Source organism: Papaver somniferum, unplaced genomic scaffold (assembly GCF_003573695.1).
Source record: "Papaver somniferum cultivar HN1 unplaced genomic scaffold, ASM357369v1 unplaced-scaffold_107, whole genome shotgun sequence".
Lineage (NCBI taxonomy): Eukaryota > Viridiplantae > Streptophyta > Magnoliopsida > Ranunculales > Papaveraceae > Papaver > Papaver somniferum.
The window spans coordinates 3,169,669-3,241,757 of record NW_020619603.1 but is presented as its reverse complement, the minus strand read 5'-3'; the positions used below and the strand labels follow the sequence as shown (position 1 = coordinate 3,241,757).

Here is a 72,089-nt window from a genome sequence, read left to right as displayed (position 1 = left end):
CCCACCATTCGTTGTTACAAGGATTTTAGACCTACTTGGCTTTAGTATACCGATCACTCTCTGAAACTTACTCGAACACTCGACTCGACGGTCTATTTAAAATGAGTACTCGACATGCACCCACTAGAGGACCTATATATCTTTCCAAGTTCCAGTAGACAAAGAACTATTGGGACCAAAGTTCGACTTTATGATAGCGATGACCTTCTCATCAACTCGGAAGTTCCTAGCCAAAATATAATCAGGAATTGTTGGGGTAGAATTAAAGAGGTTATTAGGAATTCTTGCAATTCCGGGATTTTGACTATTTAGAATAGCTATCACAATAGCCTTCCCCGGTCCGACGTTCGCTGCAAAGTGCACAAGCCCTCTAGGAATAATATTCAACTCTCCAGGTTCCATATACTTTGCGTACAAAACATTAGCAGTAGTTATGAACCCAAAAAAGAGTTTCCCTTTTAGGAGAAAGTTGGCTTCGCTTGCTCGCGGATGTACGTGAAATGGAATAATTCCACCAGGTGCGAGGTCGATTCGGTTTACGGTAAGTCCCTGAGTGTTTAATCCAGGGAAGGCGGTAACATCACCAAGTTTAAGTCCAAACCCTTCAGGATTCGCTGTGCTTGCTCCAGTCATCAAGCCACTATAGAAGAAATCCTCTGATGTGACTTGAGACTCTGGCTTGCAAGGGAACCCATTGACACGAATTGTGGAGTTCAAGTCAGCAACACAAATGTCTTGAAGCGGGTCTGGATCAGCAGAAAAGCATGACAAAGTAAAAAACAGGATCACAGTTAAACACAGAAGTAGGAAGAATGAGGATGTAGTTTCAATACTAAACTTAGCTGCCATCGCTCTGTTTCTTTGAGATTTGTTGTATTTATTAGCAGGTCGGGTGGATCGAAATGTGTATGAGTTTACTATAAACATTTTGCTGCTTATATAGGTTTAACCTCCGCCCCGTTAGTGCTAGTGTCCACAATGAGCACCTGTAACGTGTTCATTCATTTAGGTCTCCATTTTCTATAACCATTATTCCTTTAGTTGAGATGTTGGTTGGTTGATTTTACAGGATGATGAGAAAACGTACAGCCATGTAATTTTGCTATTTATAGATGATTAGCCATCCCTGCTGGGTTTTCTATATATGTTAAGAAAATGCAAAGAATAGATTGATACGTATAAGCAACCCAAACTTGTGATGGACCTCAGATCAGGTACTCTCACCTATCGTTAGAAATTCGTGGTTCCACGCATCACCTGACTTGGGTATGATAAAATCCATGCATGCGATGACAGAGGGAGAATGTGCAAGTAGACCCACCCGATTTTGAATTTTACTTAAAATAGGCTTGGTTTTATATATAGCTCGATCCAGAAAATAATTCCATGTGCACTACTCATGAGATCCGTTGGATCGTCTGACTTGCAGTGTAAGTTTAGTCGTGTGATCGATCTCTGTGAAGATAGTGTAAAATTACAAAGACCTAGAAACCAAAAACAGGACGTGTACTCTTCATTTTTGTGTGTCATCGAACAACTTCACCAACACTACCGGCCGATACGAACACCATTACAACTTGAAAATAGTATGTTAATAGTCAGAAAGTAATTGTCGAATACTAAATCCCAACTACCATAATCAGAAAGTAATTGTCGAATCAAAAATTTTAAACGGGATGTAGATGTTAATAGTCACCATGATCAGTTTGACAATGGGGATATTACTATGATTCAAATTTTAAATTCACCAACATCAATTAATACGAATCAACCATTTGCTTAGTAGACATATTCTAGGTGATTTTAATGAAGTACCACACTTCCAATTTCATGTTCAAGAAAGTGTCATCATTTTTTTCAGAATTTATTTCATGCCACACATTTGACCTTTTCCATCCCGTTTTTTTCAAAAAACAATTAACTTCCGTTAGTGCATAGGTGGCAGTTATTCAGCTTAGTAAAAGACATCTATGCCCTGGAATCATCTCACTATACTGAGTTAGATCAAGTTATCATAGCGAGTCATTACCGAGTTAAGTCGTGAGTCACTTCAACAACAGAACACAACCCCCAACTCAATACCACCTCAATCCATAGCCTGCACTTCAGCTGCAATACTTGTATCTTCTCATCTTCAAGCTCCATTATTCTCTTGCTAAAATCATTTGATCCTGCACCACCCACTGCTCAAAATAGCATCCACCTGCAACTGTCCCCTAGCTACCAGCGTTTCATTCTCATTGAAGTATAATTATAACCCATAACAGCATCATATACACTGCAATAACCAGCACCATTTTAAGAATCTCTGCGCCTGTAGTTTGTACCTTCCCTAGACATTCATCTAAACAGTTTAATACATCCTGTAATAGCATCATTCAATTGCAACACCACCAACATCAGACTTGCATCTCAACTTTAGTTCAAAGCACAACAACAACACAAGCTAACTTCAGGAGTTCCTGTACCTCCAATTCCATCTTAGACTCACCAATAGTTCAATTTGTAAATCAATTTCAAACAAAATCAAAATAAGATAGCAGTAAAAAGCTCACAATAAGAATATAGATGAACCAAATGGTATTATTACCGAAGAATTGAACCAAAATTCTTGAAATTTTCCATTCGATTCAACCACTGGACTAGATATCTGCACCTTGCCATTAACATGAGCCCCATTCATCTGTATTTTTCCTTTTTTCAATTAATTTTAACAGATTTCCACCTCTTCAGTAGCTTCTGCGTCACCTATACCTCAAACCAGTCCAAACCCTAACTCAATCATATCACACAAACCCTAATTTCAGAATCCCCAACTTCCTTGTTCGAAACTGAATCCACCCTAGATTTCTTCTCGATCTTCTCTCAGCCACCAACAAAAATCCCTAACCTAACTTAGAAGCAAACCCATTGAGTAATTCTTCATAAACTCTCGTTTTCTCCTTAGAACGGCTTCATCTTCTCAATTTCTCCCCTAAGTTCTTCACTTATTGATCCCCTAAACCTAACTCTAAAATAAAAAGCATAACTTTATCTCTGTATGGAGAAGAAGAATATTAGAAGAAGAAGAAGGAAAAAGAGGTGGTGATTATGGTGGTTTTGATGGAGATGAGATCATGGATTCATGGCTACCACTGTGAGTGAAGTGAATGAAGAAAAAACAAGAAACCGAATATGAAGGGTAAATGGGTGAAGATGGACATTTGCTTGACTTGTTCAATGATTATAGACCAGTTTGGTGGGCCTTGACGGAATATCTAACGGTTGTGGAACTTTATAAATTCTAAAAAAAACAATGGCACTTTCTTAAACAGGAAATTGGAAGTGTGGCATATTTTTAAAATTCCCCATATTCTATTAAGTGATTCTAGAGGAATCACATTCCAATATATGCATGCTTCAAAAAGCAAAAAAAAAAAAAAAGAATTTGCTTAGTAGAAAACCTAGAGGACATCATCGGATTAACAAAAAACGAAAGCCAACAATAACATATTCAAAAACACTATGGCTGTAAGAGATAAACAACAAAAGAAAAAATATCTTAAATTCTTGATGGTTTTCTATTACCTCTTCTACAAGCATCCACAATCATGGAGCAAAAGCATGGAACAAACCCAAATTTGGTCAAAAAACTAACCACAACGGTATGGAGGATAACCAAATTTGCTCAAGCGAAGGTACAATCGGCGTTTCAGAGTAGGCGTATGTAGAATCAACATCTTGCAACAGGCGCAGAGTGAAGTATCTGCTTGATAGTGGAGCGAAGATATAAAGTTCGCCTAACTAAATACACTATAACCATCGGGTGCATGTATATGTAATGTTCGCCTGATCACCAAGCACAAGTATAATGTGCACCCGCACCAAATGCAAGTATAATGTGCGCCCGACTAGATTTATTCTTTTTCCCATTGCGCTTCACATCTAAAGATATCATATTTTTTAAACTTTTCGTTTGGTTTTTGCTCTTTGCTCCATCTCATGATTGTGGACGCTCTAGACCACTAATAGGACTTGGAAATTAGAATTACAAAAAAAAAAGGACATGGAAATGGAAATGGAAATGGAAATGAGAATAAATAGACAGCGAGGCAGGTGAATAAAACATTAGAGTTGGCCAACTGCCTCTCCAACACGAATATTATAATACCTATGTTCCTGGATGCCACATTTGGTAAAGTAGTTTTTCACTAGTTGCAACATACTTCCCTCCCTCGTCATTTATCCAGGAATGCTAGGCTTACCGAGAATAAATTCCCATACATAGTGATTAAGTCCCAATTTGCCCACACATATCTCAATGCCATATAGGTTGCTCGACTGCCCTTAGATCTCCATTGGGGATTTTTTTTGGGGGGGGAATTTTGATTGTAAGTCTAGCATTACTCTTTGGAAAATTGCACCAATTTTACAGAGGTGTAGTTTCTAATTTCATCTGTGCATCCTCTCTACTCTCTCTCGATACCAAATTCCTACAAACCTTTCAGGGTTCGTGGTGCTTGCTCCAGTCATCAAGACACTAAAGAAAAAATCATATGATGCAACTTGAGACTCCGGCTTGCAAGGGAAGCCATGGACATGAATCGTGAAGTTCTTTTTTTCTTTTTTTTCTTTTTTTTTTTTTTTTTGATAGGAAGAGAAATTCATTAAGATTAAAGAATATACAATACAAGATAACGTAAAAAAAAAAAAAACCCAAATGCTAATAACAAAAGGTTTTTCCTATTTTCCATTCCTATTTTTCCTATTTCTCATCCACGTAAATTCACATCCCAATAATCCTATGTATTACCTATATAAGTTTTTATGTATCCTAAATCCATTTTTTTGACTTTTTATTTACATCCAATAATAAAAGCACCCAAATGAAAAAGCGGGGGTATAATAACCATACCCAATAATTCGTTCTGCAATCTTTATCGACTAAACTCCAATATAATTCTGAGAGCACCAACTTAAAAGTGAGACTCGGTCAAGAAATATATCAAAGATATTTATCTTTGTTTCTCAATATAATCATCAAATCGAACAGATAGAAATCCATGAGCCTGATTGATATGAGAAACAACTTGGACGGTACCGAATATCAATCTCCAAGTGACAATCAAGTTATATTCAACAAACAAAGACAGATTTATCAACTTATTGAACTACACACAACCTGTGATATTTCAATTATATAAACAAATATAATGCAGAAAAGAAATAACACAAACACCAGAAATTTTGTTAACGAGGAAACCGCAATGCAGAAAAACCCCGAGACCCTACCCCAGCTTTGAACACCATACTGTATTAAGCCGCTATAGACACTAGACTACTACAAGTTAAATTCAGACTGGAATGTAGTTGAGCCCTAACCAAGTCTCACACTTATTAAGGTACAGTCGTGTTTCCATATATGATCTCACCTGCAACTAAGAGTTGATACAATCCAAAGTCGAAGACTTATAAAAAAATATGTCTCCCACAGATATGTATATTCTTTATTCAGTTTGTTCCTTCTTTTGATACAAAAATCAAGGTGAGCAGGAACCAACTAGTAATTTGGTCTCATACTCCTGAAGACCATCCTAGAAATATTAGTCAACTCACAATAACCTAACTGATTAACAGAAAGTTATTGCAGAATCACAAGAGTCAGAGATGAAGAACGATTGTGATTAATTTTTATATCTTACCTATCCGAGATTAATCTCGAGTAAACCTTAGAGAAGATAAAACTCAATACGATAGAACAAGTAGGATCAGAATACACAACTACAAAAAAATAGTTGGATCTGGCTTCATAAATCCCAAATGAAGTCTTCAAGTCGTTAACCTAATAATAGTTTTGGAAAAACCTAGGTTAAAAGAGAATCGACTCTAGTTTATAATTAGGACACAGGAAAGTTCCGGGATTATATTTTCCAGTTACTAGAGTTCTCCCTTATATAGTCTTTCAAATCAGGGTTGCTTACGATCAAATCTAAGATAGCTTAGCAAAAATGCATTCAATATTCACTGTTAGATGAACTCCTGATTTAAGATTCAAGGTAAGTCTGCTTAGATTTGAAGCAATTAATCTCCACCGTTAGATGTTCTAAGCTTGTTACACACAAATGGAATATACTTATCTTGAGATATGGGTAATCGTACCTAAACGTGTATATTGAGTTGACTCAATAACAGTTAGTCGAAGATAGCCATATGAACACTTTTAACTTAACCATATTCATCTCTAGATCAAATATGATGATCAATCAGTCATGAAAGATAATCAAATGAATCTAATTGTGTTTCAAATAGAGTTTTTCAATTGTTCACTATCTCACACAAATATATATGAACAAATTGAAACAAAATCGGATTGATTCGTAATCGTACAAAGAACTTATACAAGAATCAATTCATGAACATTAATCAAGCCACGGTTTGCAAAGTTAATTTTCATTCCTTAAATCATAAATTTTTTAGTCCATGAGTATGAAAATCATACATAACCGATTTTTTAACTTAACCACTGTGTTCGCAAACTAGGTATGCGAACAACAGCTCCGGACCTAGACCTAGTCAAGCCGTTCGCAAACCTGGTCCGCAAACAACTGTTTTGGACCCTACTCAGGTAAACCCGTTCCCATACTAGGTACACAAAAAAGAGTTCTGGATTTTCTCAGCCAAATACGTTCGCGTACCAGGTACGTAAATAAGAGTTCCGGACCCGAATCATCACAATACAGTTCAAGTACTAGGTATGCATACCGTGTTGTATCCAAGACATGGGTAATTTTTCTAAACTCTCATTTCAATTATCGAAACATCCTTAGGTAATCTCACGCATAGCATTAGCTTCAAGTAATTGTAAAGTGATCGAAATATCAATACGAAACTTCCCAAGCTAACATCAAATGACTGTCTCACACAAATCATATAAGATGTATGTTCAAGGTAATTTTCACATGATCATATTTTGATTTAATATTTAGTTTCGAACAAATAATTTTTTCCAACTAAACTTGTCAAGAATATGATGAACATAGCTAAAGAAAAAAGTTTCCAACACATATTTCGAGAAATAGATAAGAGAGATAAAGTCGACTCGAAATATCAAATGTGTATAATGTAAAAGTCTATATAGCTGTACGACGACTTAGTCTCATTAGAAGATAGAATAGAATAGAATAGACTTATGAGTAATAGATAAGTTTTAGTCTCCACATACCTTTAGTTGATGAAATTCCTCCAAGCTTCTCAGTAATCTTCGTCTTCAATTTGGGAACGCCGTGAAGTCTAATGCTCAACTACACATTGGATCCTAATCCGTGACATAGCTATAAATAGACTAAAAATCAAGTATATAGATTTGATCAACTAAACTTGACAAACAAGCTTGAGATATCAACGCTTGCGAATTCGACCGAGCAATGCTGTAACAATCTCCCCCTTTGTCAATTTTAATGACAAAACTATCAATACATATAGATTACAAAATAAATAAACTTTGTAGATTCTCATCCATCATGATTGATTTCCTTCGCTCTTCAACTTTCCTTGAATTCTTCGCTACTCCAAGTACTCCGGCGATTCTGAACGTGTTCAACTCAGCATCACTGTTGTTAAAGATCCGTAGCCAAAACAATAAGAAAATAGATGTCCTCAATCATTGTTATACAGTGTCATAGTATTATTATATCGAATCAAAGTCCAATTTCATCACACTTTGAAATAATACTATGGTGATATGTACCACTCCCCCTTAGTCAATACTTCCATCTCACAATGAGAACCACTCCCCTTACAAAATGATATGTAAACCGTATGTATGTAGCGTGAACTACAAAATAATTCTCCCCCTTTTTGTCAATATAAATTGGCAAAGGTACGAAAAAGAGAGGATCATAATGAAATTCCAAAAGAGATAATTCATGACTAAAAGAGAACATATCAACTTTGTTTCGATGATTTCACATAGTCAAAACTTAGTGTATTCATCAAGGAATTTATAAAGATACAAGATAACTCTTACAATATTCCACAACCGCACTTCCCACAAAGATATGGCAATTAAGCTCAAGATCATTTAAGAACTCTCCCCCATTTGATGTTATTCTCAAGAGAACAACATGAGCGACCTTACTTTTATAAGAAAATAAGGATTTCTTTGGACATTAACAAATCACATGGATTTGTATCCACTAAACTCGAATAAATTAACCACAAGAAGACTTTATAGATTAATTTAATCGGAAACGCTCAACATAAGGAAACTTACGGAGTCATACAGTACTTTCACATAAAAGTGGATCAGGGAAAGATCAATACTACGGAATTTTTCAAAAGTTTCTATCTTTTATCAATATTTGTATAAAGACATAATATACTTAACTTTTGAGTTATTTATGAGATAGTAGCACCATCCACAAACGTAAAGGCATACATCTCATAAGTAATTGCAATATATAAAATCAAAAACATTAAATACTACAAAATCATATTCCAAAAACGTAGAATTTAAATAAATAAATCTAAAATCATTGCAAGATGAAAATCATTGGAAATAGCTATGTGTAATCACAATAGAATGATAAAACTCATGCATACAATGAGAGAGGGAGAATGTACAAGTGGCCCACCCGATTTTGAATTTTAATTAGAATAGGTTTTATATATAGCTCGATCCAGAAATAATTCTATTTGCGCTACTCATGAGATCCATTGGATCGTTTGATTTGAATTGTAAGTTTAATCGTTTGATCGATAGGGGTTCTCTGTTTAGATAGTGTAAAATTACAAAGACTTGAAACTAAAAACCAAAAACTGTACGTGTCTTCATTTCTGTATGTCATCGAACAACTTCACCAACACTACCGGCCGATACGAACACCATTACAACTTGAAAATAGTATGCTAACTGATTAACAAAATTAAAAACCTAAAATACTAAATCCCAACTACCGTAATCAGAAAGTAATTATCGGATCAGAAATTTTAAACGGGATGTAGATGTTAATAGTCACCATGACCAGTTTGACAGTGGGGATATTACTGTGATTCAAATCTTAAATTCACCAAAATCAATTAATACAAATCAACCATTTGCTTAGTATAAAACCAAGATGACATCATCAGATTAAGAAAAAACGGAAGCCAACGGTAACAATTTCGGAAACACTGATAGCTATAAGAGATAAAGAGCAAAAGCGAAGATATCTTAAATCTTGATGGTTTTCTATTAAGTCTTCTGAGAGCGCCCATAATCATGGAGCAAACGCATGGAACAAATCCAAATTTGGTCAAAAAACTAATCTCAGCGGCATGGAGGAAAACCAAATTTTCTCGAGCGGAGGTACAATCGGCGTTTGAGAGTAGGCGCATGTACAATCAACATCTAGCAACCTGCGCATAATGAAGTATCTGCTTGACAATAGAGCGAAAATATAAAATTCGCCTAACTAAATACACTATAAATCTATATCATCAGGTGAAGATATAATGTTCGCCTAATCACCAAGCACGGGTATAATGTGCGCCCCACACCAAATGCAAGTATAATGTGGGCATAACTAAGTTTACTCTTTTTCCCATTGCCCTTCACATCTAAAAATACCAATCTTTTTTTAGCTTTTAGCGAACTGCCTCTCCAACACGAGTATTATAATACCTTGATTCCACATTTGGTGAAGTACATTTTCATTAGATGCAACATACTTTCCTCGTCATTTATCCAGGAATGCTAGTTTTACCGAGAATACATTCCCATACTTAGTGATTGAGTCTCACATTTTTCCCACACATATCTCAACGCCATATAGGTTGCTGGACTACCCTTAAACCTCCTCTAGGGATTTTTAGGGAATTTTGATTGCAAGTCTAGCATTACTCTTTGGAAAATGGTAAACTTATAAAGGCATGTCTTTGCTATTAATGAAATTGCACAAATTTTACAGAGATGTAGTCTCTAATTTATTCTGTGTATCCTCTCTACCCTCTCTCTCTATGCCAAATTCCTACAAACTCTTTGGGATTCGTCGTGCTTTCTCCAGACATCAAGCCACTAAAGAAAAAAATCATTTGATGTAACTTGAGACTCCGGCTTGCAAGGGAAGCCATTGACATGAATTGTGGAGTTATTTTTTTTTTGATAGGAAGAGAAACTTATTAAGATCAAGAATAAACAATACAAGACAATGTAAAAAACCCAAATGCTAATAACAAAATAAGTTGTAATTTGGACCCCATATGACAATGTTGATTACTGTAGTTGCATCTTTTCTAATGACTACATCCAAGTGGAATGAAAGACTAAAAACTACTAAAACATACAAGATTCAACTATGAATAAGATGTAAAGAGAATGAAATGTAAAGATTGACACATCATATAACGTGGTTCGGCCATGAAGACCTACGTCCACGGGAAAGAGGATGTTTTCTTATTGATTATAAGGTCTTACCCTTGAAAGAGTTACAAATCTCTTCTAGATTTCTCACTTTCTCTCTATCTAGATCTCTCTCAGGAATTCTCTGTAGAAAGACCATCTTAGATTACATAAGTTGTCCCTCTCCTTCTATATGGATCGGTATTTATAGCAAAAATAAACTCGTGGTGGCCTGATTGTCCGAGCTTGGTGAGCTGTCCTCCATCATCCTGGCTGCCTCAGACGGGCTCTACACTATCCCTCACGATGGATCGTCTGGTTCTCCCTCCGAGTGGTCTCGCTCTTCCTCGCCTCGTACTGCTCTTATATGGAGAACCTCATGCTCTATCACCTCTGGGTCGTAGTGTAGATCGTCCGAGGCTTCCGTCACGATGCTGATCTCCCCACGTCTTGTTCTTATCCTTCATTAAATTCGGTCCTTCTTTTTAGACTTGACCGTCTGAGCAGATTAGACCTTTCCTTACACGCGTCGTTCATGTGACGCTTGTGCAGTTGCCTCGATTCAGAAATACCCTCCTTTTTAGAGGATGATTCGATGCTCTCATCGCATCATATTATCATGTAATCATCTCTTGAGATGTTGACACGTGTCCGTCGGGTATTTTACCCGCACATTTTGCTCATTTTCTTTGCAACTTTCCGAGGGAATGTTGGGGAGAAAACTATGTAACCGTCCCACCTTTTTCGCCACGTCCGCCGTTTCCGCCACGTCTGCACTTTTAGTGCGCTTTTACCCGTTGGAGTTGAGGTGCCGGTTGGTGGTCCTTTCTTTTCTTATAAGATCATTTGGGAGGAGAGAATATCGCCTTTAATATCTCTTTTCAGAGTTCAGAACTTTTTCATTCTTTCTCTTCTTTGTCTCTTACTGTTTCTTCTTAACTTCCTGTCTCTTGTAAAAAAGTTTATAATGTCTGGGAGGAACTCTCCATGTCGCATGTCAAGAAAGTATGGTCCTATTATTTTTACTTCTACTTTTTGTCTTCTCCGATGATTATCACCGTTATTTTTGGATTCTGTAAATGTTAATTTCCTGGATATCAGTGATTCTTGCCACTGCTCCACTTTTTCTCTTGGGTTTTGCAATCGTCTTGGTCATTTTGAACGACTGTTTCTTCATCTTTCTTCGACTGTGGAGTTTATCCTCCATTATTGTCGTTTTTTTCTTACCGATGCATGTTTATTTTGGTTTTCTTTTTCGTCTTTTCTGTTTGACGTTGTTCTAACTTGCTCTTTTTTGCTTTTTAGCAGTACCGGGAAAGCCCCGATGAGAAATCCGAGTTCCGACCGTTCCTATGGTACGTCAGATGAAGCGTTTCTGGAATCAGTGAGGGTTAGGCATCATCTCCAGCGATTTTAGATTTCCTTTGCCACTCCTGAGGGTCTGTTTGGTGTTCTTTCCCAGGATATTTTGGAGAAGAACCCGTCTGGTCCTAACGAGATTATTGTTGCGGTGGGTCAACTTGACGCCGATCTTCGTCTTCCCTTGTACTGTCCATTAAATCCTTTTCAGTACGAGATATTATGCAAGCTTGAACCTCAGCGAGCCATATTTCAGCCTAAGGGTAACTTTTACCAGATCGCCCGAGAATGTAATCGCCGAAGCCAAGGTAAGGTTACCGAGCACGAGTTGAATCAGTTTGTTCCTGCTCATAAGGGTTACTATACCCCCGATTCCTTCGTGAAGAGTTATTGGTGTCATCAGTCCGATACTTATGATGGTTTTGGAGTTGAAATTTCTAGAACTCGGAAGAGCATCCAAGGTCCTTTGCTTATGACCGATTTGGATCCCCCTGTAGCCACCCAACGTACACTTCATAAGACTCACGATCCCAAGTGGCTTGTTGATCCTATCCGAGTTGTGAGGCCTTATTTATGGTTTTGATGAGATTGGTAATGTTCTTTCTTGTATTCCTGAGATGCATGCCCATCTTCCTTCCTATAGGCCTTGGGAGCTTAAATGGATCGTTCCTCGTAGGCGTTTGTCTCAGTCTGCTCGGGATGCTAAGGTAAAAAATACTGTCTTGTTATATTGACGTATATATATATATATATACCTTGCCCCTATTTTTTGCCTTAGTAGTGGTTGATGTTGTATTTTTGGAAGAGGAGGAAGCTAACTGATGGTTCTGGGCCATCGAATTCTCATGCCGTTGTGGCCGAGCATGCCATGAAAGTGGACATTGATGCTCTGTTTGGGGAGAACGAGGTATTGGATCTTACCGAGTCATTCTTCGATGATCTCGATCAAGCTTTGTTGGACGAATCTGTTGATCCTAATATCGCCCTTGGGTATCGAGCAATTCTGCCCCAGGCGAGAGATGGTTCTGATAAGGGTGCTTCTTCCGATGCTAATGCTCGGGTTGGTAGTGGAAATGTGAGCAGTAATCTTGTTGTGTTTCCGGGTGGTGGTAGTCCGAGCGTACCAAGTAAATTTGCTAGTGGTTTTCCTTCTGACCCAGCGAATCCGTCTGGTGGTTCCTTTGAGACTCTTTGGTTCAGTGGTGGGTCCGAGGCGATGAAGATGTTATGCTCGGATAAGTATGCTCAGCTGAGAGAGGACGAACAAGATCGTATCTTAACTTCTTTTCCTAAGTCCGCCCAGCAGCAACTTGTGCTATCGGTATGTGGGGAACAGTTGTTGGCTTTTATCTTTTTCTTATTTTTATTTTGGCTTGCTCCATCCTTAACTGGTTTGTTTTATGGATGTGCTATAGAAACAATTTGAGGACTGGGATGCTATCCGAGACTCGTGTATCTAGGAGGAAGGCCAAGGCCGCTGAACAGGATATCCATCTTCTTCGCTCTGCTGTTGAAATGGATAAGCATGAGGCCATAGATTTTCGTCAGGATAATAAAGAATTGGAAGGTATTCATCTGCTCAATTTTCTTAATTTAATGTCTTCATGGTAGGGATTAGATTTCTGAATTAGTCCCTGTATTGGTAGCTATGGTCAAACGATTGGAGGAGGAGTTAGATAATGCGGGTCATAGACATGCTAGAGAGCGCAGTGGCCTTAGACTCGATGTGATTACTTGTCAGTGTAAGATTGACTCCTTAGAGCAAGAGAATGCGTTGTTGTGGGAAGATGTAGAGGTTCATCGGAACCGTACTTTGGAGCTTCGTGGGTTACTGGATAAGGCTCACAAAGTAGTCGTAGATCGTGCGTACGAGATCAAGGTACTTCGTGCACATAAGGATGAGCTTATTTACTGGCAGTGCGATCATATGCCTCAATTAACACAGGGAGAGGATGATAGGGAGACGCTGAGGAGGCTCAAGCGTGATTATATTGCTCTTGAGAGGGAGCGTGATAGGCATATGCTATCCTTCCCTCATGGTGATGCGTCCATAATTAGTGCTCCACACACCGAAAAGATTCGATTAGAACAAAACTTAGCCGCTGTTTTATTTGAGAATGAAGGTCATTTGTTAACCAATTTTGTGTGACTGTTTGTTCTGATGATTTCCTTAAACTGATCATTTTTGTTTTGTGCTGGCAGAGGCTTGCAAGCAAAAGGCGGAGTTGGAGAAGCAGCTAGAGGAAGAAAGAGATGCTAAGTGAAACCTTGATGAGGAGATTAACGAGTTGGTGAGTCAACATGAAGAGGAATTCGCGGCTTCTCATATGGAGGGAGAAAAGAAGCTGAGCAACCTTCATGCGGAGTACAAAGTTTTGATGACCAAAGATTGTAAGGCTGTCGTTCTCCGGGAGCGTCAGCGAGTCGCTGCAGCTACTGCTGCGAACATCGTGGTCCCTCCATCTGTTTTCGAGACCGAGCCTGCGCAGAATGTGACTGACGTCGAGGATGAGAAAGAGGCTTCTGATGGAGGACATACTTGAGTTGATCTTCGTCTTTATTTATCCAGCTTTGTTCTTGTGGTCTCCTATGTTGAACATAGTTTGGTAGGGTCATGTGCTCCTTTATGGAAACATTTTCGCATCTTTTGGAAAGTCTTCAATTGTAGGAGGAGCTATTTTGTTAATTAGACTCTGATAAGTCCTCAAGTGTGGGAGGCACTTTGACATTTTACTGCTTATTCCTTGAATGGTACAGTTAGTGACCTTTTTCTTTCTAATCGTATGATTGGTTGTTGTTATTTGGCATTGAAATAGTTTTAAGTGCACATTTGTCGGTCCAACCTTGGATAACATTTCCAAGGAGTGATCAGTTCCTTAATTGGACATGCTACCTCTTATGGTGTTGGACTTTGGTTGCAACAACTTTGGTTTAGCCGTTGTAGGCGTTGTTTAGTGTTTGTTTGCACGTTCCCCTTGAATTTACTGCCGAAGCGTGTTTAGAAGGGTGACACCTTGGTTGAGCAATTTGTATCTTGTCTTAAGGAAAGTATCTCCTGTTATAGCAGGACATCGTCCGATATCATGATCGTGCGACATTACCTTAGATCTGTCATCCGTGTAAGGTAGCTTAGGTTATATACCCGCATCATTCATTGTAGAATGGGAGGTGTAGCCAGCACCGTGCCATAATTATTGATGGAATTTTTTTTTTTTTTTTGGAATGCAAGTATGATGTGATTAATCTAGATTCGCATATAAAGCAAAAAAGAAAAGTAAACACATGTGATATTAAATATTTTAATCTAAGGAGTAGAACCATAATGTAAATAAGCAATACACAAAAGGAATAGTTTTATTAATTTTCAAAAGAGGGTGTGAACCCTTAGTACATTCTGAGGCAGGTTTTATGACCTTCTTACAAGTAGGGGCTCGAAGCCCTAGTCCCAAATGTGGACTTTCAAGACATCAACCTTCATGGGATGTGCTTACTCTTAGTAAGGAGTATACTATAGGTGCGTTTATGCTTCCCCATTAGTTTTGAGCAACTTTTGGGCTTTGTTTCCATCCTACTTTGTAAAGTAAGCTTGTTTAGCGATCTACTGTCTTGCAGTAGCCTGATTGGGATTTGTAATGTTTTATGCCTTTTTGGTTAATGGCCAAGGGTTCAATGTAGCGTCGGGGATTTGGGAAATGGTATGCTCTCGGCTGTCTATATCGTGTCCTTCTGGGGTGGGCATCTTTGTTTTTTCAAGGTATATTCTAGGCCGATGATAGTTTTGCGTTCTGGCCTTGCTAGTACAACGGTTGTAACCCGAGTAGCTATCCATCAGGGATAGTAGTGCACCTATGGGTGCGGCATCTGTAAGCCAGTCAACAACAAATTTTTATAAGCTGTTATGGAAAGGGTCTTTCACAAGTTTGTGGGTGCTGACATTGGCTTTTTTGTTCTGATATTTTCTTGACGTCTTAGTTGCACTAAACATTGTTGATTGTGGTATGACGCGCCATGGGCTTACTTGGCTTGGCTCCTTAGATGTCGCATGTTAGTTTTATAGTAACATCCTTCGTTCAGGTTGTGTCCTGAGTGATTTTCTTCATTGCTCGCCTCAATAGTGTTTGTCTTCATAGGATGAACGACTTTGGTCTCTGTATGAGAACGAGGTTTGATCTCTCCCTTATGGGGGAGGTCCTGTGATTGCTATAAGGGAAGTATGGTCGGTCCCGAGGTTATGATGTTGCACGAGGCTGGGGCATCGGCCGAGTGTGCTGGTGTGTTACTGATGGCCATGTAGTCATGTATCTCAACCAGGTTATTGGTATCTCTGGCCCTCCTTGCCTGTGATTTTGGGGAGTTTACTTTGTTCTCGTCGTTCTGGACGTCCATTTTATAACAGTATTTCGCCTCTCCCGAGTCCCCAATTATTTCTGCCACTCCATCTGGCGTAGGGAATCTTAACCTTTGGTGGAAAGTTGAGGCTACTCCTTTGATCCCATGGACCCAAGATCGCCCGACAATGGCTATGTATGGTGATAGTACATCTACCACACATAAAGTGGTTATGGTGAGGATTTTTCCCACCCGTATTTCTAACATTACCTCGCTCCGTTGAAGCCAAATATGTTATAAGTGGAGGGTATGAGACACTCGTCCCTAAGACCCATTTGTTTGAATGTCTCATAGAATAAAATCTCAACTGAACTGCCTCCATCAATTAAGATTTTGGGCATTACCTATGATAGCACTTTAGGTTTTCCTTCCTCTCCTTCATGCTCAGGGAGTGCAATGGCCATCGTGACCACCAGTGGATCTTTATGGTTTCGTCCTTCATCAGGGGCATTCGAGGCTGAAAAGCTAATAGGTAATTCCATCCATCCGTTAATTGGGGGTTCTTTGGCAATATTGAAAACTTCGTCGCCCTGGAAGTTTCGTTTGTGAATTGGTCCAGTAATGTTTCCTTCTCGTATAGGTGTGGTAATCGCCGAGTGTGATATAGTATTATAACCTAAGTATTGTGCCTCGCGGAGGATCTCTATACGATGTATGGGTGCCCTAGTGGTAGATAGAGTTGTTGGTTGCGAGATGTATTCTTGAAGCTTCCCCTCATTGATCATTTCTTGCACCATTTTCTTCAGGTCTCTGCACGAGTCTGTCGTGTGACTATGGAATTGATGGAACTCGCAGAAGTCAGTTCTATTTTTAGTTCGCTCTGTTTGCCGACCTCTGTTCCATGGGTAAGTGATTTTATGTTGTCCATCAATCTTTTTGAGGATCTCGGATATGGGGGTGTTTAGCTTCGTGTAGACTGGGTCTACGGACTTTTCCTTTTTTTGTTGGGCCTGGTCTCCCCTTTCCATCCTCCAGTCCGATGCTTGTCGAACTGGGTTGATCCGTTGTTGGATCGCCCCGCTCCTTGGGATGGCACATGTGGGTTCTGTGGCTCTATACTACACCATTTTAAGGTTTTAGAAACCCAGAGTAGCAACAACACTAGTGCTGTTGCGAAATTTCTGTTGCTAATTTCCATTGCTAATATTTCGCAACTGCACGCTGTTGTTGCTAATTTCGCAACCGCGAGATTTCTGTTACGAGTAACAACTGCTAGTTGTTCGTGCATGCGAAGCGCGCATGTGGTCGGGAACACTTTGACTTGTTTTTACGCCCAAGTCAAAGTTTGGTCAAGTCCTCTTCTTCTTTTTTCTACCCCTTCATCCTTATCCGCCTTTTCTATCATCCCTTAGAGTTTTCTCAGCCACATTTTTCTTTCATTCTCTTTCTTCTTCGAGCTGCAGCTCTGAAGAACCCTAGTTCAACTACAACTTCAAACCCTTATAACCAGATTGATCGCAGGACCAACTTGCATATCCCCAGAAGGTCTCCCTTTTTCACATTTACATATATCAGCATATTTGTGCACAATTTAACTTTGGCTTATGTGACAGTTGACCAACTTGATTTGCAACTTCAATTTATTGATTTCAAGACTGGATGTAAAGTGACTCTAACTCTTGATATGACTTCTCTGAAAAGGTATGTTCTGATCTACTCTACTTTTTAATGGGAATTTTAACATTGTATGGCTTTCCACCGAAAAGTTCTGATTTCCTTGTCACTTGTTTTGAAACAGAGGTGTCTACCCCTCAAAGATTTTTCCTTCACAATTCCAGACAAATTCACCAGTGTCACAACTGCCCTCAGCTGAAATTTTGGTCATTTTTAAGGGATTAGTGAACTGTTCCTTTGGATTAGGTAAACAATTCTGAACATGATACTATTTTCTTGTGCGATTATATGGTATTGAGGTTGGATTTTAGGAGTGTATTATTGTTCTCTCATTCTCACACTTGTCTCTCTGAACTAACTGCATTATCAAGGCTCCTAGTTATTATTACTACATTTTGATAAGTGAACTGAAATGGAATTTTAAAGTTTGTTATAAGCCTCCCACGAGTATACAGCTCAATTTTAGTTCACTTATAGTAAAGTAGTGGATGAAAGAGTTCTCTTTTCCCTCTCACATGATGTTCTCTTAAATATTTTGTTTGGATTTGCTTCTACATACATCTCCATTTAGTTCACTTATAGCAGATTTTGTTGATATTTTCTTTACATGGTTTTGACTTGTCTCTGCAGATTATACAAAATCTAGGGTTTAGTCTTTTGTTTGTGACATCAGTACTGAAACATCAAGTTGGTAATTATGCAGGTTTTTAGGCTTAAGTCAAAAAGCAGTACTCTGGTGATATTTTAGAATCAGTTGAATCTTTGCTGAGGAGATTGGTTTAGCAAGCGGAGTCTGGTGATACTTCTGGTGATTTAGTCTTTCTTTCCCTCTTTTTCAATGCCTGTCAGTTGACACAAACCATAGATCGAATATTGTATGTCAGTCACAACATATGTATGTTGTGACTGACATACAATATTCAATTGAAGAATCCTTTCTTTTATGATAATATTATCAGTGGTGATTCTTAACTACATTTGTATCAGTTTTGTATTGCCATCGTAGTTTGTATATCTGTGTGGATGTTGAATATGGGGAACTGGGTAAATGTAGGGGGAAAAATGTGGGGCTAATGAATGTTGACTAGATCAATAAACATAGATTTGACCTTTTTTCTTGTGGTTGCGAAAAATTAGCAACCTCAGTTCTCTGTTGCTAAATCAGAACTAGAACCAATAAATTAGAACCAAAACCAACAACATTTGGTTCCGGGTAAGGGTATTCCTATAATTAGCAACAGATTAGCAACAGCAGACTGTTGTTTCTAATAAAAATGTAGCAACGGCATGTCCCGTTGCGAATTTCCGTTGCTGACCGATATTCGCAACACAACTTATGCCATTGCTAAAAATTGCGACACCGTCATTAGCAACAGCCAAAGCCTGTTGGGACCCTATTTAGAAACATCTATTGTCGGTTGCTAATACCTTAAAAAGGTGTAGTGCTACCACATTTTCTCCTCTACTAGTTCCTTTTGCCATCTTGTCGTAAGTTCCGTCTTTGAGTTCCTCCAAGGACACATAATCCTCTTGGATTTCTCTTAGTTTTCCCAATTTCTTTGGCATAGTTTCATACATGCGGACAAAGAGAGGGTCTGTCTTTCAGAGACTATTTTTAAAGCCCAAGATCGCATAGTGCTCAGGGACCTTTCTGATCTCAGCACATAACTTCCTTCATAGTGTCCCCGGGGAGCGGAGTGACTCGTTTGGCCCTCGGGACATTTGGAACAGCGCGTCGACCTCTGGTCGGACCCTGCTATTGTGAATGTACGTTTTTAAAATATCTCGGATAGGTGCTCGAACGATTCAACTGAGCCTTTGGGAAGGTTATTGAACCACATTAGGGATTCATCCCTCAGACTGGCGAGGAAAAATTTACACAGTACCACGTCATAATGGTCCCATTGGGTTAGCGTCATACGATAAGTTCTAAGATGCTCAATTGCGTCTCCTGTTCTGGTGAACGGGGACGTGAACATTGGTAGAGAACATTTCTTTGGAAATGGTAATATTAATAGATTCTCAGAGAAGGGGTATTGTCCTGCTTCTTGCATGACTACCGCCAGCTTCTTGCTCTCCTGCTTTCCTGTAGCTTCTGTGTACATTACTTCAAGCCGGTTGAATCGGGACGGAAGTTGGTCATCGTTTCTCCTTGTTTCGGCCTTGTTTTTTCTTCCCAGATCTCTCTCGGGTGAGAAATATGGTTCATGATAGCGATGCCTTGATCGCCCTGAGTCGTCGCCTGATTGTTCGACGTACGATATAATCTTAGATCGAGTTGACCTTGAGGTCTTCCCTCGCTTGGGGTTTGGGACTGCGAGGTTCTCGGCCTCACAGTTGGTTTTAACTTCTTGGATCTGGTTTTTGTCTCTCCGATGTTTGGGATCAATATCCGATGTTCCCTCGGATGAGCTATTCTCGCGGTCGAGTATACCTCTACTTCCCTTGGGGAAACGATTCGCTGTTTCCTCGTTGGAGGTGTCAGGGATGTTAATTCGTTCGTCATCTTGTAAATGTTCAAAAGGATTTTCCTCCTCAAGGGCCTCCTCGACAGCAGCGAGTGGCCTTCTTTTTTGCTTTTCGCTTAAGCTTGCGGTTTCTCCGCTCAAGCCTTCTGTTTCTCCTTTCTAGTTTCTCCATTCTCTCACCCTGAGCTTCTTGGGCTTTCAAATGGCTGCGATGGTAGCATTGGCATCACCGAGGTCTGAAGGGTTTCCCTTCTTGGCCTCATTGTTCGTTGTTTGACTTGCCAAACGATTCAACCCTCCTGGTTGAGTCAGATGGACGTCATTATGCATATCGAAGGGATTTCCCTCGCCTTCGGAGCTAGAATTGTCATTTAGTCCTTCCCGATACTGGTCATCGGGTTTTCCCTCTCCTGGGACTTTACCATTCATTAGGGCCTCGCCTGGCTCCATATCGTCGAGTCCTTCTGATTGGGCTCCACCTTTTTCACCTTGGCTCCTGCGAGTAGATCGTCGCGTCACCATTACCTTCCCCTACAATATATGCAATAACACTTAATTTGTCTTTTCTTCAGAAAAGTGGGACCCTAAATTTGTAGGTCACGTGCAATTACTAAGTCATAGTTCAGACTGGACAGTTTAGTACAGGAAGACTTTGCAGTAAATTTTGGAGACATCTGAAAACGTCAAAACATTCCCTCTTTGCACGAGATGTTAATGATGAAGAAAAGGTGTTTTATCAGTTCTCTCTTTTCGATAGAAATACCTCTTTGAACACGTTATACCTCTTTAGGGAAAATATCAAATTATGATGATTGATCATATTTTCCCATTCTAGGAACTATTTCTCATCATTTTTTAGCTTTTGATTTTGAACAAACTTTGAGTTTGATGAATGATTATGTACTCGTTAATCCTTACCCTTGACTTAAATTTAGATTCTTAAGAAGGAGATCTTGGACCCTGTTGAGTTTTATGAAAATCATCATGAAATTTGTCTTTTCAACTCTCATAAGGTGATATCTCCCTTATGTAGTTTACTGACTAGTATTTCTTCCCGGCTCTCTCATGGAGGAGATTGAGCACCGAAGTCTTTGAAACTTCATTTTTTCTCCGATCTACAACTCTCCTGAGCTCCTAGAGGAAGGTATAAAAAATCTTTCAAATAAAAAAAATCTTAAAGAAAATCAGTGAAAAACGCAGATCTGTTAATCTTGAGGTTCTTCTGGACTTCTCAGATCGTGAATATCATGTTTGGGTCCGAGATCTACTCACTCATCTCAACAGAAATCTACTTTGTAGTGTGAAAAACAATTCTCTCATGGAGATTATGAAAAAAATATAGAGTTGTTATTAGGGAGGTAGATTAGATCTTCATACCTCCCTGTTTCTAGCGTCAAAATGTAGTTGCATCATTTCTAATGACTACATCCAAGTGAAATGAAAGACTAAAAACTACTAAAACATACAAGATTCAACTATGAACAAGATGTAAAGAACATGAAATGTATAGATTGACACCGCAAATAACGTAGTTCGGCCATGAAGACGTGCGTTCATGGGAAAGAAAATGTTTTCTTATTGATTATAAGGTCTTACCCTTGAAAGAGTTACAAATATCTTCTAGATTTCTCACTTTGTCTCTATCTAGATCTCTCTCAGGAATTCTCTGTAGAAAGACCATATAAGATTACATAAGTTGTCTCTCTCCTTCTACATGGACCGGTATTTAAAATAAACTGCTGGTGGCCTGATCGTCCGAGCTTGGTGAGTTGTCCTCCATCACCTTGGCTTCCTCGGACGGGCTCTACACTATCCCTCGTGATGGCTCGTCTGGTTCTCCCTCCGAGTGGTCTCGCTCTTGCTCGCCTCGTACTTCTCTTATATGGAGAACCTCATGCTCTATCACCTCTGGGTCGTAGTGTAGATCGTCCGAGTCTTCCGTCACGATGCTGATCTCCCCACGTCTTGTTCTTATCCTTCATTAAATGCGGTCCTTCTTTTTAGAGTTGACCGTCTGAGCAGATTAGACCTTTCCTTACACGCGTCGTTCATGTGACGCTTGTGCAGTTGCCTCGATTCAGACAAACCCTCCTTTTTAGAGGATGATTCGATGCTCTCATCTCATCATATTATCATGTAATTATCCCTTGAGATGTTGACACGTGGCCGTCGGGTATTTTACCCACACAATTACACTGGTTGTAAAAAGCTTTTGTCCCCAAATGACCTTTGCGAAAATTGACAAGGTCCCTTGTGCTAAAAACAAAAAATCTCGAATACAAAACCCAAGCCCTAACGCAGAGTCGTTCGAAAACTAACCCTAGTGCAAAACCCTAGCCCCAAATCAGCTCAATCACTTCCACCGCCACGACACCCATTGGAACCACTGCTGAGCAGCAGCACTCCTCCAACATACAATAATCATGGAATTGTGGTTGTTGTTATGGTGGGGGAAACTCATCATTGTTGTAGAAAGTTTGATTTTCATAACCAGGATTTGGTGGATACCTTGATGAAGTTCAGGGAATCAGGATTTGGAGACAACAGTGAAAACCCTAGACGATAGGATTTGGTGGATAAGATAACTATTTTGCATTAGGTGAAACCCTTTCAGTTATGTTTACCGAAATCAGAAACTTATTCCCGCCATCACTCTCTTCTACTCTTCAAGTGTATAATATAAATCTACTGAATATCTTACAACAAGGGTTCCATATTTCCGTACCTCCATTAGGCCATATTTCCATTTTGTCATTCATTTTTGATTTTATAGGGTTTCTTTTCAATTATCAAAATGGGAACTGCAGCTCAATTGAATCCGTCGCCTCCGGTGGTGCTGACGCTTCAGGTATAATAATATGTATATTTGGTTTTTGAAGTTAGAGTTAGAGTTAGGGTTTGTTGTCATCTTTGATTTTCCCTAATTCGTGTGAATTTTCTTATAAGATTCTTATAAGAATATATGAATTTTCAGGTAGGGTTGCAAAAGTAAGATATCATTAGGGTTTTTGCTGTAAGCATAAGCCATCCAATTTCAACCGAATTTGCTCGTATACCAGAAGTAATTTTTGTTCCGATAGATTCTGAAACTTCGTTTATTAGGGCATTCTTACAAGTATGTATTAGGGTTTATTCAATTTATTTCGTGATATCATCTTCTTGTTTGTTTTAGCATTGCTGTCTAACTGTTTCTATACACCTAGGCATCACAAGGTCTATTTATTCATCTTATATCGAATAGTTATTCTCTTGCTAGAAGATCTCTATTCTTTGTGATAGGATTGGTGATTATGTTTTGAGTTTAGAGATCTTGAGTTTACGTTTATATTGGTTTATCTTCTTGGTAGTTCTTAAATCTTAGTAGTATTTTTGAAACAATTGGGTGGGATAATAATGGCGGTTTAAAGCAAAATCTGATTATTGAGCTGTCGTTATTATCATAAAGCGATTCATTTATTGTACATTAAATCCGATTCATACCTCTAGTTATTGTTTCCATGTCGTGGGGGTGATCTTTCTGGAAAGAAATTAAATGTGGTTGTATTACAATTGGAAACCTCAATTCCTTGTAATGTTATATCTTCTACATTATTAGTTCTATCTTGGGGTTCCTTTTTCGGTTTTTGTAGAAGAATCTAGCAGCTTTATATGTAAAGTAGACTTATTGTTTGTTGGTGGATTTTTTTTCTTTTTAGCTTTTATTGTGCATTGATCACATTTGGAATTTTGAAATCCTGCAATTATGACGTTGTCTTTTATAGACATATGTTATGACCTGAAATTAATATCTTTTAAGGTGCATTATATGTGTCCCAAATCTAACTTACACACATCATGTTCGTTGCTAATAAATAGGGAGGGATGCTTCCTACTTGTTCTACAGCCTTGTGCAGGTAAACCAAAGATATCTGTCATCTCTTTTGTTTGTAAAATTCATCTTTGAATAGTTTTTCTTCTTTAGTTATTGAGGAGATTGTAGACGCTTAATTCTTGTAATGATCCATCCTCGCAAGGTTAAGATTTTTAGCAGGATATACGGTACGACGGCAATACCTAACACTTATTTAATCCACTTTTATATTTTTTACTGCTTGTAATCCATTATCTTTTTGAGTTATCAAAAGAAAGATTGATTTGCTTTTTCTGATACTGCCCACTCCTAAGTTATGTGTTCCACTACTTGTGAATATCTTTGATATAATCTGTTCACAAATATTTATCGTGGAACTTGACAGCATGTTATGAGGTTTATCCTGCAGATTTGCTTGGTGGTTGCTCATTTTTGCTAACTGATTTCTTAAGTACTATTTGTTTGATGCCATTCTTGGTTGTGCACAACGTAGTGTTGATATTTACAAAAGGGTAAAACTGTCTGATAAGTTTTTTCTGTTCATGAATTAATTCCTGATTTTAATTTTGTACCTTAACTGTTCTTCGAAGAGATCTTTATCCTCGAGAAGTTTTTATTGGAGATAGCAGATGATTACCTCTAATAAACGTATCGTTGATTTTACTGTGAAATGTCTGCCAAACGACTTGAACCACGTGGATGTTCAAATGTCTATACACCAAATAGACCTGCCACTTCTTTGTTTGTGTTGCCTTTTGATTAGTTTTAATCCTTTCAATAGGTTTCTTTCAGACAAAGTTTAAGGTTGTCGAAACTTTATGTATATGATGCTGAGTAGTTTCACTCATGTAGGGGTATTTAGCAGTTGATGTGGTATAATTTAATGGCTATATAAGATTTTCGGGAATATCTACCTTTCAAAAGCTATAATTTACTGCTGCAAGATGAAACTTTTGCCATACAACTGTAGCAACAATATGAAAAGAGTGTGGTAAAAAAATATAATCTCTTGCTGCAACAATAAAGATTGGGTGTAGCAACAAACTTCTTGCTACATAGGTTATCGCGACACTAGTAGAAGTTTATGCCATAACCATTGGATGTTGCAATATATTAAGTTTCTTGTAGTGTTTGTAGTTTGCTATTGCATTTTATGGCATTTATTCAGTACTACACAGTTTGATTTGTGTTTCCCTGTTAGGTAGCTCATTCTTAACTTACTTTTTGTCTTAATGATCCCTGTTACATTGTACGTTTGTTTGATTGGTTTTCTAGTATAGATTTAGCACACGTTTTTTTTTTCATATGTTGTCTAAAAAACATTTTTATGGTGCATCAAAGTGTTCCCTCTTTTATCATGTTACTTTAATTATTAATTCTTCATTAGAGTTTCTCATGTTGTCAATCTTTTTTGAGAATTCTCAAAACGTGATCAAAGAATATAGTCTTGGTTGAGTTATTGGATCAAAATCTTACCCTGCACTTCATGTTGAGTGCATCCTTAAATGGTCTGCATTGTTGCTTCTCATAGGGGTATATACTGCTGAGGCCCTTAAAATAGCTGTCACTTCTTTTATAAATTCCTCTATAATTCTTTCCATCAGTTATTCCATTTTTATTAGGATCCTTTCCTATTCTATAGCAAGGGATATATTTACAAAAGGTTTACGTTCTTGTTAGTTAATCTCACAATACTGCGTTTGATATATATATATATATATATATATATATATATATGTGGAATATTCTTCTGATATGTGCCTTTCAAAATTTTGTCTATTTCTAACTAGATTATTAATTGGCTTTTCTAAGTTGCTTTAGCAATTATGGATGATTTTTGTTATTTTAATTGTTTTCTTTCATTTTAATTAGGTACGAATAGAAGACATGAGGAGAAAGACTAGAAGTGGCAGCCAGAAATCGACAAGTTCTGACTTTGAGAAAATAGATGCTGATGAGGTTGTAGCTGCAGAGGTGGCAAAAGTAAAGAAGCGAAATGCTTCCAAGAAGGCTGAAGATCCTCAGCCTACTCAGAAAAGGCCAAAACGTGCAGCTGCACCTTCAAACATTTAAGAGACTTCATCTCGCCTATCTGATAAATCTTCTGTCGTGGAAGCAAAAGAAGAACATATTGCGGTTCTTATGAAGAAGGCAGAGATTAGTGAGTTAATAAGCGGTTTCAGCGTCAAAAGCAACGGAACACAAATAACACACTTACAATTTGCAGACGATACAATTTTATTTCTTGATGCAAATCCAGCACAATTTACGGTATTAAAACAAATCCTACTTGAGCTACAACAAATTACTGGTTTGAATATCAATTTGGATAAGTCTTCAGTCATTGGGGTAGGAAATGGCGTTAACAACTGTGGAGAATGTGCTAGAGTGCTGGGGTGTGAAGTTGGAAGCTTGCCAATTACATATCTTGGACTGCCAATAGGAAATTCTTCAATAATGATAAGTATTTGGGATCCAGTTATTGACAGGATAAAGAAACGACTAGCGCCATGGAAACGATGGTATTTGTCAAAAGGAGGGAGGTTGAGCCTTATAAAGGATGTCTTAAGCTCGATGTCTATATACTATCTATCCTTATTTACAATTCCAACTTCAGTAGCAAACACATTGGAGAAAATCATGCGTGGATTTCTGTGGGGGGACTCGGAAAATGGAAAGAAGCTACATTGGGTCTCATGGCTGAAGATGCGCAAGTCAAAAAAAAAAGGTGGTCTAGGCATAAAGTCTGTAAGAACAATGAACCAAGCACTTTTAACTAAGTGGCTATGGAGATACGGAAAAGAAAAAGCTAGTCTTTGGCGTACTATCATTCATGAAAAATTTGGAGGAGATGAAGGGGCATGGAATGCTCCACAGACAAATCAGAATCAAGGTTGTGGTTTATGGAAAAATATCCTCAAGCAATCAAAAATCTTAAAAAAAGGGACAAAACAAGTAGTTTCGGCTGGAAAAAATGTACATTTTTGGGAGGATTGTTGGAAAACAGCGCAACCTTTGAAAGATCTTTTTCCTAAAATTTGGAGAAAATCGAGTAAGAAAGGAAAAGTGATAAGAAAAATGGTGATCAACAATGGGTCTCAACCTCCAGCATGGGATTTGGGTTTTAAATCTAGTTTTAGAGAAGAAGAAATGAGTAGTGTTGCTGCCTTCATTGAAACAATTGGGGATCCTGCGAATTTTGGGGATGAAGAGGACACGAGGTCATGGATTGGAGGGACTAATGGGGACTTCTCAGTTTCTTCATGCTATGAAATGATTGACGTACAACTACAACAACAAGGACAAGCTCAAGAGAGACAAAGAAAAATTCCGTCAAAGTATGTATGGAATTCAGCCATCCCACCAAAAGTGTCATTCCTAGTTTGGGCTGCAGCAATGAATGGTTTACCAACTGTTGATCGTCTTCTTCGAAGAGGTATGGCAATTACAAACATCAATTGTTGTCTGTGTCACCAAGAACCCGAAACAATTTCACACATATTTATCCATTGTGTATTTGCAAAGAAATTGTGGGAGCATTTCCTAAACCTATTGGAGTCAAGATGGCGACCGCCGGATTCATGTATGGAGCTTCTTATCTCATGGCAGTTGAAACTCAACATTGAACCTATTGAATTCCTAAAATTTTGCCTGCCTTTTTCTTTATGGCAACAAATTTGGAAAGAAAGGAACGAAAGAATCTTCCATAACAAAGAAAAATCAGTGGAGCGGATTATCCTTCAGGTGAAAGCTTCTCTATTCAGTTGGGCAAGTGTTCATATTTCCTTTAAGCATTTCAAGTTTGCAGATTTCATCCATGATTGGCGGGCTTTTAAACGATAATGGATGGTATCTTGTAATAGGGAAAAACTTTTATGTGTCTTTTTAGTTTCTAGCATGCTGTTGTTGTAAGTTTTTAGTGCTTTCTCAGCACTTTCTTCAATGAATTTTATCTTTTCCAAAAAAAAAAACATATTGCTAATAATGAAATTAGCGCAATACGTCTTACTTCTGGCCCAGATGATCCTCGACCTAACAGACGACTCACAAATTTCACATTACATAAGGGGGATGGGAAACCACACCATCTCGAGATATCAGAAGTAGATGATATGTTCATTTATGGTCTGATCTTAACGTGGGACGATGATAGACGCATTTATGTGTCTAATTTGTCCCAATTGTTTATATTGTTAGTGCTCGATTTTGTACTTATTTGGTTATTTTATGTCTTTGTAGGTGTTTTTGGAGAAATAAGCTTTTGCGGCGAAATTGGCTCAAAATGTGGCATTTGAACCTCCGTAGATAACGTACCAGAAGCACCCCAGAAATACCCCGGAGGAACCCTGAAAAAGTGTTGAAAATATCCCAGAAAAATTACTATTTGCACCCAAGGGGAAAGTGTTATTCGGACTCTCACTATGGATAAGGGGTAACCCAATTCGGACATGTGCTAAAGGGACACCAGAACTGGATAAGGGGGAGGTCACCTTCACCGTTTGAAAACAAATTTTGGCGGGAAAATTTCCTTTCACCAGACAGATTTAGGGTTGGATTTTCGGACGAGTTTTAATGAGATTCAATCACTGATTCTCATGTGCTGGACGTGATATGGATATACAATTCTAGTATGGATGATTTCATGGGCTTAATTGGGCTAGAATATCCGGGAGAAGCAATCAAAGTTAAAACAGAGAGACGTGTCCTGTTGTGCACTTTCAAAGATTTTGTGGAGATTTTGGGAGAGTTTTACGCTGGATAATCATGTATTTGGTCCTGTTCAAGTCATATGAAGAGTTTGGTGGCTATTTTATAGCTAACAGACGCGTACAAACACTGACAGAGGTGATTATTGTTTCAACGGCAGAGAAGAAAAAAAAAAGAGATTCTATCGGGATTTCTTTGAGCTGTGAAGTATATAAGAGGTGTAGAGAAGTTAGAAAAGGTTTTGTCGAGAGTTTGGGGAGGTTTGGAGGCGAGCAGAGAGGCGCAGGAGGAGTTGCAGAGAAGTTACCTGCTGCTGCTGCTGCCATTAACACGCCTGAAGAACACGAAGAACGGACTCTCAGCAGCAGTCGTTTATCGACAGCAACATCGACTGTCGACTGTGGGTCGTAGTTCTTCAACGACAACAGCCACTCAACTCTGTCGTTTATTCTGGACGTCTTCTGTGGGTCGCATAGTTCTGTTTTACATCAATTTCTTGTATTTCTCTTCATTGTAAAACACTTTTGAGCATCAATGAATTATTTTGAGAGCATTTTTACTATGATGAGTTAAACCCCAACACTGGGGCGACGGAGGAGGCCGAGCTTCATAAATGGGTAATTTTATTAATTCTTTTTAAGACTTTTGCATTAAAAATTAATTGAAATATGATTTGATTAAATTGGGTGTTATTTGATTAGATGGGTCATGCTTAGCTTAGGTGATTTGATGTTCCATGCTTAACATTTACAACCAATGTTTTGAGAATCGACTTTGGCAAAATAAGAGTCCATATATGTTTTGAGCTATTATTGTTGAGAATAAATCATTAAGCCTTATATTATGAAGATTGGCCGAATCATTAGTCCCAGTACCTCTCTACCAATTTGTCAATATTTGTATATATATTTTTAAATCTAAAAATCCATTACCTTCACAAGTTCGAGTTTGAACGATACCCCTTATCATCATTACTACAACCACCAAAAAATCTTTTATCAGACGACAGTCCAGAATACGGAAAACAAAAAGTAAAAGCTGCGCGATGTGAAGATTTTGGACGGATAGAGTCCTGGCGAATCTCGGGTTATGAAGATGGGTCTCCTGTTGTTTGGGTCTCAACTAAGCTAGCAGACTATCTTTGTGTCAAACCTGCGAGCAACTACAAAAACTTATATGAACTTTTCTTCTGGAAGGCGCAGGCTTGTATTGAGGTTTACAAAAAGTTGACAGGGAACCATGACTTGAGTCCTGATGAACTGCTTGCTGGCGTAACTCGTTCAATGAGTGGAATCAAAGGCTTTCCTAGTGGAATGTCTGTTAAGGAATTCGTTTTCTCACATGGTGACTTGATCTACAAACAACTGATTGGGTTGGATGACACTTCCACCAAAACTGATCATATCTTTAACGAGTTACCTGTACTTGTTGCTCTTCAGGATGAGTCAAAGATGCGCAATGTTAAACTATTGTCAGTTGGAAGTTTGAAGATTGGAGAGAAATTGGATAGCATGTGTGTGGAAGTGGATGATGATAGATATGCACGGTTGCTGCAGGAGGAAGAGGACTGGAAGAAAATTGAAAAATCAAGGAAAAAACAGCGAACGCAATCAGCAGATACGTTTTACATTAAGATCAGTGAAGATGAAATCGCCAATGATTATCCTCTGACAGCATACTACAAACCATCTCCTGAAGAGATTGATGAGTATCTAGTCCATGACATGCATGACAATGTTGAACTCCCAACAAACATGCTTCATGACTGGTCGCTCTAAAATGTAGATCTCAGATTTATTTCTTTGGAGCTTCTTCCGATGAAATTCACTGAAGCTGATTGTGTTACAATGTTTGGCTCCGGGGCCATGACTGCTGATAATAGGGGCGGATTTTTTGGCGAAACTGGTATTTTGGGAGAACAAGCCGCAGATGGGGTTCCGATTTGTCTCAGTGCAGTTAAGGAATGGTGTATTGAATTTGGATCAGGAATGATGTCGCAGTGATACGTACTGATATGTCTTGGTAATTCAGCTTATACTTATCTGTCAAGTAAAAATAGTAATATAGAATTTACTACCTCCTGCTATTTATTATAAAAAGAATTTCTAGTTATTTATGTATTGGGTTCTCATTTCTTCAGGTATAGACTTGGGAAACCATCAAAACAGTACACTCCATGGTATGAGACAGTTACCAAAGTATCATGGCTTGCGATACGCATCATTAATTTATTATTGGGGCAAAGATGGGTAGCTCGGCTTTCTTTTGCGGATGTGATCAAGAAAGTTTCTGAGTTTGGGAAGGACAATCCGTCTTATATATCATCTAATTTGGCGGTAGTTGAGAGGTTCCTGGTTGTCCATGGACAGATCATACTGCAACTATTCTCTGTATACCCTCATGAATCCATCAAGAAGTGTGCTTTTGTCACTGTCCTTTCTGACAAAATGAAGCAAAGATGCCACACAAGGTTGGAAATAAAGATGCCTAAGAAAGTTGAGCGACTCTTAACCCTCGGGCAACGATGACACATATTTTATCTAAAAAGCAAGCAATGCAGGCAACTGCAACAAGGTTGATCAGTAAAATTTGGGGCGAGTACTATTTAAAATTCACCTGAAGTTCCGGTTGAAGGAGATATGTGATGTTAAAGAAGAGACAGAGGTAGAGGAGGATGCGGAAGAAGATATTGAAGAGGACATCGAAGAAAAGGTGGTATTGCTTGATGAAAAGGTTCCAAAGTCTCATTCACCAAAACCAGTTAAAGCTAAGTCAAATAACAACGAAATCAGATGGGATGGGGATTCTATAGGCAAAACTTCTCCCGGTGAGTTTCTTTACAAACAGGCTATCGTGCGTGGTGATGTGGTTGTTGTTGGAGGTACTGTGGAAATCGAACTTGATGATTCAGATGAAATGTTGATTATTTGCTTTGTGGAATACATGTATGAAACTTCAAATGGAAAAAAATGGTGCATGGTTGGGTTATGAAGAGAGGATCTGAGACTGTTCTTGGTAATACTGCTAATGAGAGGGAGGTTTTTATTACATATAACTATCACGAATTCGAATTGGGTGATATTAAACAAATATTTGTTGTGTATTTGAGAAAGATTTCTTGGGGACATCAGTGTAGGAAGGATAATGCTAGTGCTGACATATCTGACACCGCACGAGCAGAAGAGATGAAGAAAAAAGGACTATCAATGGAGTACTACTGTAAGAGTTTGTATTGGCCTGAAAGAGGAGCTTTCCTTAGTTTTCCTTTGGAAAACTTGCGTCTTGGAAATGGGGTTTGTAATTCCTGCAAATTAATGGAAACTCAGAAGGAGAAAGATATTCTCAAAGCAGCTTCATCTAATACTGGCTTCACGTACAAGGGAGTTGAGTATATGGTTAATGACTATATCTATGTCATCCCTGAAACACTTTCCTGCAGATGAAGAAGAGCTTGCTACTTTTAAATCGGGCCGAAATATTGGTCTGAAAGCTTTTGCTGTGTGTCAGTTGGTCGATATTGACTTCCCTAAGAACTCCAAGAAAATTACCGCACAGTCTTTTGAGGTTCAAGTCCGGAGGTTTTTCAGACCGGAAGATGCCTCTTTGGAGAAAGCTTATGCATCAGACGTTAGAGAAGTAAGTTAAAAGCGTCTCTCTTTACTACAGTGAAGAAACGCATTATGTGCCTGTATCAATGCTAGAAGGGAAGTGTGAAATCAGAAAGAAGTGTGATCTTCCATCTTTTGGAGGTCCTGGAATGTTTGAGCATGTCTTCTTTTGTGAACACCAGTACGACCCCGCTAAAAGAACTATAAAACAGTTAACACCCAATATCAAGATTAGGTTTTCTCCTGGCAAAGTCGTTTATGATTCTGCAGCACTGAAGAAGAAAGGAAAAGCTAAAGCCATCGAAGATGAATTAGATGTTACTGACAAACAAGATATTTCTCGCTTAGCTACGTTAGATATTTTTGCTGGTTGTGGTGGGTTGTCAGAAGGATTACAACAAGCTGGTAAGTTCACTATTAATTTCCTATTCGATCTTTCATAGATAATTAGATTTATTATCATTTGCTTTTACATTCACAGGGGTTGCAAGTACTAAGTGGGCTATTGAGTACGCACAACCTGCTGGAGAAGCATTTAAACTTAATCATCCATTTGACATATCTAGTTTGCATCTTTTTCACTTGCTAACGGATACTTGCTGCAGGGCTATAATGGAAAAATGTGGGGACCTAGATGATTGTATCTGCACTCCCGAGGCTGCTGAGTTAGCTGCAAAACTCACCGAGGAGAAAATCAACAATTTACCATTACCTGGTCAGGTGGATTTTATCAATGGTGGTCCTCCGTGCCAGGTCTGTGAAAACTCTAAACATGGCAACAATATGATTTGCGTTGGAAAGAACTACTATCACTTTTCCAATTTGGCATTTTTTAGGCTAAAATGAAAAAGTGATGCTCTTTTCCAGAAACTATCACTTTTCCAATTTGGCATTTTTTAGGCTAAAATGAAAAAGTGATGCTCTTTTCCAGAAACAAAAGGAGTAATATATTATTCAAACTCTTCACACTTTTACTGAACAAAATTTTCTTGTAGGGGTTTTCTGGAATGAATAGATTTAATCAAAGTACATGGAGTAAGGTCCAGTGTGAGATGATCTTAGCATTTCTATCCTTCGCCGAGTACTTTCGGCCTAAGTTCTTCCTTCTTGAGAACGTGAGGAACTTCGTGTCATTCAACAAAAGAAAGACATTCCGCCTGACTTTGGCTTCACTCCTTGAAATGGGTTATCAGGTACCTATTGTTTGTCGCTTATACCCTGGGCACTTTCACCTAATTATTTGCTTGTATAGATTTAAGCGATTGCAGTGCTAGAATCAAAACTAAAATCCCCTGTTATAGGTGAGGTTTGGTGTTTTAGAAGCTGGCGCTTTTTGGTATTTCTCAGTCTAGAAAGCGGGCGTTTATCTGGGCAGCTTCTCCAGAAGAGAATCTACCTGAATGGCCTGAGCCAATGCATGTGTTCAATAGTCCACCGTTGAAAATCGCATTGCCGGGAGGTGTGCAGTATGTAGCTGCACGGAGTACATCTACTGGAGCCCCTTTCCGTGCAATAACTGTGAGAGATACAATTGGAGATCTCCCACATGTTCAAAACGGCGCATCTAAAACTGAGATGGAGGTATCTTTGGGCTTTTCTTGTAAATCATGTTCCTGGAATCTATTTATGGATTAACAATCCGCTTTCTTTCCTGTTCTCTAAAATCTTTGTCTCTGCTTTTTACAGTATGAAAATGAACCCGTGCCCTGGTTCCAAAAACAAATTCGAGCAGACATGGTGGTCTTGTCTGATCATATATCGAAGGAGATGAACGAGCTGAATCTTATCCGGTGTCAAAAAATTCCTAAGCGCCCAGGTGCTGATTGGCTATGTCTTCCTAACGAACAGGTATTTGCTTTTAACTTGTCACTACAACATTTGCTTCTAACAAACCCCACGTCAAATCTAGGCCTTAGCATGTGATTGATGCACTTTAAAATCTTATTCTACAAAGATTAGTCCAAGATCCTTAGATCTTCATAAACTTGTAGTGTCTTTGGTAGTTTCACTTCTTCAAATCTCTCTTCTTCCATCTTCAGTGAGTCCATCCTCTTGGAGTTATATTTATCCCCGGTAACCAATGAACAACTAAATTGAAAAACACCCGATCCTCCATATAATGATTCAACTCATCGTTGTCAGATTGAAATACGTTCCCTGAATTGGACTTTATAGAATAAACGTGGGCTGAGTGCTCATGTGTAAGAACACGTAGGAAGTTGTTATCATCCTTCCTATGATCATAACAAAAGTATAAGAGTCGTTGTTATAGTCATTATTAATATCCGAATATGGCTTTTGTAATTTCTTGTTTTTTCCTCGGTGGCTGGGTTCCACATAAAATATTATTTTCCTTGAGAATTCCAGAACCAAACTAAGCCATTGCATAAGCCTAATAATTTAATTTTACGTTTTGAAGATTTGCAGAGGAATCCATTTCAACAACAACATTTGATAATCATAACTTACGGAATTAAAACTATTCCCATCATCACTTTCAATCATTATATGGTAGTTGTAGTCTTTTGTAGTAAAGTTAAAATGTTTTTTGTAAAATCAGTATTTGAAATGAGTTTAAACCAAGACTTAATACGCATTTACAATCAAGCCTTGATTTTACTGGCACCTCGTGCGAATTTCGAGGTAAATCTTGTCCGGAAGGATTTGCGTATTATTTCGATCACCACTTTATATTTTTTCAACCTAAAAACCGAAGTTGAAGAAGAAGGAAATGGAGATCGAAATAATATGTTAAGCCTCCCGGACGAATTTATCTATAATTCCCACGAGTGTGCCACTCAAATCAACGTTTGTTTTAAAGTGAGTATGTAACTCTTGGTTTCAACTCATTTGGAATCCTGATTATGTAAAAAGCAATTTAACTTTATCACAAAAATTACAACCATCATCTAATGATTGAAACTCGTGATGAGAATAATTTTAATTCCGTAAGTTATGATTCGTTGTCATCATCCTCGAATGCTACTGTTGTTGGATTTCCCCTGAAAATCTACAAAATGTAATGATCATACTATTAGGCTCATGCAATAGCTTGGTGCTTCTGGATTTCTCAGTAAAAATTATATTTTATGTGGAACCCAGTCATAAAAGAGGAACACAAGAAACTACAAAAATCATACTCTGATATTAATAGTGACTATTACCACGACTACTTTGCCTAAAATGCTTTTTTTTTTATGATCACATGACGTGATGATTACAACTTCGTAAGTGCTCTTACACACAAGATGTCAGTCCACGTTTATTCAATGAAGTTCAACTCAGGCAACAATTTTCAACCTGACAACGATGAGTAAGATCATTATATGGAGGCTCGGGAGGCTGGGGTGTTTTTCAGTGGAGTTGTTCATCGGTTATCGAAGATAAATATAGTGGTCTCCAAGAGGACATACTCACTGAAGATGGGAGAAGATAGATTTGAAGAAGTGAAACTACCAGCGACACTATTAGAAGATCAATATGGGAGTGTTGGAAGGGTGCCTATGTCTACTTGCTAAATTTAAATAAAGAAACTTTTGAAGGATGGATAATGATTTATGGAGCGCAAGAATCTTGGAAAAATCTTTATATAATATAAGATTTTCTCGGGTTATGTATGTTTCCGGTTTCGATTTGCATCTTATTGCATAAAATCTTATTCTAACTAACCTTGCGGGTGATTGTTTTATTATCTGTGTTGTGGAATGCAGGTGAAACTGTCTACAGGAGAATTGGTAGACCTGATACCGTGGTGCCTCCCGAAGACAGCCGAAAGGCACAATCAATGGAAGGGGTTATTTGGAAGATTAGATTGGAGAGGCAACTTTCCGACCTCTGTCACTGACCCTCAACCTATGGGTACAGTTGGAATGTGTTTTCACCCTGATCAGGACAGGATTGTTACGGTTCGGGAATGTGCTAGATCCCAAGTAAGTCATGTTTTTTTCTTTTTTTTTGCCAGCTTTGCCAACATTATTATTATCATCTCTAAACCTTGTAACACTTCTTCTTATTAAGTTGTGAAGTAGAATAATTTGGATTACATTCATTAACTGTCAAATACAACAAATAATATGACCAAATACTAAGGGCTCGGGTATCTTTTTTCTATGCAGGGCTTTCGGGACAGTTTCAAGTTTTCTGGAAACACGATTAATAAGCATAGGCAAATTGGAAATGCAGTGCCACCTCCATTAGCATTTCCTTTGGGTAGAAAACTCAAAGAAGTTATGGATGGAAACGGCTTATCTAAAGGAGCAGAATGCTGAAATTTCTCTGAAAAAATAGGGGATACAAAAGATGGCCAGTGCTAGCTTTGCCCGACTAGTTTTTCGACATAAATTATATCAACAATCATGTCAAACAAATGGACTAATGAGAAGGAGGAGTTGTCCAAAATATTCTTCATATGTTACACACAATTCAAATTATATAAATCTAACACAAGATTGTTTATTATTTTCTCCAAAATAATAGAGTTCTCTGAGATTATTAATTGTTTATTATTAATCTTATTTAGTTAATTAATTTTGTTGGTCCCAAAAGCATTAATTCATGGAGTTTCATTTGGTAATTTTGTATATAGACCGATTAGGTCTTCCTTGTAGATTCCTAGGGATAGGATTAATACTATAAATCTTTTTATAAGAGATATTTTGTAAGAGGGTCATATGTTTATTGTCTAATTAGGATCGGGATAATATAACATGCAGTTGATGTATTAGGATCATAGACTAACCCATTTCCATTTGTTCGATTTGTTGTTAGGCGCCCACTTCCTCAACAACTCCCAACCTTCTAAACTTCTCCACCAAAACTACATTTCCTTCTGTCGGTTTCACCTACATCGGGACGGAGCGTAGAGACACTGGGTTTGACTTGTGGTACACTTGGTCCGGATCCTTTCTAGGACGGACACTTTTCCTTGGTGCAGGCACATCTTCATACCCAGCTTGGGCATGGTCGTGGCTAGAAAGATCTCTTTGATAACACGACCATTCCTTCAACTCTTTTCTTTGTTGCAAGCTTATTTTTGGTGTTCGGCCTACCCATCCCCTTTATTTTCATTGGATCTTCAAAGACCCTTAAACAAAGTGAAGGAATTCTTCCAAGTGGTGCATTAACCCATTTGACATAAAGTAACACTCGATTACTCATGCATACATATACGTCTCCCTAATTAATATAGCATCAACTTGTGGGGTGTTTGGAATGAAAGATAATTACTTCCAAAGTGCATAAATATCATTAGTGTCAATCACTTTATTTGATCCTTCCTTATGCTAAAAGCAAGCCACTGTGTAAAGGAAAAAGGGAAACAGAAAACAAAATTTAAGGAAATCCAGAAACCCCTATTACTAAAGAGGATTAAACAACTAGAGTTTCCAGTTAATAGTTACATCATGAAGATACAAACTATTTAAGTTGGACCTGAACGGGTGATCAACCAGTGAGGTACCCTATCCATCTAGAGATTTTCATGATTTGACACATCACGACCGGTCAACTAAGCTCAACCAACTGCTTAAATTTGAAAGACCACAGATGCATGCTCGATTATATACGGAGATCTTGCCCCACCAGGAATTGCTTGATTATATGCGGAGATCTTGACCCATTAGGACCTACAAACATTTGAAATTCCGCGCCCCCCTCCTGGCTCCCTCAAAGTCGTCAAACATTCCAAAATAGGAATACATGACTAAAAAGGTAAAATATGACCAGGAAAATATCGTCTATGTCCCTGAAATGATGTTGTATATGATTGTAAGATAAATGCCGTATGAACAATTTTTTGTGTGCACTGTGAGTTCAAAATATTGACTCGTAGTAGTGCATTTATGTCTTTGACTGGTCAACTGGCCAAGGACGGAAGACTTGAATCCTTGATCAGTCAACTAAACTCTAAAAGGAATTATCGACCGAAAAGGTTGTGGAAGGCTTAGTGTGGAGGGTAAAATGGGCAAAAAAGAAAATCATCTCCAGAAAGCGAAAATGCAACTTTTGGAAAATTGGATAAAGTATGGTAAAACACCGGGCCTTTCTTAAAGTCCATTCCGATGTAAACAACTCCTCTATGGGTGGCATTATGATTTATGACTAAATAATAAAATTCTATGGGTTTGGGGAGTTTTGGTGGTTTGGTTGGTAATAGCATCCACAGTGGACGATCAAACTTATATATTTGGTCAAGAAACGAGACACAGCGGGACAGACTATCGAGTAAAAGCTGGACCAAAACCAAATCTCATACTATATTTGGTCTGGGACCAAAACCAAACCCAAATATAGACGAGCGAACATATAAAGTGATCCTGTTATGGGGCGAACGTATAAAGTGATCCTGTGATGGGGCGAACGTATAAAGTGATCCTTGTGATGGGGCGGAGATTATATGTGATCCTTGTGATGGGACGGACATTATATGTGATCCTGACCAAATGGGCGGACATTATATGTGATCCTTGTGATGGGGCTAACATTATATGTGATCCTGACCAAATTTACTCTTCCATCCTAGTGTAACACCACAGACTAAACTCAAATTTGGTTGTTTTTTTGGTCTTTGGTCTTTGGTTTTGATCGCACCACTGCAGTTGCTCTAAGGTCGAATCCAATCGCAGATTATACGTTTTCATCTTGGCATAGTTGGTGTTGAGAAGTAGGAAGGAGGAACTAGCCCTAATCACAGAAAATACTCCCAAGGAGAGAATAGGTTTATGGAAGTAATGAGGAATTAATGATGATCTCAACAAATGTACTTTCTTTCCCTTTTATAATATCTCTCTTATAGATAAACACCCATCAGATTAACATATTACTAAACACAATTTCCCTCTCCTTAAGTTAATATCAAATCCTAAAGACCTTCCTCTTTAAGCCAAAGCCCAACTTCCTTAGTTTGTTCTTATGTGGAGTAGGACTTTCCATCTTAATGGGTTAGGCCTAGTCCCCAAGTCCCTTTTATTTCTAAAAGGGGAACCTTGGTAGGTTAAGGGGAGGCTATTTAAGGGGAGGTTATTTGTATCAAAAGTTAGTGATCCTTCCTCCTGACATTTTCTTTTGGCTTTTTGTACTTTTTCCATTTGGTTCACTTCAAATTAAATCGTTGAGAACTTTGCGAAATTAGTGATATAAATAAATGGCAGGAATAGGGGGAGATGTAAATGTAAATTTAGAGGTAAAATGAATAAACACGTAGCAAGAGGGAAATTCTAATCTAGCAACTGTCGTAAGAGGACTATGTGTTGATAAGCATGCATGTACCTACTAGAGTTTACTGGATAAATTTATGGAAACCCAAATTAATTAGGAAATGTATTCATAAAATAAAGCAAGGGGACGATGCATGCATGAGTCCCTTATTACAAACCAAATAGGAAATGTACATATTCCTGCTCATAGACAGGAAAGATTCCAGTACAGATGGTGAATTTAGCCACAATTCGTCATTACAAGGATTAGACCTAGCATACTTGGCTTATTATTAGCGAGAGTACTTAAAATGCACACACTATACTAGGGAGATCTATATGTTTTCCCAAGTTGCATTGGACAAAGAAACATTAAAATCAAACTTAGATTTTATGAAAGCGATTACCTTCTCATTAACCCGGAAGTTCCTAGCCAAAATATAATTAGGAATTGTTGGGGTAGAGTTGAAGAGGTTAGAAGGAATTCTTGAGAATCCGGGATTTTGACTATTTAAAACAGCTATCACAAGAACATTTCCCGGTCCAACGTTGGCTGCAAAGTGCACAAGTCCTCTAGGAATAATATTCAGCTCTCCAGGTTTCATAACCTTTGCGTACAAAACATTAGTAGTAGTTATGAACCCGAAAAAGAGTCTCCCTTTTATGAGTAAATTAGCCTGACTTGCTCGAGGGTGCACGTGAAGTGGAATAATTCCACCAGGTGCTAGGTCGATTCGGGTTACGGTAAGTCCTTGGGTGTTTAACCCAGGGAAGGTGAATACATCACCACGTTGCACTCCAAACCCTTCGGGATTCGCTGTGCTTGCTCCAGTCATCAAGCCACTAAAGAAGAAATCATTTGATGTAACTTGAGACTCCGGCTTGCAAGGGAACCCATTGACGCGAATTGTGGAGTTCAAGTCAGCAACACAAATGTCTTGAAGCGGATCGGGATCAGCAGAAAAGCATGACAAAGTAAAAAACATGATCACAGTTAAACACAGAACTAGGAACAATGATGATGTAGATTTAACACTACACACAGCAGCCATGGCTCTGTTTGCTTGAGATTTGTTGTATTGATTAGCGAGTCAGGTAGATCGAAATGGTTATGAGTTTTGTATGAAATTTATGATTCTCATATAGGTTTAACCTCTGTCCCTTTACTGCTAGTTTCTAAAATGAGAACCTGTAACGTGTTCATCCATTTTAATGCTCCAGTTTCAATAACCATTAACTTCGTTGAGAAGTTGGTTGATTATAGATGCTGATGAGAAAACGTACAGCCTTATAGTTTTTCTATTTATATATGATTAGGCATTCCTAATGGGGTTTTCTATGCTAAGAAAATTTATACCCAAAATTACCTTTTTAAGACCATGCGTCACTGTGCAGAACTCAAAAAAGAGAATAGAGAGGAAGGCGTGTGCAAAACCAATTAACTAAACTTGTGGTGGACCTCCCATCAGGTACTTACAACTATCGTTTTTTTTTCATGATTCCACTCATCACCTAACTTGTGATGAAATTAAGCTCAATTGCTGCTCGGATTTGGAAAATGATAAAATCCATGCATGCGATGACTGAAGGAGAAGGTGCGGGTAGACCCACTCGATTTTGAATTTTATAAATTATTTTCTGCCTGGGAAAGGAAAGGGTCAATTTAGAAAAGAAAGGGTGCGAAAGATAGCACCTTGAGAAGATTTTTTTTTTTTAAAAAAAAGGGTTTGAAAGAAAAAAGGCAAATTTCATTAAAAATTAATAACTCATCGAAGTGATGAAATGTTAAGAGTATAAAAATGGGAAAACAAAGTTAATTGAACCAACAACAAAGAAAAGCGTTAAAGTCTGCGGGCATCCAACTCAAAACCAATTGGCAATGAGTGGAACGGCCCTTTCATATTATATTTAAGTTAATTAAGCGGATTATAATAATGTGAGACTATTTCTTTTACACGCCCTCTCACGTGTAAGGCCAGTAACTGGGCCTCACATGTGGACCTACGTACGAGTTATCAGTCCATCGGTAAAAGGTGTACACGGGTGAGTGACTAAATCAGGGGGTAACACCTCGACCAGTATCGACACATGCCTATATCCCGGATTTACAAGTGACAAAATCGGTTAAACACTTCGGCCAGTAACTCGTTATACACCCGGCGTACGCAGGTCTAAGTCTGGGGCTTAGATATGATACAATGTTAAAGTCTGCAGGCATCCAACTCAAAACCAACTGGCAATGAGTGGAGCGGCCCTTTCATATTATATTTAAGTTAATTAAGCGGATTATAGCGATGTGGGACTATTTGTCCTTTCACAAAAAGCCTTCAAATAAACTAGAATGAATAGACTAGTGGAATAGATTGCTTTTGACAGAAATCACCATTTGGTTAAAGCTTCTTTTCCTATTGTTGTAAAGCCTGTCGTTGCGCTCCGTCCAAATTATCCACCAAATAGCAAATGGTAGCATCCCCAAATCTTCTTTGTCATCTTATTGCTTTTTTTATTGGACCATTCCCAGATATTAGATTTAATGTTATCAACAAATACCCAACTTACTTCAAAACTATCCAAAAAATATTTCCAGATATTCCTTGTCTCATCGCAATGGAGAAACAAATGTCCATGGGTCTCTTGCTCTCTAGAACATAGCAAGAACTAATCAGAGTTTAGTGGACCCGCCCTATAAAGCTTATCCAAAGTTGGAGCTCCATTATGACAAAGTGTCCACACAAAAAAGAAAACCTTCAATAGAATTTTTGGATTCCAAATTTGTGCCCGACGAAACGAAATAAAACCATCCACATCCATTGAAGTATAACAGTTTGCCACAGAAAAATCTTTACCAAAACCCCATTTTCGAGCATCATCCCCTGCACAATTATGAACTGAAGTTGCGAACCCTTCTAGTACTTGCAACAGATTTGCTACTTCACCAATTTCAGTTTCATAAAGACCTCTACTAAAATTAAAATTCCATGACCCATGACAAGATAACATCTCCTTAACAGTTGCAAGTTTGTTTCTAGAAAGCTTGAAAATTGCCGGAAACCTATTCTCAAGAGTATTATCCCCTATCCACTTATCGGTCCAAAAACATATGTTATCACCATTATGTACTAAACTTACTGGATAAATTTATGGAAACCCAAATTATTTAGGAAATGCAAGTAAAATACTGATACATGAATCCCTTATTACAAACCAAAGAAAAAAGGTACAGTCCAAGCTGCTTATAGACAAGACGTGTAGGAGTTAAATATCACACACGTTAATAACTACGCGAAGTGAAGAATACAACATACGCGAGGAGCATCGCACACAACAAATTAGGATGACACACCAGATGATGTCAGCAAAGTCACGGGTAAAGTGTGAGGAATTATGCGAAGAAGTAAGTTATGCGAAGATGAGAGATTGTATATGAGCGAATATGTCGCATAATGATCCCGAAAATAAAGAGATTCTTAGCTGTCATCCACTATGTAAAATCCTATATAAAGGAGAGAGTCGTTGTTTCCGGAGGGATTCTAGGACAAGTCTTGTAAGAGAGATTAAAAGAAAGATAAAGTGAGTTTAGGTTTCAGGGAGAGTTGTTGTTAGATTTCTATCTATTTTGTAAGTGATTTGAATATTCAATCAATAAAATAATTTTCCATGATAATCACATAGAGATATAATCAGATTAAGTGGAGTGTAGTTGTAAGAAATCTTACAACTACATGACGGATTCCAATAGAGAAGGCAGTTGTTGCCGCCATTCGCAATTACAAGGATTAGACTTAGAATACTTGGTTTATTGTACTGACTCTTCGAGTGAAACTTACTCGAACATTCAACAAAATATTTAACTAGACTCAAGGAATAAACTGGAGAGATATATCTTCCCAAGTTACAATAACCAAAGCAGCATTGGGAGCATCCACTAATTTTTTAGCAATTAGTTTCGTTGCGAAATTTAGACTTTATGATAGCGATGACCTTCTCATCAACTCGGAAGTTCTTAGCTAAAATATCATTAGGAATTGCTGGTTTAGAAGCAAAGAAGTTATTAGGATGTCTTGAAAATCCGGGCTGTTGACTATTAAAAATAGCTAAGACGATAGCCTTCCGCCGTCCAACGTTCTTTGCGAAGTGCGCAAGTCCTCTAGGAACGATAAACAACTCTTTAGCCTTCATAACCTTTGAGTACAAAACATCAGTAGTACTTATGAACCCAAAATAAACCTTCCCTTTCATGATAAAATTAGCTTCACTTGCTCGAGGGTGTGTGTGAAGTTGAATGATTCCACCAGGTGCAACGTCGATTCGGCTTACCGTTATGCCTAGGGTATTTAACCCTGGAAAGTTGTGAACATTACCACTCTTCAATCCAACCCCTTCAGGATTCGCTGTGCTTGCTCCAGTCATCAAGCCACTAAAGAAGAAATCATTTGATGCAACTTGAGTCTCTGGCTTGCAAGGGAACCCATTCATTTTAATCGTGGAGTTCAAGTCAGCAACACAAAAATCTTGGAGAGGGTCGGGATCAGCAGAAAAGCATGACAAAGTAAAAAACAGGATCACAGTTAAACACAAAACTAGGAAGAATGACGATGTAGTTTTAATACTAAACTTAACTGCCATGGCTTTGTTTCTTTGAGATTAGAGATTTGGTGTATTGATTAGCAGGTCCTGCTAGATCGAAATGTATATGAGTTAATTATAAAAATTTCGTTGCTTATACCATTATTTATATAGGTTTAACCTCCGCCCCTTTCAATCCAGTGTCTATAAGAAATTAAGAGTATGGTTTAAAAATTAAATCTCTATTCATGACGAAGAGATTAATTATTGAATCCGATTGTTGATACAAATGGAAAACGACAAATGATGTAGTGTGGAGTTTATGCATCACCGGCAAATATTAATTACTTAGGCAATTAATGATCGCGTCTTTTGGCTTATGCTTGCAAGTGCTCACAGCGCCATCATGCGTCACTGCGCAAAACCCAAAAGAGGAGAACAGGAGACGGATCACCGGGCCAATGTCAATTACCTAGCTAGGCCATTAATGATTACGTATTTAGGTCTCTTGTTGTCTGCTTACTACTTGTGATCACAGTCGTAGCCCCATGCGTCACTGAGCAAAACCCAAAAGAGGGAACAGAAAGACGTATGAATCACCAACTTGTGATGGACCCCTGAGGTATTCTCAAATCTCAACTATTATTAGATAGTCAGGAATCATGATTCGACGCATCACCTAATTGTTGATAAACTAAGCTCAACTGCTACGTAAATTTGGAGAATGATAATTTTGATGCTAGCTCGACTCCTGTATGTATAAGGTGCATTAGCGAGCTAAAATATCAAACGAAATCCCTAGAGTTGGTATTTCAATGTACAAACCACTATCAGTGACCCAGAAAAATACAGGTCTTGGATTGAAAAGGGGTTTTGTTGGGATGTGGTGATGTGTTGTCTTAAATATGCCACAGGTGCATGCACTCAATCTTAAGATTTATGGAAACCCTAATTAATTAGGAAATGCAGTTCATAGATGATGCCAAATAAGAAATTTACACAGTCCTGCTCATAGACAGTAAGGATACCAGTAGAGAAAGTGGTTGGTGCCACCATTCGTGATTAGAAGGATTCAACTTAACATACTTCGCTTTATTATGGTCTCTTACGTTCAACTGAGTACTGTTACACAAGACTCGACATGCACACACGAGATCTGGTGTAAAAGCCAAAGAACAGTCTATTTGGAGGACTATATTATTATTGAAGAATTTATGCTACCTGTATTCAACCTGTGAAAGCCGTATTTAGAGGCCTATATATCTTCCCAAGTTGAAACAGCCAAAGAACTATTGGGAGCAAACTTAGACTTTATGATAGCTATGACCTTCTCATCAACCCGGAAGTTCTTAGCCAAAATATAATTAGGAATTGTTGGGGTAGAAGCAAAGAGGTTAAGAGGAAGTGTTGAAAACCCGGGCAGCTGACTATTGAGAATAGCTAACACAACAGCGTTCCTCTGTCCAACGTTGACTGCAAAATGCACAAGTCCTCTAGGTACAATAAACAACTCTTTGGTTTTCATAACCTTTGAGTACAAAACATCAGTTGTACTTACTAACCCAAAATAGACTCTCCCTTTTAGAATGAAATTAGCTTCACTTGCTCGAGGGTGTACGTGAAGAGGAATAATTCCACCAGGTACGATGTCGATTCGGCTCACCGTAAGTCCTTGGGTGTTTAATCCAGGGAAGGCGGTAACATCACCAAATTTCAATCCAGCCCCGAAGGGATTCTCTGTGCTTGCTCCAGTCATCAAGCCGCTAAAGAAGAAATCATTTGATGTAACTTGCGACTCCGGCTTGCATGGGAACCCATTCATACGAATTGTGGAGTTCAAGTCAGCAACACAGAAGTCTTGGAGCGGGTCGGGATCAGCAGAATAGCATGACAAAGTAAAAAAAAGGATCACAGTTAAACACAGAACTAGGAAGAATGACGTAGTTTTAATACTAAACTGAACAGCCATGGCTTTGTTACTTTGAGATTTGGTTTATTTGCAGGTTCTGCTAGATATGTTTATGAGTTTTCTATAAAATTATGTTTTCTGATGCCGTTTTTTATATAGGTTTAACATCTTCCCCTTTCCAGCTAATGTCTATGAGTAGCACCTGTAACGTGTTCATTCAATCTTCCTCTCCAATTTCCTTAACCATTACTTTCCGTTTAAGAAATTGTTTTGATTTAGAGGCTAATGAGAAGACACGTACAGCCTTAAAGTTTTGCTCTTTATAGACGATTAGCAATCCCTATTGGGTTTCCTATGTTTAGAAAATTTATACACCTATTTCAGCCCCATGCGTCAGCGCGCGAAACCAAAAATAAAAAATAAAAAAATAGAGGAATCACCAACTTGTGATGAACCATTAATTGGACACATCACCAATTTGTGATGAACCATGCTCAACTGCTGCTTAAATTGATTAGGAAAACAAAAAAATGCGTGCTTGACTTTATGTGGTGCAATAATACCAACCGTACCCCAGAGTTGGTATTCCACCTTGCAAAAGCATATAAAGACCGTCGCCACCCAAGAGGTGATATGGGTGTTGGATTGAAAATGTGGCCCCTTTTGGATTGAATCAAACTGCATTATGGGATTTTGGTGGTATTGCTGGTACGGTTGAATTCAGTGTAGATTTTATGTTTTCATCTGGACGTGGTGTTCCTTCCTCCTGACGTACATTTTATGCATGCAGTCGGCCCCGACTGCATGCATTGCCGGCAAACCAACTAGGCAGAGGTCCATTTTGTTTTTGAATTCTTCATGCAGCATTTCAAGTGCATCTTTACTTGCAAGGCCGATAAAAAAAAACATTACTAGTAAGTGAAAAAACCCAATAATTAAATTTAGACCTGAATAATTGGTTTTTTGTTCGTGGAAATTGAATGACCAAAATCTTTAGACGTGTTCATGAAAAACTAGTTGCATGACGCATGGCAATCTTAAGATTTATGGAAACCGAAACGAATTAGGAAATGTAGTTCATAAATAAAGCGAAGGGACGATGCATGAGTCCGTTATTACTAGACCCAATAAAGAAGTGACATAGTCCTGCTCATAGTCAGGAAGAATTCCAGTACGTAGAGAAGGTGGTTGGTACCACCATTCGTGATAAGGCACCTAGCACACATGGCTTTATTATATTGACTCTTCGAGTGAAACTTACTCGAATGTTGGTTGGAACGACTATTCAACAAGTTTCAACATTCACACACTAAAGAGACCTATCTTCTCAAGTTACGATAGCCAAAGAACCAGCAAGAGCATTCACTAGATTGTAGCTACTTCGGTTTGGTTACCAAACTCAGATCTTATGGTAGCGATGACCTTCTCATCAACTCGAAAGTTCTTAGCCAAAATATCATTAGAAATAGTCGGCTTCGAAACAAAGAGGTGTTTAGGAAGTTCGGCAATTCCGGGCAGTTGAGTGTTGAAAATAGCTATCACGACAGCCTTCTTCCGTCCAACGTTCACTACAAAATGCACAAGTGCTCTTGGAATAATAGACAAGTCTCCAACTTTACGAACCTTCGAGTACAAAACGCTACCAGTAGTTATGAACCCAACAAGGCATTCTCCTTTTAAGATAAAATTAGCTTCACTTCCTCCAGGGTGCACATGAAATGGAATCATTCCACCAGGTGCGATGTCGACTCGGTTTACGGAAAGTCCTTGGGTGTTCAGCCCGGGGAATTTTTTAACATCACCAAGTTTCACTCCAAACCCGTCAGGAGTATCTGTGCTTGCTCCATTCACCAAACCACTATAGAAGAAATCATCTGATGTAACTTGAGACTCCGGCTTGCAAGGGTACCCATTGATACGAATTTTGGAGTTCAAGTCAGCCACACAAATGTCTTGGAGCGGGTCGGGATCAGCAGAAAAGCATGATAAAGTAAAAAACAGGGTCACAGTTAAACACAGGACTAGGAAGAATGATGATGTAGTTTTAATACTAAACTTATCTGCCATGGCTTTGTTTCTTTAGGTTCTTCTAGATTGAATTGTTTATGTGTTTAGTATGTTATACCATTATTTTTATAGGTTTAACCTCTGACCATTTCTAGCCGGTGTCCATAAAGACGTAGAAATATCTGTTTATAGCAGATAGATTAACGAAAGAACCTAGAACAAAAAGGATAGAGTCCTTCTCTACTGAAAACCTCGTTTTAATTTGTTAGGATAGACCAGGAAATGGAACCTCTAGTGTAAACGCTCTCTCTTAATTATATTAGTAACTTTGCATCAAAATAAGAAGAGGTTACACCCGTATGCATCACCGTCTAAAACCCAGAAAAAGACAATAGGGACACGTGTGGATCACTAAATTGTGATGGACGCATCACCTAACTTGTGATGAACCAATAAGCTTAGCTACTGCCTAAATTTGGAAATTGAATAAATACAAATGCATAACTGTAAATGGTTCGTTGTCACAGCTCAGAACACCCGCCAAAAGCCCGAGTTTGTATTTCACTATGAAAAAGCATTTACTGCCCAGGGAGTTACTCTCCTAGACGCGTAAAGCATGCCTGCCGGGCACATGAATTCGTGTGTTTTACGCGCTACGTGCCGTGCTATGCCAACTATTTAAACATGATGTGCCATATTGTGCTTTACTAGTAAAAAGCGAGGTACAACATACAAAAACATCACGCGAATAAATGTGAAGTCGTGTGCCATACCAGCACATGGGCTATAAGAAATTCGAAACCACCTAATGGTATACATTAAGTCAGATATCATCACGAGCATCTAAATAGACAGTACATTATATCATTTGAAGTTACTTCAGAAACTATTCTGGGTAAACAATTAACACGCTGAATCAATAAAAAGAAATACTCTATCAAGTAAAATGTTGGATCATTAATTTTTTATTTTTTTTTGCTAAATCATTAAATTTTATTACCAAATAATAGCTAGTTCATTACAAAATTAAATTTTTTCCTTGTGCTCAATTGGGAAGGAGGGAAGGACGTTTGCTTCGATGTCACAGTAGTTTCTCCCTTTACCAGTGCTGGAACTCGACGCTTCACTCCTGGACACGCTATTTTCATGGCCACCAACCGCAAATGCAACAAATACCTCGAGAAGCGCTCCACACATGGTTGCGGCTTCGGTGTGCTCGCATTTACTACTCTGGGGGAATTAGGTGAAGATACAATTGCTTTTCTGGAAAGATTAGGGAACTGCCTCACCAGTCACAATGTGAATTACAAAATAGGCAGTGCCCTTTTCCATAGATTAGGAATTATAATTCAAAAGGGGGTTGGCGCTCAGCTTGTAGCCAGGCTTCCTTCCACCGACTTGTAACTGTTTGTAATATGATATGATCAATAATCGTCCCATCTAAAAAAAAATAAAAAATAATAATAATAATAATAATAATAATTAGTAAATTTAATATTATATATATATACATATATATTAAAAAAATTGAAACAAAAATTAACAAGATCTAAAATATTTGTTTGTTGGCCATTCCAGTCTTGAGAGGAAGGGTGACGCATAAGATATCTTTTTCTTTGACCAAGACTCAGCATACATCCTTTTTTAGCTACAGTTTCCGCAGAGAAATTAATTTCTCTAAACCCATGTCTGAATTGAAGAGAATTGATCGTAGTTTTTAACCTGTACCAACGAGCCAGAACAATCCAAGGAGAATATCCCAAGTGAAAAGCTCTAATTGTAGCTTAAGAGTCAGATTGAATCAAAAGATTGAACCAACTATGCTCTACTTCCCACTCTAGGGATTTGATAATTGCAATAATTTCAACAATGAAAATATACCAAAAAACTAATATATATTTGGATAAAAAATATTGGTAATCCTAATTGGTTAATTGTGAACAGTCCAACTTACAAGTTAGAAAAACTTGGCATTTATATTAACTCTATGCCATTTTACCAATTTAAAGCTTGTAGGGCAAGAAAAAAGAAGGGGTTTTTGAGTTTACTCCCTAAACAAATTAGTGATCTAGCTTTACCCCCCTGTTTGTTAATATCATTAGCTTTTCCTCCCTAAACTAAAATTTTGGACAAAAACACCCTTGTTATCCGACCGTCAAGTCCGACATTGGAAATTCAAGGCTAAGATTGACTTGGGTCTCACCCACCATATATATCCATCTGTAGTTACCTTTCTTCCAAACCCAGAAAAGTTAATCTAGCTTTTTTTTTTGTTTTTCCTTTTGTGATCATAAACCGCTAAGACTGAAAGAAAAGAGAAAAGGTTTTCTCTTGCGGAATCTTAAGAAATTAAGGATTGATTTTAAGGAACCAAAATCCTCCATTATCTTGTTTTTGTTCTTGTCAGAAATTCACAAGTTGAAATGCGCAGTTATTGAATTCTCTGCAATTGGGTTTTTCAACGGAAGTAAGTTATGATTGTGCCGGATTTTGCAGTGATCGGAAGTAAGCAAGCACGATTCTCTTTTCCTGTTTGTGTCAGTAATCGAATCTAGCAACAACAATTTTAGCTCCCTGTGAGCCATTTGAGGGCTCATTTACAAGAAGCTTTGCAGCGGCTTTGTCAGCTATCATTCCACTTTTGTGAATTTAATTAAAGCAAGCGTCTCCGGAGATGTATCTTTTACCTCTGGTGCATCATAATGAATGGAATACTATGAGCTTCGCAAATTTTTAATCCCTTTTCTGATACAAAAATCAAAACCAACACAAAAGCTTTCTGTTTTATCAAAAGCCCTAGCTTTTTCACGTTTTTTTTTTGTGACCGCAGAAGAAATGGGAGGAACGATTGATATATTGGTGGGTGGGACCTAAGTCCATCTCATCCATGTATTTCCCATGTAAGACTTAACGGTTAGATAGGAAGGGTGCTTTTGTCCAAAGTTTTAATTTAGGGGGGAAAGCTAAAGATATTAACAAACATGGGGGCAAAGTCAGATCACTAAATTTTTAGAGGGTAAACTCAAAAACCCCAAAAATGTTATTCAAAATATAGCTTTACGAACTAACTGCACGTTCTTAGCATAGCTAATGAACAACAAAAAGTATTTGTAAGCTTTCATGATCCTCAAGATCTTGGAATAAGTTTACATTTTTCTTTATACTGGTCAAACTAGTCAAATATAGGTACGACATTATAAGAGCGGCATCGAAATTACATTGTAGATGAACTACGTGTTGTAATTATATGTTATTAATCGTTATTAACGATTTTGTATATGCGTTGTGCTTTATGTGTGCTGCGCTTTTAACAGTGTTATGACGTGTTGTGATGTGTTATTCTTTAGACCGTGTTGTGCCGCGTGCTTATACGTGCCACATGTTGTGTTGTATCGGTGTGCCTATTAGTCTGGCACAGTATAGCACACAAAGCTAACACATTGTGCCCGTGTTGTATCGGATCACATGTTGTGCTCGAATTTTAGCGTGATATGCCAAAATTTGATGTGCACCCCTACTCTATACTATCTTGAGCTCTCTTACGTATTTACTTCTTCGTTTCTTGATAAAGTTTATGTGTCTAGCCACGTTGAAATGATAACGGGACAACATTCTACCTATCCCATATAATGTTTTTCTTTTTGTTATGGAATTTCATTTTTACTCTCAAAATTAAAAGAAAATAAATAATAATAAAAAATAGTTTACCATTTCTGTCATTACAGAGACCAGCCCAAGCAACTTAACAACACATGGAAATGATATTCAAATTGCAAAGAAACAAGGGAGGAAAACTTTAAACTCTCTTATTCTAGATATTAAATTATTGTTACTTGGTTGGCCTAGTACCGTTGCTTCGTTTAAAAACATCAAGCTTGATGATTTCGTTTTCGAATGGGTGAATATGTTTGGAGAGTATCTAATTCTTGCGAGCTCTTTTCGGCTCTCTTATACCTTTCGGCAGTGATGTTTTAGCACTTTCTTTTTCAATTCCATCTTAATTTTTTCGAAAAAAGAAAAAGCCCGAAGGAAATGTTAAACTATATAATTTACCTGGTTAAATTGGGGCTTATGGTGATTAATAGAGGTCTATGGATTCTTCATCCACCCCGTAGAGAATGATAAGGGGCGTCTAAGTTTGATGAAACTACCATTTTACCCTCTATGAAATTTTAATACTACTAGTTTATCCTCATTAAATCCTAATAACAAAAAAAAAATTCAAATCAAAATCATCTCCATTTCCATCAAAATTAAGAACTCAAAATCAAAAGAAAACATTGTCGATAATCACCAAATTCACTAGAATAGGTAATTTTTCATTTTAGCTCGAATTAGGTATTTTTCTATTAACCCAATCCCCTAGAGTAGGTTTCAATAACATGTAACCGTTCAAACAATCCAATTTTTTTAAATCAAAGTTTTTTTGGTTTATAACAATTGGTCTACATCAATGCACTTGTAAACCGATTTCATTTAGAAAAGATTGTTGTTTATGCCCACAAAGACCGATTGTCCTGGATGGGCATTCTGGTTGGAGGAAATTGAACCACAATCGGTTTACGTGAATGCCCACATAGCCTGATTCTAGTATGGAAGAGATAATTTTTTTGCTGTGTTTTTTTTTTTTTTGTTAGAATCGGATTACATGAGCAATTTTATAAACCGATTCCTGTTGCGCGATGTCAGGAATCAGTTTTTATATATGTATCGTGTAAACAGATTCTGGTTAACCCATTTTTTTTTCAGTTAATACTCGATCATAAAATGAGTATGAAATCATACTCGATTTCATTTCGATTACGAATGAAAATTAAAATAGTTTCGTATGGTTATACTCGAATTGAGTACGAGTATAACTTTATACTCGAATTGAAAACGAGTATAACATCTTAAGCTATCTGAGATTGAGTATGAAGTCATACTCATTCTTAACTCGGGTATATAATGAATTTTAATTTTATTTGATGTTTAACAACACATTAATTCACAGATAAAAAAGAAATTTTTTACCCACGATCGGTTTATGTTCATTCCCACATAAACCGATTCTGGATAATCGGTTGATTTTCATGTCCATATAAACCGTTTTTGGGTAGAAGCAAGTTTCAAAAAATCTCTGTATGTTTTTCAAGTTACAATCGGTTGATACTAATGACAACATATACCGATTCTGAGTTGGTGTTCTTCAAAAATTTTCAAATTTTCAAATTTTTCATGTTCAAATGATTCATTAACACAAGTGAATTTCACATCTAACACGATATTTTATCACTAATCACCCGAATCAACACTAATTAATCAGGGATAAATTAGCCATTAAAAAATATGGTTAGGGGGTTTTCCATTTTACTTCAATCATTTTTTTGTCACATAATGATAGGCCCAACTTAATCCTTATAGGCCCCAATTTAGCCAGGATAATTTAAGACCCAAACTTCTCATGTGGAAAAAAAAAATCCTAAATATTCCGAGTAAATCCCATTATGAATTAGTTCTCTTTTGACTGAATTCCAAAGAAAAATGTTGTTATTTTTGCTTAAAACTTAAATGGAAAACAGACGAATTAGAGTTGGGGAGCTAAATTGGAGTTTTGTGAAATGGGGTGCGCAATTTAAATGGTTTTCCACATGGAGGACACGGTCAAACTACAGGCATTTGGGATACTAGATCTTTTATAAGACAATTAACTTGGTCCCTTCTCAGTAAATTGGTACTTAGTATTTGCAGCCATGCAAAGTTAGCCTACACATAATCAATACTCAATGGTTTTCCACATGGAGGACACGGTCAAACTACAGGCATTTGGGATACTAGATCTTTTATAAGACAATTAACTTGGTCCCTTCTCAGTAAATTGGTACTTAGTATTTGCAGCCATGCAAAGTTAGCCTACACATAATCAATACTCTTTCCGTTTTAAGTTTCCAGAAGAATGATTAATTGGGTGTACCGGAAATAATCGGGGGATATTTTACTGTTCATGTCAGCATGGTTTTTTCAATACCAGCAAATTAAAAATCATGCCGACATGAACAGTAAAATATTCCCCAATTATTTCCTGTATATCCCAATTAATCCTTCTTTAAGAATATGTTACTATCATTTTTATAATTTGGCTTATGGCAAAAATTAAATATTAAATATAATTGTCATTGTTTCTCAAACAATAAGCTAGAATTGGGTTTGTACGTATCTAACAGTTATGAAGATAAGCTAGATTTTTTTTTTGTTCTTTATTTTTTCTTTGTCGGTGTCACTGTACCACAATGATAAAATTATTGGGTGATGATACCAGTAACTTGAGATCAAAACTCGCCAGCACCAAATTTTGTATGGATCAAAAATAATAAATTAGATTTGTTTTTTCTTCCGTGCTACCGGCATATTTGGCACGGGACTAAAATTGATTATTGTTCCCGTACTACGTACCACGCATATTTAACTTCTAGTATGTCACAACAGTTATCTTGTTTGAACAAAACTGGCACGGGGCGTGGGTTCGATATCTAAAATTGATTTATTGTGTAGGGTCAATAGTCATACATTAGATTTTTTTTCTTCCGTGGTTCTAAACGAACCGAGGGAGGGAAACAATGGCAAAACTGCCTCTCAAAGAAATATTTTTTCCTTTTCTTGGGCGGTTTTTTTCCATTGTTTTTTTCTCGGTTTTGTCGAGAATTTTTGTTTTTTCTTTTGACCAAACTGGCATGACTTATGAAAGTAGTCCAAGTGTTCAAGAATGTCGACAAAGGCAGATTATGAAAGTAAAATCCGTGCTCATTCTCCAATTGAGCTTCTTCAATGGGTTTTAGACCACCTCGTGGGGTCTGGTTATAACATCACCATTCTAGGCATAATGCCATGGCTCAATTAGTTGCGTAAGTTGTATATATTTTCTTAACTGCGCTCTTAATTTTTATACGTGTTCATGAAAAACTCTCTGCATGATTCATGCAATATTAAGATTAATGGAATGCCCAACCTATAGTTAAGGTAATGTAGTTCATAAATAAAGCAAAAGGACGATGCATGAGTCTCTTATTACAAAACCAAATAACAAAGTTACATAGTCCTGCTCATAGACAGGAAGGACTCCAGTACGTAGAAGGTGGTTGGTGCCACCATTGGGGATTACGGCAAGGATTAAAACTAGCATACTTGGCCATATTGATTGATTTTTTGACTGAAACTTAATCGAACGCAAGACTTCGACATACTATTCAACAAGACTCAACATGCCCACACTAGAGACGCCATCTTCCCAAGTTACAATAGCCAAAGAACCATTAAGAGCATTCACGTACTAGATTTTAGCTATTTTGGTTGGGTTACCAAACTTAGACTTTATCATAGCAATGACCTTCTCGTCAACTCGGAAGTTCTTAGCCAAAATATAATTAGGAATTGGTGGGGTAGAATTAAAGAGGTTGTTAGGAATTTCGGCAATCCCGGGCAGTTGACTATTGAAAATAGCTATCAGAACAGCCTTCTCCCGTCCAACATTCACTACAAAGTGCACAAGTCCTTTGGGAATAATAGACAACTCTCCAATTTTCCGAACCTTCGAGTATAAAACAGTATCAGTATCAGGAGTAGTAACGAACCCAACAAGGCATTCCCCTTTTAAGATAAAATTAGCTTCACTTGCTCGAGGGTGTACATGAAATGGAATAAGTCCGCCAGGTGCGATGTCGACTCGGTTTACCGAAAGTCCTTGGGTGTTCAGTCCAGGGAAGTTTTTAACATCGCCACGTTTCACTCCAAACCCGAATGGAGTATCTGTGCTTGCTCCAGTCACCAACCCACTATAGAAGAAATCTTCTGTTGTAGCTTGAGACTCCGGCTTGCAAGGATATCCATTCACTTTAATTTTGGAGTTCAAGTCAGCAACACAAATATCTTGGAGCGGGTCGGGATCAGCTGAGAAGCATGACAAAGTAAAAAACAGGATGACACTTGAATACAGTACTACGAAGAATGATGATGTAGTTTTAATACTAATCTTAGTAGCCATTGGTTTGTTTCTCTGAAACATGGTATATTGATCAGCGGGTTCTGCTAGATCGAAATGTTTACGAGTTCACTACTAAATTATGTTGCTTCGGCCATTATTTATATAGATTTAACATCTTCTCCTTTCTAGCTAGTGTCTATAAAGACATTGGAATTTCTGTTTATAGTAGATAGATTAGAGAAGAAGCTAGAACAAAAAAGGATAGACTCCCTTTCTCTACTGATTATCTTATCTAGGTTGATAATACATCTTTTTTTGTTAGGATAGATCGGAGATTGGAACTTTTCTGAAGAACAAAAATCATAGCCCAATGCGTCACTGTGGAAACTCCAAAAAAGACAATAGAAAGACGTACACGTCACCAGCTTGTGATAGACCGCTCATCAGGTACTCTAAATTATCTAATTATCTAGTGATGAGCTCAACTGCTGCTTAAAATTGGAAAAATGATAAAATGCATATGCATGACTGTAAATGGTGCATTGCCTTAGTTAAGAACACCCACCAAAAGACCCTGAGTTTGTATTGCATTGGGAAAAAGCTTATTAAGACAACTGTCCAGTATAATTACGAAGATAAATATGAAAAATGTCTTAGCTTACCTTTCTTGTAGGAGTTAAATATCGCACACGTTAATAACTACGCGAAGTAAAGAATACAACCTAAGCGAAGAGCATCGCACATATCAAAGTTGAGATGACACACAAGATAATGTCAGCAAAATCACATGTAAAGTGTGAAGAATTGTGCGAAGAAGTATGTTGTGCGAATATGAGTGATTCTATATGAGCGAATATGTCGCATAGTGATCCCGAAAATAATAGGATTCTTAGCTGTCATCCACTATGTAAAAATCCTATATAAAGGAGAGAGATCATTGTTTTGTAAGAGGCTTCTAGGAAAAGTCTTGAGAGTGAGATACAAAGAGAGAGAAAGTGAGTTTAGAATTCAGGTAGAATTGTTGTAATACTTAAATCTATTTTGTAACATTCTAATCTTTTCTTAATAAAATCAAGATTTCACAATGATCACTTGGAAATTGAATTAGTTATAGTGGAGTGTAGTTGTAAAGATTTCTTACAACTACATTTCTATTTCATACATAATGGAATATTTTACGACTTAACAAGTAATATTTTAATGTCCGCATATACCAAAAGATATATAGCAAAACAAATTCAAAATAAATTGGAAACCCTTCGGCCGCCTAGTCGAATTAAATTTTGATTTTCAATATAAATGTCTCTCCTAAGGAGGAGTTCTGCCTCCGTTAATATGCATAATATCAATCCAAAGTTTTTTTTCTTGGGTTCTCCAGAAAGAAAAAAAAGTTGTTTCCAAAAGAAAATAAATAAACTCTCCTCCCTTCTTTCCCCGGATTTGAAGTATTGAACTTTAAAGGTGTTGTGTGCTTCTGTTGGTTTTTTTTGCCCATAACGAACATGAAAGAAAGTCTGCGATGCTCAAAGTGCTAAAGAGCAATTCTGGGTTGCAATATAATCAGTCACAGAGGTGTAAACTGAGCTGTGCCAGCACGAGCACAGTCCAGCCCAGCACACTAAAATTTGAGCACAGCCCAGCTCAGCACGTGATTTAGTCCAGCACGGCCCAGCACGTTAGTTTCATGGGCTGTGCTGGGTTAGCCTAATCGGCACAGTAGCACAACAAAACACGCGACACGGATAAACACGTGGCCCAACACAGCACAACACGTTAAGAAAGCACGTCATAGCATGCACAAGTACACCATATAATAAGGCATGATACGTCACATTTTGTGTATATTTCACTAAAAAGTCATTATTCTAGCTAGTTTTCGATATTTTATGTCGGCTTATTCTTATAACAACACATATAATACCTAACTATTTTGAAAATATATTTCAATATCGTTGTTAAATTGTCGTTACCTATATTTGACTAAAACATTAATTTACATGACAATGATCCAATTTTATATTTGGTGGACTATTTCTTTTTATTAAATAAACTTGTTAATTTTACTTGAAATAATTTCAAATGATATGTTACCTATTTAGATTCTCGTGATAATGTCCGACTTAATGTATACCATTAAGTGTTTTCAAATTGTTTATAACACGTGTGCCAGCACGGCACAACACGTTTATTCGTGTGTTGTGCCCGTGGGTTGTGTTGTGCCTAGCTTTTGACTAATAAAGCACATCACGGCACAACATGTTTAAATTGTTGGCACAACACAGTACGACACATGGCACGTGAAACGCGCGACTTCGTGTGCCGGGCCGGCACGTTTTACACCTCCAATCAGTCATATAGACTTAAGTTGTTGGTCAGCGAATGTTCTAGAAGGTCAGTCCAGGTTCTGACGAGTGCAGCAGTAGCTCCACCCTAGTGCTCAAGATTTCCCTCAAAAGCTGAACGAAACAAAAGCATCTAATCATGCATGTTGTATCTGTCCATATGGTAAGGAATCCGCATCCCATGTGCTTAATCTAACAGTTTTGGGCTTTGGCAGGTGCCCGCCAAACTTGAGATTTATGCAAACTCAAACTAATTAGGAAATGTAGTTCATAAATAAAGAAAATGGACTATGCATCAGTCCCATGTTACAAAACAAAATAGCAAAGTTACATAGTCCTCCTCATAGACAGGAAGGACTCCAGTACGTAGAGAAGGTGGTTGGTGCCACCATTCACGATAACTGCAAGGATTAAACCTAGCATACTTGGCTTTATTATAAGACACAACTTGCACACACTAGGGAGACCCATCTTCCCAACTTACAATTTAACCAAAGAACCATTAGGAGCATTCACTAGATTTTAGCTATTTTTGTTTGGTTACCAAACTTAGACTTTATGATAGCAATGACCTTCTTATCAACTCGGAAATTCTTAGCCAAAATATAATCAGCAATTGTTGGGGTAGAATTAAACATGTTATTAGGAATTTCGGCAATCCCGGGTAGTTGGCTATTAAAAATAGCTATCAGAACAGCCTTCTTCTGTCCAACGTTCACTACAACGTGCACAAGTCCTCTGGGAATAATAGACAAATCTCCAACTTTCCGAACCTTTGCGTACAAAACATCAGCAGTAGTTATGAACCCAACAAGGCATGTCCCCTTTAAGACAAAATTAGCTTCACTTGCTCGAGGGTGCACATGAAATGGAATAAGTCCACCAGGTCTGATGTCGACTCGGTTTACGGAAAGTCCTTGGGTGTTGACCCCAGGGAAGTTTTTAACATCGCCACGTTTCACTCCAAACCCGAATGGAGTATCTGTGCTTGCACCAGTCACCAAGCCACTGTAGAAGAAATCATCTGATGTAACTTCAGAGTCCGGCTTGCAAGGGTACCCATTAATTTTAATTTTGGAGTTCAAGTCAGCAACACAAATGTCTTGGAGCGGGTCGGGATCAGCAGAAAAGCATGATAAAGTAAAAAACACGATCACAGTTAAACACAGAACTAGGAAGAATGATGATGTAGTTTTAAAAATAAAATTAGCAGCCATGGCTTTGTTTTTCTGAATCTTGGTGTATGAGTTTACTATTAAATTATGCTGCTTCTGCGACTATTTATATAGGTTTAACATCTTCTCCTTTCTAGCTAGTGTCTATACAGACGTGGAAATTTCTGTCTATAGTAGATAGATTAGGGAAAGAAACTAGAACGAAAAATGATAGACTCCTTTCTCTACTGATTATCTTATCTAGGTTGATAAAACCTCTTTTTTTGTTAGGATAGATCGGAGATTGGAACTTTTCTTTTCTAATGTAAACGCACTCTCTTCACAATATTAGTAACTTTTCGGAAGAGAAAAACATAAATCAAAGCCCTAAGCGTCATTGTACAAAACCTAAAAAAGACAACAGAGAGACGTACGCGTCACCAGCTTGTGATGGACCGCTCATTAGGTTCCCTCAACTATCGTTATTAGATAATCATGATTCGACGCATCACCTAACTGTAAATGGTGCATTGCCTTAGTTAAGAATACGGGACGAAGGGAGGTGGGTGATTGTGGGGGTCTAGACCGCACACGGATTGGAGTTCTAGTGACCTAAATTTTATTACTCGGAGGTGCAAACATTTGCGGCCAAACTGAATTTTTTTTATTGTAGTTGTAAGATTTCTTACAACTACCCTCCACTTAATCTGGTTATTTCTCTATGTAATTATCATGGATAATTGTTTTATTGATTGAATATTCAAATTACTTACAAGATAAATAAAAATCTACAACAACACTTCTTGTAACCTAAATTCACTTTCTATCTCTTTCAATCTCTCTTACAAGACTTATTCTAGAATACTCTACAAAACTACGACCCTCTCCTTTATATAGGCTTTTACATAGTGGATGACAGCTAAGAATCCCTTTATTTTCGGGATCTCTGTGCGACATGTTTGCTCATATATAATCGCTCATCTTCGCATATCTTACATCTTCGCATAACTCCTCACACTTTACTTGTGACTTTGCTGACATCATCTAATGTGTCATCTCAATTTGCTCTGTGCGATGCTCCTCGCGTATGTTGTATTCTTCACTTCACGTAATTATTAACTTGTGCGATATTTAACTCCTACATTTGCTCTTCTCATGTCGCTTGATTCTTCAAAACGAGCGATATGAGAAATTCTTCTTCCATTTTACTTTACCGATAATTATCCGGATTTCAAGTCCTTCTTGTGTACGTGTGTCCTTTTAACCACTCATTATTTGACACGTCTTTTTAAACCGCAAGTTTTTATCCGTTCATTTCTTCGCATTAATGAGAGTAAATTTCGAAAAACGGGTCGCTCTTTCCTATATATTCTCTTTCTCACATATTATTTTTCTTTTACCTTCTTTTTATCTTCTTCGTTCTCTCTCACCTTCTCTGCAAATTCATATTCTTCATTCCCATTTTCTAATGGCTCCTGCTAGTAAAAAGATGGAGATTGAATTTAACAGAATGAAAACCGATTTTAATCAAAGAGGTTATGAACTCTCACTTCCTCCTTCTTGTAACTTCGCATCCAAACTTAACCTTGACCTAATTAGATCTCAGGAGTGGAGTAACCAAAAAATCATCGTTTTGTTAGGTCAACTTCAATCTCTGCCAATCCCTTTATATAACCTTGATATTCCTCTGTTCTATAGAATTCTTGCTGATGAAAGATTCGCACGAGGAATATTTCAACTGAGTGGTGATGCTATTAGGATACCCTTAGAGTATGCTCGTCGCGCAGCTGGTCCTGGAAATTCTTATCCCGAGGAAGTGCGAAAAGAAGGTCATCGTGACAAAGTCATAGATCCTGTTGAGTACACTCTTAATAATTTCTTTAAGAATTATTATATCACTATCATGAAAAGTAATGTGACTAAATGAGCTGTTCGCGTAAGGACAGCAGATGGTATCGCCGAAGATGATAAAATAATGCGAGATGTGGATTGGAATTCAAACTCTAATCATGCTGCTCGCAGATCTAATGATTCTAGTTGGCTTAATTTTCCTGTTATCCTGCAAGGATCCTTTGATTCTAGTAGAGCTGCGGATGGTTCGGAAAATCCTCTTCCCGAACATTTTCCCCCTTATCAACCTTGGGAATTTAAATTACTCGAAAACGAGGAAAAGAAAGTAACGGTATGTGACTCTCTTAACCCAATTTGTAAATCTTTGTAACTTTTTTATATTTCATTTCTTCTCTTTCGCAGGATGCCTCAAAGGTCAATACTTCGCTCAAGGTATGAACTTCGCAGAATAAATAAGTAAGAAAAACACTTCCCATTTTTGTTGCCTCTGTTACTTATCTTGATTATTCGCGCAGGTGAATCCGTTGACCGATAAAACTTTAAGCAAGAGCAAGAGAATCCCTAAGAAACCTGCTTCAAAAAACTTACCCAAGAAAACCTCATTGAAAGAGGATGTCTCTAGGAAGCGTGCGAGATATGATTCTTCTTCAATCTCTGAATCTTCGGATAGAAATACCTTGGTTTCTGAAGAAGAAGTTTATATTGACTCGTATCGTCAAAATTTGTCTGATCTTTTTTCTGGATATGCTCTTACTACTCTTGATGATGATGAAACAGAATGTGCCTTCCAAATGATCTCAAAGATCTGTACTGTTCCTGATTTGGGGGATCGATCTCTTCGTGGAGTTGCCTCTGCGATAAATCCAGATTTTGAATTTGCAATGAATGTCTTGGTAATACTCTAAAAAATTTATCTTTGATTTTTCCCTTATTTGCAACATTCACTTATGATATTTTTATCTTTGCAGGGTGCCCGCATATCTTATGCAATTGCTTTAAACAATGATAGAAAACTTCGCAAGCTACAAGATGAGAATACCATACTGAAACATGAGAAGTCTACTCTTTCAGATGCGAATGTGATCCTTGCGAACGAGAATACAAAACTTAAAAATGAAAATTCAACTAATTCTGAATTGGTCCTTCAAACTCGAGAAAGAAACAAGGAACTCATTGATATGTAACTCAGACTTTCTCACTCTTTTTCCTTCACGCAATCATTCGCATTTCTTACTTGATTATCTTCGCAGACCTGTATAACCTTTCAGATGAAGCGGCTAATCTTCCCGATGCTGAAACTCTTTTAGAACATCTCAATTCCTCTTTAAGTAATTACCCCACTCGAGTATTTGAAAACCTTAGGTTAGAAGAATTAAGATTAAAATATACTACTCTTAGAGAACGCCATAAAAATGCATTATCCGCTGCGAACAATTTTAAACGACGCTTTTATGAAGAGAGACAAGCAGTCCGAATATTGGAGGCGAAGAAGAACGATCTTATTATTGAAAAAGATGAAATTGCTCTTAGGGGTACGAAAGCATTAGAACAATTCCAATAAACCATTATTCAGATTAAGATAGAGTGTGATTCGGCCTGTCGTGAGAGAGATATTCTAGTTCGATCTCAACTCCTTATAGAAAGTGAAGCTGAGTTCAATTGGGCTGATAGAGTTCTGAACGATGCTAGAAATAATTTAAGTGTAAATATTAGTCTTCATACTGAGCATTCTGCACTGGTCGCAGACATTATTTCCAATTATGAAGGTCATCTGTTGTTCTTTGATCTTCCTTTATATATATCATTTTTTTATATATATCCCTTAACTTTTTTGTTAATACTTCGCAGAGAAAGAGAAGGAACAACAAAAGCGAATTTCAGAACTAGAAAGTCGCTTAGCTGCTAAAGAAGAAGAATCTTCTGCTTGTAATTCAAAGTATCAACAACTGAAGCAGATTTGGTTTAATTTAGTCCAGAACAACAGTAACGATGCTAATCGTTCTCGTGAGGCTGCTGTTAAAAGAGTTTGTACCGATAACGGTATTTCTCTGTCAAGGTACCATTTCCCAGTTATCCCTGAAAATTTTCCTATCCCTGATATCCAAGTTACTGACGGAGAAGAGGATTCTAAAGAGGAAGTCAGCGATTCTGAGTCTGAGCGAAATGAGGAAGATGAAAATTGACTGCATCTTCTTGTTGTAATATACTTGTAAATTCTTGTAAATTCATCTTTCATCTTTTTAATATGATTCTTCTTTTCTTCGCTTCGTATTTGTGACCTCTTCATGTGCAAGTAAGATTATCAAAATGTGGCAAATAACAATTCTTTCGCATTCCCATTCTTGCCTCTTGTTATTTGTTGTATTTTTGATATACCAAGATAATTTCCATCCTTTATCCAGAGATTTTATTGGTGCGAGCATATGGGAAACATTTAGAATTAACTTTATGTATTTTTCGTGAGCTCTTATTTGTGCCTTCCTATGTAAAGGTCTTATGTTGCCTCTTTTATGTGCGATGAAATCGCAGGAAGTCGTTACACCATAGTGTATTAACCCATTGATCTCATCTTACCATTTTCTCTTTGTATTATTTCCTCTTAAGGTCAATTCGCATAAATATCTCAAGTCTTAGTACTCCCATGAGTAAAAGTCTTGGAACATTTACATCTTTTGACATAATTCAGCTCCCTAATGGAGGGGGTCGTCCTTATTTTCCCCCTGGTTGCCCCTTCAAGGAAGATTACCTCTATCTGGTTAAGATTATGGCACTTCTCATCCGGATTTTCAACAACCTGTTGAGTTCGCAATCTCGCATACACTACCTATAGGATTTATGGCAGCAAGATCGCACCCTAAGTGGGGTATCTTCGGACCGAGTGCATCATAGTCAGGACTTGTCAAGAGTGACAAGGTACGCTCCAGACGTCCCGGGAACTCTTGACTTAACCATGTGCCTCGGCGCCCTGATCGATTTTTTGCACTCCTTAGGAGAGCCTTTCTCACCTTAGGGTTTCAATCTAAGATTAGTATCTTAGACTGAAAATTTAAGGTATCTCTCCCGGATGGTCATTATTGTTTTGTTCTCACCCAAAATCCCCACAACTCAAGTTCCGTGGTCGGTGTAGCCTTCCCTTGAGTCATGCCTTCTAGGTCTTTCCAATTATGACGCGCGTTAGGTTTACTATGTTTCCTCTTGCATATGAGCGAACTAAGATGCGCGCCATATTTGGATTCCTAGCCAATCTGATAATAAATATCATTTTATGTAACCTTTTATAAAGGTCTTATTATAAAGATTTCTCTTTGTATTTTCTTATTATGGATTTACCATATTTAAAGTTTTTCATTTCAATCAACTCTAGTACATAAATGTTGTTATCAAATCATCTTACTTCGAAGAAAATCATACACATTCATTATATGCATTTGTCTTCCTCATTTCCGACTCTTCCGAAATTCGCGCGTGTGCGACATACTATACGAATATGTCGCACATGTTTATAATCGTTCAACTGGCGTTGTGCGAACATCCTTCTGCTTTCCATATTATGATTTGATGTCTCCACTTATTTTGTTGCTTTTGTTGCTATTCTTTTATTATCCATTTTCGCTACTTCCGTTATTGATTTCTTCTACCAATTTCCTTCCATCATGAACTTTCCATCGAATGTTGTTTTCTTCCCTCCTACTGATTTCAACATTTCACATACTTGTTACTCAATTTCATATACTTCGTCAGACATCGACCATTAATCTCTCTACTATTTTATTATCTGTTGCATTATTTTGCCAATTTCTTCGCTTAGACTCCCTTGCTTCGCATCTATCAATATCAATTTCTTGACAACTTTTGCTTTCAACTGTGTCCCCTCTTATAATTCCAACACCCTTAGGTAAAGGAAACTTGATACACTGATGAAAAGTTGATACAACAGCTAGTATACTATGCAACCATGGTCTTCCAATTAAAGCATTGTATGGTGATTCTACATCCACTACACAGAATGTGATATCTGTCGGTAGGCTTTGTATAAGAATCCTCATAGTCACCTCCCCTTTTGGTTTGTTCGCACAGCCATTAAAACCATAGATTTTGTATGTTGAGGGACCAATTCATCGTCTCTGCTGCCCATTGTTTTGTATGTGTGATAGAATAGAATATCCACTGAACTTCTAGTGTCTATGAGAATTCAATTTATCGCCCAGGTGTTTTTCTCATTTTCTTCTTCATCTTCTTCTAACGGTTTCGGGTTAATTCCCAATCTTACCACTAATGGGCACTCATGTGAAGCTTTTCCTTCTGGGACTTCATCTGTACTGAACGAAATCTTCTACTTTTGCCAGTCCTTCAAAGATGGTATTTTTGCCAGGTTAAAAATTTCCCTTCCTTCATCATCTCTTGCATATACTCGACTTAAGATATTATCATGAAAATCTTCTATGTTTTTGAATGAATGTATGATCGAGTTACAAAATAGATTCTTTGCCTTCGCTCCCACCTCAATAAAAAATGTGTTTCTATCCATTTTCTTTCCGTGTTTATTTCCTTGAGATGGTGGTGGTGGTAAATTTCCTGTTTGATTTAGTAAGAAGTGGTCTAACTTCCCCTTCTCGATCATTTGCAATATAATCTTCCTCACATTTCTGCAGTTGCTTGTTGTATGACCATGGAATCTGTGATAGACACAAAATTATTTACTCCTCCTCCCTGGTGGTGGCTCTTCGCCTGCATTATGTGGTTCTGAAATATCATCCATTAGGAGGGCAGCTTCCCATACTTTCTCCACTATAGTATTTAATTTTGGAAGATTTACTTGTTCCCACACTATTCTTCCAGCTTTCTTGTTATAATTTGTTTGCTGTCCTGTAGAGCTACCTGGCTGAACTGTATCATAAATTCCATATTTTTGAAGTTGTTTATCTCTGTATTCTTTTTCAAACTCTGCTTGATCTGCACTGCCCATAACCACTAATTTTTGTTCCATTTCTGCATTACTTTTTCCTTGATTTCTCTGCGATGTACTCGCAACAGCATTTGTGAGTCTCAGAAGTATGGGTGTACAATAGATATGTATTCTTTGCTTTTCTTCGAGGGCTATATATTCTTCTTGAAATTCGCGTAATTCCGACATTGTAATCGTATCTTTTACTCTAAAAATATGGGTGTACAATAGATCTGTTGCGAAAATAGCATCTATGAACGCCAGAATAAGATGTCTCTCGTCCACCCGCCTTCCCATTTCACTACACATTGTTCTCCAAAGAGTCGTTAGATGACATAAGCTTTCATTTGTTCTTCTGCGAAGTCCAAATGCAGTTTCGATCCCCGGTCTTGATAGATTAGTACTTATGTACTGCCCCAAAAAGATGTTTTGTAAACGATGAAACGAACCAATGGACTCTACAGGTAGTCCTTCAAACCACTTCAAAGATTCACCTGCTAAGCTTGCAGTAAAATACTTTCACATTACTGCATCATAATTTTCCCACTGCAATAAACATCTAGAGTAAACTTTCACATGTTGGATCGCACATGCACTACCGTAAAATATGCTTTTAAATGCGGGTAAACTGCACTTAGATGGTATTGGTGCTCTTTGAATTTCTTTTGTAAATGGAGTTTTTCCTGCTTCCTCCACTGCTTCTTCTAGTTGTCTTCTCCCATCATTTCTTTTTGCAGTCATCATTTCTCTTAATTCTGCCATCTCCCTGAGTATTTCTTTGCTGAATGATTGATCCAAATCTTCTTGCATAGGTCTTTTTATCCTTGTTTGTCTCAATCTATTCTCATGATTGTTTTGGTGTATTTCCTCTTGTATCTCCTGTTGTTCAACTTCCTCTCTTCTTCGCCTACACCTTTCAATATTTGCTTCAATTTGTACTCTATCGTGTCTTTCTTCATTTCCTGTGCTATCATATCGATGTCTTGATATTTCCCTTTCTTGTGGTGTCACTCGACCTTGATTCGTATCTTCTATGTAATGATGTTCGTGTCCCATTCTTCTACTATCAATGTGACGCAATCCACTTTGTAATTCTCTTTCTTTTAACTCTTCCCTTATTCGTTGTCTATCTCTTGCACGTGCAACTTCTCGTTCACCCTCATATTCTCCTCTGTGCGTTTTGCTACCATGTAATATCATTTGTCCTTGCCCTGGACGTTCTTATTCCCTTTCAGGATTAGGATTTTCTCTACAAAGAAGTTCACGTGGATGTTCATAACGATTAGTTGCTAATTCAATTATACGTCTTCTTTCCCTGTGATCTTCCAAATTTTCATCTTCTTGCGAGTTTTCTTCAACGACTTCCATATGTTGCTTTCGCTTATCCTTTCTTCGATTAGATTGGCTCTGTCTGGAAGAATTCTTGCTGGATCTTGATCTTGAGCGTGTAAATCTTCTTGACCTTTTTTCTTGCAATCTAAGATTCTCTTATCGTAAATCATCATTTTGACGGATCAAATTCGCACGCTCCTCTTCTTCCCTCTTTCTTTCGATTATTAATTTTTGCCTAAGCTCTGCAATCATCATATTTCCTTCACTCGCTGTAATTGGTTCTTCGTTCCCATTTATCTGTTCTTCTTACGTAGAATTTGTCATCGCAGTATGGACACTCACTCTATCATAATCAATATTCTGTCCTTGTCCTCGCTGAAACCGAATTGGATTTTATTCTCTTTGATTTTCGTCCACTCTTTCTTCTTCTTGCTCAATATTTGTAATTCTTCTTCGTTCAGCGAGTCTGTTACTCCTTCTAGTCTCCATTCCTTGTTCCACAACAGATTCAATTCTGACCATTTACTAAATGTTTTGATCTCACTATTTTCTTTTACAATCTATGATATGATATCAGGATTTATCATCCAGAGCTGTTTTCTAGCGCCAAATATGTAGTTGTAAGATTTCTTACAACTACACTCCACTTAATCTGGTTATCTCTCTATATAATCATCATGGACAATTGTTTTATTGATTGACTATTCAAATTACTTACCAGATAAATGGAAATCTACAACAACACTTCTTGTAACCTAAATTCACTCTCTCTCTCTCTTTCAGTCTCTCTTACAAGACTTATCCTAGAATACTCTACAAAACTACGACCCTCTCCTTTATATAGGATTTTACATAGTGGATGACAGCTAAGAATCCCTTTATTTTCGGGATCTTTGTGCGACATGTTCGCTCGTATATAATTGCTCATATTCGCATATCTTACATCTTCGCATAACTCCTCACACTTTACCTGTGACTTTTCTGACATCATCTGATGTGTCATCTCAATTTGCTCTGTGCGATGCTCCTCGCGTATGTTGTTTTCTTCACTTCGCGTAATTATTAACTTGTGCGATATTTAACTCCTACATTTATGTTAGTGGGTCATGTCAAAGTCAACGAGAATTATCAATTTATAATTCAGTATGTGTAACTCTGACACTCTTGAAACTCCTGACTATATTCTGTTACATTGTCAATTTGCCAAGTCAGTTTGGTCGCTAACCCCATATGTTGACTTGATTGCGCAAGATAGTAATTCTTCTATCAGCCTCCATGACTGGGTGGTCAAATGGATTACTGTCAACAGTTTGAAAGACAAGGCTACTGTTGTTTTCACAATTTCTTGGAGTATTTGGAAAGACAGATGCTCTTGTGTTTTCCAAGGAAAAACCTTAAACCATCATGTTACTGCTAGATTAGCAATGAAACTGGTCACTGAATCTGAGACCTATTTAAATGATGCTATATCACAAGAGTTTGCACATGTACCTTCTACTGAAGAGAAAAATCTTTCCACAATCACCAATTCTTTGCCACCTGATTGTGTCCTCGTTTTCAGTGATGCTGCTTTTGATAAAAGTACTAACTTGTCTGGTATTGGTTTAATAATGTTAAACATTGCAGATTCTTTCATTGGATGCAAACTCAAAGCAGGTTCAGTAAGGAATGCATAGGAGTCGGAAAGTCTAGCATTACTAGAGGCTGTGATATGGGCAAAAGCTAAAGTCCTGGAGAAAGTTTGCTTTATTAGTGATGTTAAAATAGTTATAGATGATTTTAATTCCACTAGCAACCAATAATTTCGGTATAATAAATTAGTCTTAGAAGACTGTAAAACAATCAGTTCTTTCTTTCATTTGGTTAAGTTTGAATTTCTTAAGAGAAACAATATTATTCTAGTTGATCAAGCAGCTAAGTTCAGTAGAAGGTCTAGAACCTCTGGAAAATGGATGGGAAATGTCCCTGACTTTCTCAGCTCTGAAACGTGATTCTCTCTTTTAATAAAATTATTTTTTCTTAGCAAAAAACAATATCAATTTAAAATTCAGAGGTAGCTTAGACCATGAAGAAATTCCATTCATTCCCAACTTCAAGTAGTGGGGGCGAGTGATCTTTTATTTTTTTTTATTTTTTTTTGAAGGGTAAAGCCAATTCATTAAATCAAACACATGTTACTGATCTAGACTACTTGGTCCCTATTTTATCCGCATATACAATGTTAGAAAGAAAGTAGGGGCATGTTTGTAACCAGATTTGTGTGGAAGCCGCCGTGGGGTTTCGTTTTTGATGTAGTACCGTCTGGTTTGCTAGTCCGTCTCCCGTCTGGTTTGCTTCTCTGTAAGCATGTTGTATTTTTGTTGTTGGAATGTGGTGCATCAGACTTCTGATTTCCTTCAGCATAGACATCAGGTACCAGGTTGTATTTCCTCTGGTAGGTCGAGTAACCGGATAACAAGTTTGGAGTCCATTTCAAAACACACCTTGTCCCATTTTTGGTATCGTGTGATGTAGTGCTTCATGTATGGTTGTTGGTTGTTAGTACGTGATTTGCCTTTGGTTTGTATGGGGCTGATTTGGTTGTTGATTGAGCTCCCATAGTATTAACTGCCACACGGTTGTCGATCTGTGGCATTGGAACATCATATGTTGTGCTGTTTCTGGTGTTCTGTGGCACAGAGGACATAATGGTGAGTTGACAATTTTGTTCCGTGCCAAAATGGTGAAAGTGGGTAATCCTTCTAAAATGGAATTTTTGGTGGGCATTCCACACTCCAAATGGTTTTGAAAGAACCATTTTTTTGGGACCATGGTATTTTTGTAGGGACCATGATTCTATTTTAGGCAAGACATTATAAGTAATGCTAAGTCATCCCTTATCTAAATGTTTTTCTTAATACCAAACTTACCCTTCTTAATTAAATGTGTTAGTTTAATGATTAATTAATTATTAGTTAATGATTAGTATGATTAGTGATTAGTGTGATTAGTAATGATTAGTTACCATTAAGAAGTTCTATTACAAAAAATTGAAAATTTTCTTTGCGAGAAATTTTAAATTTTTTTGTGATTAAGATTAAGTTCGGTTACCCAAATTTTATGACCAAAAACTAACTTAATGATTAGTGATTAGTATGATTCGTTATCAGTAAGAAGTTCAGTTACAAAAAATTGAATTTTTTCCTTGCGATCAAACCGAATTCTATATTTGGTGTGACCGTTAAATAGTTCGGTTATAAAAAAGTTTAAAACTTTTTACGATCAAACTGAACTTAAAGTTCGGTTAAGAAACATTTTCTGCAACATAACCGAACTAAAGTTCGGTTGGGAAATTTTCTTTGCAACTAACCGAACTATTAGGGTTCGGTTGGGAAATGTTTTTAGCTACTAACCAAACTAAGGTTTGGTTGGGAAATGTTTTTGCAACTAATCGAACTATTAGGGTTCGGTTGGGAAATGTTTTTTGCTACTAACCGAACTATTAGGGTTCAGTTGGGAAATATTTTTTGAGACATAACCGAACTAAGGTTCGGTTGGGAATTTTTTTTTGCGAAATAGACAAACTGTTCATCATTTCCATTAGGTGCGATTAGTTCGACAAAGTTTTTCACATAATTCCTAGCCGAACTTCTCTCTGCAACTTCCATTTTCAACTCATTTTGATTGTTAATACTCATTTTCAATCGAACGAGGCACGTCAACCAAGAGAGAAGAAGAAGAGGATAATTTTTTTTTCAAAACTAAAAAATTTCGATTCCCCGCTAATTTTGTTTTTGATTTTGGTTAATAGATTCATTCAGATAAGATATATATGATTAGATTTCTATAGTTATTAGGTTAGTTTTAATTTAAATTAAAGTAAAGGATGAATGTGTACTTACCTAATTTTAGGACACCCCTTATATGTATAGGGAGGTTGGCCTAATAAGACCATGGTCTCCCCAAAAAAACCATGGTCCCTAAAAAATGGTTCTTTTAAAATGTTGTTGAGTGGGTCATTGGTTGTGGTTGCCTGATTTTTGTGGCAACGTGTTTTGTATTGGGTGGGTAGTACATGGTGAGTTCCGGTTGATTTGGTTGTGATGGGCTTGGATATTCTGTGGTTTTTGGTTTATTGGGTTGGTTTTGGTTTTGTGGGTTAAGAGAATTTGATATCCTGTTTTTGGCTTGGATATACAATTAGAACCGTTCTTGGGGACTACTCAAAAATGGGGGGACTACTCTTAAGTTTTTGGGATGGATATTAGTAGTAATTTCGAGTCACCCCTTATCTGATTTTTTTTAATACCTACTTTACCCTTGATGATTAACTTAGTTAGTGTGATGATTAATTATTGTTAGTGTAATGATTAATAACTGATTAGTTAGTGATTAGTGATTTATAAGTGGGATTGTTTTGTTATAAACGTTATTATTGAGAGATAAGAAGAAGAAGATGGGTGAACCCAAAAAAACCTATTTTGAGTTTAGTAATTATGATA

The 72,089-nt window shown here is 37.6% G+C and overlaps 7 protein-coding genes and 1 pseudogene across 7 annotated transcripts; 2 read left to right on the top strand and 6 right to left on the bottom strand.

The window, feature by feature from the left end:
* Positions 1 to 132: 132 nt before the first annotated feature.
* On the bottom strand, positions 133 to 849 carry LOC113327878 (germin-like protein subfamily T member 2). The gene has a single exon (XM_026575000.1). The coding sequence runs from the start codon at positions 847 to 849 to the stop codon at positions 133 to 135; it is 717 nt and encodes a 238-aa protein (XP_026430785.1).
* Positions 850 to 22,981: 22,132 nt separating this feature from the next.
* LOC113327877 lies at positions 22,982 to 36,620 on the top strand (annotated as a pseudogene).
* Positions 36,621 to 39,880: 3,260 nt separating this feature from the next.
* Positions 39,881 to 40,597, bottom strand: LOC113327876 (germin-like protein subfamily T member 2). Its single transcript, XM_026574999.1, has one exon. It carries the CDS (start codon positions 40,595 to 40,597, stop codon positions 39,881 to 39,883), a length of 717 nt encoding a protein of 238 aa, XP_026430784.1.
* A 4,769-nt stretch (positions 40,598 to 45,366) lies between these two features.
* LOC113327875 (germin-like protein subfamily T member 2) lies at positions 45,367 to 46,080 on the bottom strand. Its single transcript, XM_026574998.1, has one exon. It carries the CDS (start codon positions 46,078 to 46,080, stop codon positions 45,367 to 45,369), a length of 714 nt encoding a protein of 237 aa, XP_026430783.1.
* Positions 46,081 to 47,385: 1,305 nt separating this feature from the next.
* On the bottom strand, positions 47,386 to 48,087 carry LOC113327874 (germin-like protein subfamily T member 2). The gene has a single exon (XM_026574997.1). The coding sequence runs from the start codon at positions 48,085 to 48,087 to the stop codon at positions 47,386 to 47,388; it is 702 nt and encodes a 233-aa protein (XP_026430782.1).
* Positions 48,088 to 55,333: 7,246 nt separating this feature from the next.
* LOC113327873 (oxalate oxidase 1-like) lies at positions 55,334 to 56,044 on the bottom strand. Its single transcript, XM_026574995.1, has one exon. The coding sequence runs from the start codon at positions 56,042 to 56,044 to the stop codon at positions 55,334 to 55,336; it is 711 nt and encodes a 236-aa protein (XP_026430780.1).
* A 2,797-nt stretch (positions 56,045 to 58,841) lies between these two features.
* On the bottom strand, positions 58,842 to 59,543 carry LOC113327872 (germin-like protein subfamily T member 2). Its single transcript, XM_026574994.1, has one exon. The coding sequence runs from the start codon at positions 59,541 to 59,543 to the stop codon at positions 58,842 to 58,844; it is 702 nt and encodes a 233-aa protein (XP_026430779.1).
* Positions 59,544 to 68,753: 9,210 nt separating this feature from the next.
* Positions 68,754 to 69,284, top strand: LOC113327871. Its single transcript, XM_026574993.1, has one exon. It carries the CDS (start codon positions 68,754 to 68,756, stop codon positions 69,282 to 69,284), a length of 531 nt encoding a protein of 176 aa, XP_026430778.1.
* Positions 69,285 to 72,089: the final 2,805 nt, after the last annotated feature.

Bases quoted from the DNA above. Each gene is read 5' to 3' on its own strand.
- LOC113327876 (XM_026574999.1), bottom strand. From the start codon at position 40,597: ATGGCTGCTGTGTGTAGTGTTAAATCTACATCATCATTGTTCCTAGTT.
- LOC113327875 (XM_026574998.1), bottom strand. From the start codon at position 46,080: ATGGCTGTTCAGTTTAGTATTAAAACTACGTCATTCTTCCTAGTTCTG.
- LOC113327874 (XM_026574997.1), bottom strand. From the start codon at position 48,087: ATGGCAGATAAGTTTAGTATTAAAACTACATCATCATTCTTCCTAGTC.
- LOC113327873 (XM_026574995.1), bottom strand. From the start codon at position 56,044: ATGGCTACTAAGATTAGTATTAAAACTACATCATCATTCTTCGTAGTA.
- LOC113327872 (XM_026574994.1), bottom strand. From the start codon at position 59,543: ATGGCTGCTAATTTTATTTTTAAAACTACATCATCATTCTTCCTAGTT.
- LOC113327878 (XM_026575000.1), bottom strand. From the start codon at position 849: ATGGCAGCTAAGTTTAGTATTGAAACTACATCCTCATTCTTCCTACTT.
- LOC113327871 (XM_026574993.1), top strand. From the start codon at position 68,754: ATGTGTAACTCTGACACTCTTGAAACTCCTGACTATATTCTGTTACAT.